The 72,089-nt window shown below is 40.7% G+C and overlaps 2 protein-coding genes and 1 pseudogene across 2 annotated transcripts; all 3 read right to left on the bottom strand.

Moving 5' to 3' along the window:
* Positions 1-25,406: 25,406 nt before the first annotated feature.
* Positions 25,407-30,886, bottom strand: LOC130873552 (tripartite motif-containing protein 43B-like). The gene is made up of 6 exons (XM_057768393.1): positions 30,476-30,886; positions 29,832-29,927; positions 28,315-28,545; positions 27,490-27,512; positions 27,020-27,117; positions 25,407-25,906 (listed from the first exon to the last, which is right to left on the bottom strand). Exons 1-6 carry the CDS (start codon positions 30,884-30,886, stop codon positions 25,407-25,409), a joined length of 1,359 nt encoding a protein of 452 aa, XP_057624376.1.
* A 10,331-nt stretch (positions 30,887-41,217) lies between these two features.
* LOC130873735 (oxidative stress-induced growth inhibitor 2-like) lies at positions 41,218-43,090 on the bottom strand (annotated as a pseudogene).
* An 11,463-nt stretch (positions 43,091-54,553) lies between these two features.
* LOC130873551 (tripartite motif-containing protein 43-like) lies at positions 54,554-58,997 on the bottom strand. The gene is made up of 5 exons (XM_057768392.1): positions 58,587-58,997; positions 57,942-58,037; positions 55,891-56,121; positions 55,073-55,095; positions 54,554-54,668 (listed from the first exon to the last, which is right to left on the bottom strand). Exons 1-5 carry the CDS (start codon positions 58,995-58,997, stop codon positions 54,554-54,556), a joined length of 876 nt encoding a protein of 291 aa, XP_057624375.1.
* Between the last annotated feature and the right edge of the window lie 13,092 nt (positions 58,998-72,089).

The following is a 72,089-nucleotide window of genomic DNA, read 5'->3' as shown; positions in this document are numbered from 1 at the left end:
AAGCCTGCCTTGTCTGCAAGGTCCTTAGCTGTGGAACAGTTTCCTGCCCTTTCACTAAGGCTACCAACCCAGACCAGTGAGTGCCTGACTAGAGGGCAGGCCTCAAGGTCCCCACCAGGGGAAGCAGGCCCCTGCTGCTGGGGTTGCAGTCTCTGCTTGTGATCTCCTGGACCTGCTCTCCCTGCCCCCTATTTCCCTTGGTCCCTGGCTCATTGGGGCTACCAGGAATCCCTGCATAGGTGCTGAGAAGTCCCATCTGGATGGGTGAGTGTGTGCTATCCTGGGGCGGACTGTCCCGGTAGAGAGCACAAACGCCCCCCCCAGCTCCTGCTGCAAGGCTTTCTTTCCTACACACCCGCCCCCCACCCCCACCCCCAAGCCTGCCTTGTCTGCAAGGTCCTTTACTGTAGAACAGTTTCCTGCCCTTTCACTAAGGCTACCAACCCAGAGCAGAGAGGGCCTGACTAGAGGGCAGGCCTCAAGGTCCCCGCCAGGGAAAGCGGGCCCCCGCTGCTGGGGCTGCAGTCTCTGTTGTGATCTCCTGGACCTGCTCTGCCTGCGCCCTACTTCCCTTTGTCCCTGGCTCATTGGGGCATCCAGGAGTTCCTCTGTAGGTGCCGAGAAGTTTCATCGGGACCGGTGAGTGTGTGCTATCCTGGGGCAGACGGTCCCCGGTAGAGAGCACAAACGCCCCTCCCCCAGCTCCTGCTGCAGGGCTTTCTCTCCTACACACCCGCCCCCACCCCCACCCCCAAGCCTGCCTTGTCTGCAAGGTCCTTAGCTGTGGAACAGTTTCCTGCCCTTTCACTAAGGCTACCAGCCCAGAGCAGTGAGTGCCTGACTAGAGGGCAGGCCTCAAGGTCCCCGCCAGGGAAAGCGGGCCCCTGCTGCTGGGGCTGCAGTCTCTGCTGTGATCTCCTGGACCTGCTCTGCCTGCGCCCTACTTCCCTTAGTCCCTGGCTCATTGGGGCATCCAGGAGTTCCTGTGTAGGTGCCGAGAAGTTTCATCGGGACGGGTGAGTGTGTACTATCCTGGGGCGGACGGTCCCGGTAGAGAGCACAAACGCCCCTACACTAAGGCTACCCAACCAGAGCAGTGAGTGCCTGCCTAGCGGGCAGGCCTCAGCAACCCCCCCGAAAGGGAGCGCAGGCACCTCCAGCTTGTACTGCAGTGTCGCCTGTGTTCTACTCGACCCCGCCCGACCCCTTGCATTCGTCTTCTTTACGCGGGTCATTGGAATACCACGCATCCATGTTTTGGTGTTGAGGAGTTCATCTGGAAGGGAACGGTTCCTGCCCCTACACTGAGGAGATACACCTAGAGAGTTAGTCACAGCAAAGACTGGTCCAAGACATCAGGCCTCTCCTGGCTCCATTTGAATGAAAAGATGGGCAGGCGCCAATGCAAGAATTCCCCCAACAACTTGAAAGGCAACATGACATCACCAGGATCCAGGAATCCCGAAATGAGAAGTGTACACCCTAATCCAGAAGAATTAGAAGAATTAGACTCAAAAGTGAATTTTATGAAAATAATAGAGGACCTTAAACAGGAGGTGAAAAACTGCCACAACCAATTAGAGATTACAAACAAAAAGGGTAGAGGAAATAAATAAATCTCTCAAAGATACCCAAGAAAACCAAGAGAAACAAGAAAAAGTAATCAAACAGGTAAGGGAAACGGTTCAAGACTTGAAGAATGAAGTGGAAGTAATAAAGAAAACACAAACCGAGGGAAGGATGGAGATGGAAAATTTGAATAAACGAACAGGAACTACAGAGACAAGTACCACCAACAGATTACAAGAGATAGAAGAAAGAATCTCAGACACTGAAGATACCATAGAGAAAATAAACACTCTCATCAAAGAAAACAGCATAACCAACAAATTCTCATCACAAAACATTCAGGAAATCTGGGACACAATAAAAAGACCAAACCTAAGAATAATAGGGATAGAAGAAGGAGAAGATCTACAGCTTAATGGTCCAGAAAATATATTTAATAAAATTATAGAAGAAAACTTTCCCAACCTTAAGAAAGATATTCCTTTGAAGGTCCAAGAAGCATACAGAACACCAAATCTACTGGATCAAAAAAAAACATCTCCTCGTCATATAATAATCAAAACACAAAACATACAGAATAAAGAAAGAATATTAAGAGCTGCAAAGGAAAAAGGTCAAGTTACCTATAAAGGTAAACCTATCAGACTTACACCTGATTTCTCTATGGAAACCATGAAAGCCAGAAGGTCCTGGATAGATATACTGCAGAAACTACGAGACCATGGATGCAAGCCCAGACTACTATACCCAGCCAAGCTTTCGTTCACTATAAATGGAGAAAACAAAATTTTCCAGGATAAAAACAAATTTAAACAATACGTAGCCACAAATCCAGCCCTTCAGAAAGTAATTGAAGGAAAATCACAAACCAAGGAGTCCAACAATGCCCACAATAACTCAGACATCTAATGACCCTTCACCAGCACAACTTGAAGAAGGGAAACACACAAACTCTACTACCAAAAGAAAGAAAGAAAGAAAGGAAAAATGACCGGAGTTAACAACCACTGGTCATTAATATCACTTAATATCAATGGACTCAACTCACCTATAAAGAGGCACAGGCTAAGAGATTGGATACGAAAACAGGATCCAACATTCTGTTGCTTACAAGAAACACACCTCAACCACAAAGACAGACATCTACTCAGAGTAAAGGGCTGGGAAAAGGTTTATCAAGCAAACGGACCTAAGAAACAAGCAGGTGTGGCCATACTAATTTCTAAGAAAGTTGACTTCAAACTAAAATCAATCAAAAGAGATGGAGATGGACATTTTTTACTCATAACAGGAACAATTCACCAGGATGAAGTCTCAATCCTGAATATCTATGCCCCTAATATAAAAGCACCCACTTATGTAAAAGAAACGTTACTAAAACTCAAGGCAGTCATCAAACCACACACACTAATAGTAGGAGATTTCAACACTCCTCTCTCACCAATGGACAGGTCAATCAGACAGAAACCTAACAGAGAAATAAGAGGATTAAGGGAGGTAATGAATCAAATGGACTTAACAGACATCTATAGAACATTCCACTCAAATAAGAAAGAATATACCTTCTTCTCTGCAGCTCATGGAACCTTCTCGAAAATAGACCACATACTCGGTAACAAAGCAAACTTACACAGTTACAAAAAAATATCGGTAACCACCTGTGTCTTATCAGATCACCATGGATTAAAGTTAGAATTCAACAACAATGCTATCCCCAGAAAGCCTATGAACTCATGGAAATTGGACAGTCAACTACTGAACCACACCTGGATCAAGGAAGAAATAAAGAAAGAAATTAAAGTCTTTCTTGAATTCAATGAAAACGAAGACTCAACATACTCAAACCTATGGGACACTATGAAAGCAGTGCTAAGAGGAAAGTTCATAGCATTAAGTGCCCACATAAAGAAAACGGAGAAAGCACACATTGGAGACCTAATAGCCCACCTTAAAGCTTTAGAAAGAAAAGAAGCAGACTCACCTAGGAGAAGTAGAAGACTGGAAATAATCAAATTGAGGGCTGAAATCAACAAAATAGAAACACAGAAAACAATCCAAAGAATCAATGAAACAAAAAGCTGGTTCTTGGAGAAAATCAATAAGATTGATAAACCCCTATCCAAACTAATCAAACGGCGGAGAGAGAATACGCAAATTAACAAAATCAGAAACGAAAAGGGAGACATAACCACAGACACAGACGAAATTCAGAGAATCATTAGATCTTACTACAAAAACCTGTATGCCACAAAATTGGAAAATGTAAAAGAAATGGACACTTTTTTAGATAAGTACCATATACCAAAGTTAAACCAGGACCAGGTGAACAATCTAAATAGACCTGTTAGTCGCGAAGAATTAGAAGTTGTTATAAAAAACCTCCCCACCAAAAAAAGCCCAGGTCCAGACGGCATTAATGCAGAATTCTACCAGAACTTCCAAGAAGACCTAATACCTATACTCCTTAATGTATTTCACAATATTGAAACAGAGAAGTCATTGCCAAATTCCTTTTATGAAGCTGAAGTTACTCTGATACCAAAACCACACAAAGACACAACCAAGAAAGAGAACTACAGGCCAATCTCACTCATGAACATCGACGCAAAAATACTCAATAAAATACTGGCAAACCGAATCCAAGAACACATTAGAAAAATTATCCATTATGATCAAGTAGGCTTCATCCCAGAGATGCAGGGCTGGTTCAACATACGAAAATCTATCAATGTAATCCATCATATAAATAATCTGAAAGAAAAAACCATATGATCATTTCATTAGATGCGGAAAAAGCATTTGACAAAATTCAACATCCCTTTATGATAAAGGTCTTAGAGAGATTAGGAATACAAGGGTCGTTCCTAAATATAATAAAAGCTATTTATAGCAAGCCGTCAGCTAACATCAAATTAAATGGAGAGAAACTCAAAGCTATTCCACTAAAATCAGGAACACGACAAGGTTGTCCACTCTCTCCATACCTCTTTAATATAGTGCTTGAAATTCTAGCAATAGCAATAAGACAACATAAGGGGATCAAAGGGATTCAAATCGGAAAGGAAGAAGTTAAACTTTCATTATTTGCAGACGATATGATAGTGTACATAAGCGACCCCAAAAACTCCAGCAAAGAACTCCTTCAGCTGATAAACACCTTTAGTAGCGTTGCAGGATACAAGATCAATTCCAAAAAATCAGTTGCCCTCCTATACACAAAGGATAAGGAAGCAGAGATGGAAATCAGAGAAGCATCACCCTTCACGATAGCCACAAATAGCATAAAATATCTTGGGGTAACCCTAACCAAGGAAGTAAAGGATCTATTTGACAAGAACTTTAAGTCAATGAAGAAAGAAATTGAGGAGGATACCAGAAAATGGAAGGATCTCCCTTGCTCTTGGATAGGGAGGATCAACATAGTAAAAATGGCAATTCTACCAAGGGCAATTTATAGATTCAATGCAATCCCCATTAAAATCCCATCAAAATTCTTCACAGATCTTGAGAGGACAATAATCAACTTTATATGGAGAAACAAAAAACCCAGGATAGCCAAAACAATCTTATATAATAAAGGATCGTCTGGAGGCATTACCATCCCTGACCTCAAACTCTATTACAGAGCCTCAGTATTGAAAACAGCTTGGTATTGGCATAAAAACAGAGAAGTCGATCAATGGAACCGAGTAGAAGACCCTGATTTTAACCCACAAACTTATGAACACCTAATTTTTGATAAAGGAGCTAAAAGTATTCAATGGAAAAAAGAGAGCATCTTCAACAAATGGTGCTGGCAGAACTGGTTGTCAACGTGTAGAAGAATGAAAATAGATCCATATCTATCACCATGCACAAAACTCAAGTCCAAATGGATTAAAGACCTCAATATTAGTCTGAACACACTGAACCTGATAGAAGAAAAAGTTGGAAGTACTCTACAACATATGGGTACAGGAGATCACTTCCTACGTTTATCCCCAGCAGCACAGACATTAAGGGCAACATTGAATAAATGGGACCTCCTGAAACTGAGTAGCTTCTGTAAAGCAAAGGACACTGTCACTAAGACAAAAAGGCAACCCACTGACTGGGAGAAGATCTTCACCAACCCTGCAACAGACAAAGGTCTGATCACCAAAATATATAAAGAACTCAAGAAACTAAACTTTAAAATGCTAATGAACCCAATAAAAAAATGGGGCACTGATCTGAACAGAGAATTCTCAACAGAAGAAATTCAAATGGCCAAAAGACACCTAAGGTCATGCTCAACCTCCTTAGCGATAAGGGAAATGCAAATTAAAACAACTTTGAGATACCATCTTACACCTGTCAGAATGGCTAAAATCAAAAACACCAATGATAGCCTTTGCTGGAGAGGTTGTGGAGAAAGAGGCACACTCATTCATTGCTGGTGGGAATGCAAACTTGTGCAACCACTTTGGAAATCAGTGTGGCGATTTCTCAGGAAATTTGGGATCAACCTACCCCAAGATCCAGTAATACCACTATTGGGAATATACCCAAGAGATGCCACATCAAATGACAAAAGTATCTGTTCAACTATGTTCATAGCAGCATTGTTTGTAATAGCCAAAACCTGGAAACAACCTAGATGCCCTTCAATGGAGGAATGGATGAAGAAAGTGTGGAATATATACATATTAGAGTACTACTCAGCAGTAAAAAACAATGACTTCTCGAAATTTGCGTGCAAATGGATGGAAATAGAAAACACTATCCTGAGTGAGGTATCCCAGACCCAAAAAGAGGAACATGGGATGTACTCACTCATAATCGGTTTCTAGCCATAAATAAAGACATTAAGCATATAATGTGTGATCCTATAGAAGTTAAATAAGAAAGTGAACCCAAAGAAAATCATATAGTCATCCGCATGGAGAGGGGGAAGTAGACAAGATTGCAGGGCAAAAACTGGGAACTTGTGGGTGAGGTGGCATGGGGCAAAGGGGAAATGGGATGAGAAATATGAGAAGGGGAGGATGGGAGGAGCTCGGGGGATTGGGATGGTTGGGATATAGGAAGGATGGATACGGGAGCAGCGAAGTATATATCCTATCTAAGGGAGCCATCTTAGGGTTGGCAAGAGACTTGACTCTAGAGGGGTTCGCAGGTGTCCAGGAATATGTCCCCAGCTGGTACCTTGGGCAACTAAGGAGAGGGAACCTGAAATGACCCTATCCTATACTGATGAATATCTTGCATATCACCTTAGAACCTTCATCTGGCGATGGATCGAGGTAGAGACAGATTCTCAATTTGGAGCAACGGTCTGAGCTCTTAAGGTCCAAATGAGGAGCAGAAGGAGGGAGAACAAGAGCAAAAAATCAGGACCACGAGGGATGCACCCACCCACTGTGACAGTGGAACTGATTTATTAGGAGCCCACCAAGGCCAGCTGGTCTGGGACTGAATAAGCATGGGTTGATTCCGGACTCTCTGAGCATGGCGGTCAATGAAGACTGATGAGAAGCCAAGGACAATGGCACTAGGTTTCAATCCTAATACATGAACTGGCTTTGTGGGAGCTTAGCCTGTTTAGAAGCTCACCTTCCTGGACGTAGATAGAAGACCTTCGTCTTCCCGCAGGGCAGAGAATTTGGACTGCTCTTCAGTATCGAGAGGGAGGGGGAATGGTGTGGGGGGAGGAGAAGAGGAGTGGGGATAGGGGGAGGGGAGTGGGGGGAGGGGGCAATATTTGGGAGGAGGGGAGGGAAATGGGAAACGGGGAGCAGGTGGAAATTTTAATTAAAAAAGAATAAAAAATAAATAAAAGAAAAAAATAAATAAAAATAAAAAAATAAATAAATAAAAATAGCAATGAAAAAAAAAATATCCCACACAAGGCACCATACCAGAAGGTATGGTGGAAATTTAGCTCCAAAGATTAGAATTTAGGTGAGTCTGTCCATTCATTTCAAATAATTTGATCAAGAAAAATCCCTCAAAGAAAAGTCACAGCTTCTTGGGTCTTAGTTAATTCTATATATAGTCAAATCACAACCAAGAATAGTCACGTCAAGAGCTCACCACACTGTATTATGTAAACAGTGAGTGATCTCATCCCTGATAGAGGTTACTTCTTGGTCTACCAGTGAATCTCTTCAAAAATTTACCACTTCTACACATCATTGTTCTTTTCTGATTTATGAAGCCATTTTTAGGAATTTCACAACAGACTTCCTGGTATTCTGGCTCTTATCAACTTTATGACCATTCTTCCACAATGATTCTGGAACCATTGATGCAGGAGCTAGAATATAGATGAGTCATGGGGGTTGGGATTCCTGTGATCTGTTGATTTTTTGCATTTTGTCCAGTTATGGTGAGGAGGAGCTGCCCCAAGAAACCACCTCTCACACCACAGCTGATGTAAAAGCATGAGAATTTTATTAATTCTGCCATGACAGAGTCTTTCAGCATTAGAAGCCAGAAAGACCCCGAATAACTGGTACAGGCTACTTTTAAAGGAAAAAGCCACAGAAGAAAGTGGGGTGTCTGGGGGTTGTTCTTTGACTATTATGATTGGCTTATTCAAAAGAGCTATTACCAATAATTGGCTGTAGAGCAGTTGCCAGGTAAGAGGAAACATATGAGGGTCACTTTGACCCCTTTCCCAGGGGCTGAGTCAAATCAAGTCTCCAGGAGGCCTCCCACCTGGCACATTCATCAGGAACTGAGTCAACAACTTAAAGGTTATCTTGCCCCAGTTTCTGGAGAACATTCACAAAGACTAATTGTTAGATTTCTGATTCCCAGGGGAGGGGGGCACTACTTCTGGGAGGCCTCAGAGCTGTCAGAAATGGCTTTAGAGTTATTTTAGAGTTATACATTCCCTCCTCTTTTTTTTTGTCAAAATTCCAATCTGGAATTTTAGTAAATTTGGGATCAGTACACAGAAATTAGCAGTATCATCAGAGACAGAAGTAGAAACACAAAGGGTTAAACCAGTGTTTTAGGCCCATCATAGAGCAATAGAGGGCACCAGGTACCAGTTTCCTGTCGTCCTGGGTTATGGGAGAGTTAGGTTACACAGGTGTAACTTTTTTGTTGTCCCCAATTACAAGACGTATGAGAGGTGATATTGTTGAAACTGCCAGATAGGCTATTTCCTCATAATAAAGAGGTCCTGCTGACAGGCATAGCCAGCAAGATTGTGACGGGCTCTCTGCATGGCTTATTCGTTTTCTAGGAATTTGTAAACAGCATTGCTAGGCATTTTTTCATATATTTGCAATCTTGTGTTTTGTTTACTTTTGTAGCAAACTAAATCAATGATACATTAATATGTGAGAGATCATGAGATCAAGGGAATGATAAGTATGACTATTAAGGGAGGCTGTAGGGAAAACAACTTAATATTACTTATGTGGTATGTTTGGTTTTAGATTCAGTTCTGCTTAGAATTTACAGACCAAAAAGCTGTAAATATGTTATTGGATCATCATGACTTAAAATTAGAATTCTACAGTAACACTAATTTCGGAAAGCCCACAAAGACATGGATATTGAACAATGCTCACCTTAATCACCAATGGGTCAAGAAAGAAATAAAGGAATTAAACACTTCTTTAAATTCATCAAAATGACTGCAAAACATACCCAAACTTACAGGACACAGCAAAAGTATTGTTAAAAAGAAAGTTCATAACACTAAATGCCTACATACAGAAGCCAGAAAAAAATCCCACACTTGTGAGTTAACAGAATACATGAGAGCTCCAGAACAAAAAGAAGCAAACTTGATGTGGGATTCCCCTCTGTATGCTGTGATTACCATTGGTTAATAAAGGAACTGCTTTGGGCCTATGGCAGAGCTATAGGGAAACAGAGCTAGGCAGAGAAAACTAAACTGAATGTTGGGGAAAAGAAGGGAAGGAGTAAGAGAGAAGCCATGGAGCTGCCAGAGATAGACTCTGGGAACTTTGCTGGTAGGTCAGGCTGACCTTGTACTCACAGAGATCAGTCTGCCTCTGCCTCCCAAGTGCTGGGATTAAAGGTGTGTGCCACCACACCTTGAACTCAAAGAGATCTGTCTGCCTCTGCCTCACAAGTGCTGAGATTAAAGGTGTGTGCCACCACACCTTGAACTCAAAGAGATCTGTCTGCCTCTGCCTCCCAAGTGCTGAGATTAAAGGCACGTGCCACCACACCCAACTACTCTCTTTTTGTCTTTTTTACTTTATCCTTTGTCCTTTTTTTCTTTTCTCTCCCAAGCCTTCATATATTTTTAACACAGTGTAAACCATTTAGAGGTTTTCTTCATGTTTGAATCTCTCTTTACTGTATATCTCTCTTTTTCTGACCACATGAGCCTTTAATTTGCTAAGTGATATGGCTAGTATTAAAGCCGTGACTTTGATAGCTGGATCCACGCCATTTTTTTAGCTTTTTGAGAGCCTAGCTTCATGGCAGAGGTACTGGCTGAAGCCATGTTTATTGCCACAACTCTGTGGCATTTCCAGGTCCCTGCCACCACCAAAAAGCATGCAGTCAATTTTTTATCAACACCATTCAAGTGTTTTGTGGCAAGACCTCTTAAAAGAGCTGCAAGGTTTTCCAACTAAAGCTGAGTCAGGAAGCCCTTTTTAAACGAGAGAGCTTGTCTCTAGCAAGCAGAGACCACCCGAGAAAGTGCTACTATCAAGAAGCCATGCTTAACACTGTTATTTTGTTTTTAGAATTACTTCCCATGCTCTCTCAGGTTTTATGTGGATGCAGTTGTCCATACGTTGGGCACCATTTTGTTGACTGAGTTTTCTGGCCTTCCTGGTTCCCGCAGTTGTTAAGTCCCAAAGAAATCACACAGAGGTCTACATTAATTATAAACTGATTGGTCTAGTGTCTTTGGCTTCTTATTAATTCTTATAACTTATATTAGCCCATAATTCTTGTCTGTGTTAGTCACATGGCTTGGTACCTTTTTTGGAGAGGCAGTCACATCTTGCATTCACTGCATCTAGGTCATAACTGTAGAGTTTGTTAGCCATTTGGGCAAGAAACTGCCCTTGCTTGGACTGCTTCATGAACTGGACATGCAGGACCAACAGAAAAATGACTGCTAAACTTGCCTAAAGGAGAGATGATCCTTTGGGGTTCCTGCTTCATAAAAGACTTTACTAAGACATTCTGCAGGATACAAAAGAAAATGACTGGCAAACTGTCAATATAGGCAGAACTCTCTTTGAAATTTCCTGCTTCATGGAAAAGTCTGCTGAATACTATGGACCTGTAGGCTGAAGATGGATGCCCCAATGATACAAAAGAACTTTAGGTGACTGTCCAAGCAGCAAAATGTTTCTGTTAATTCTAGAGTTTTGGAAGTTGTTTACAATGCACTTCTGTTGGACCCTAAAGCCCACTTACCGAGGAGGGGTCGCCCCAAGAGACCACTCTCACACTGAAGTTGTTTCAAAAGCAAGAGGAAGTTTATTGACTCATGTGTCAGGGTCCCTCAGCCTTGGGAGGAGAAGAACCCCAAGTGGCTGTTATAGGCTACTTTTAAAACAGAAAACCTCAAAAGCAAAGGGAGAGTCCAGGAGGTGTCAGCTATTGTGATTGGCTCGTTTAAAGGTCAGCTAACTATGATTGGTCAGGGTCATTGTGGGACAGGCAGTTGCTGGATCAAGTGAGCAAAAGAGGAACATCTGCAGGTCATTTGGCCCCAGTTTCAGAAACTGGGCCTACTCAGAGAAAACCTGCAGAGGGATAGAAAGTACCCAATGTTCCAGTACATCCTTGGGTAATTATCAGGTTCCTGGTTCCCCAGGGGAGGGGGGGCAGTAATGCTGAGATGCCCCAGAGTCTTTCACTTCCTGTTTACTTAGGTAATATTATATTCCTCTAGAGTCTTTCATGGAGTTACAGAATTTATAATTATAGTTTTCCTTAGTTATGATAAAAGATAAAGTAGATATAGTTACTTTAATTCTTGCTTGATGCCTATTTTGTTGTATGTAATCTTGTTATGTTAAAGTTAAAACCTTCCTTTTTATTTAAACAGAAAAATGGAGGTGATATGGTATTTCACTCTGTATGCTGTGAATATCATTGGTTAATAACGGAATTGAGCTAGGTGGGGAAAACTAAATGAAATGCTGGGAGAAAAGAGGGGGAGTCAGAGAGATGCCATGTAGCCCAGCCAGAGACAGATGCCAGAAATTTAACCAATAAGCCACAGCCACGTGGCCATACACAGATTAAAATAAATGGATTAAATTAATATGTAAGAGTTAGCCAATATGAAGCTATAGCTAATGGGCCAAGCAGTTATTTAATTACTATAGTGCCTGTGTTCTTGTTTCAGGTCTGAGCAGCCAGAAACCAACAAGAGGCCTGCTCTACACAAACTCACCCAGGAGGACTACAGGACAGGAAATAACCAAATTAAGAGCTGGATATCAACCCATACACCTAAGAACACCTGATTTTTGACAAAAAGCAAAAAATATACAATGGAAAAAAAGAAAGCATATTTAACAAATGGTGCTGGCATAACTGGATAGCAACCTGTATCAGAATGCAACTATTTACATTCATAGATTCATATCTATTGCCTTGCACAAAACTCAAGTACAAATGGATCAAAGACCTCAAAATAAAAACAACCACATTGAACCTCATAGAAGAGAAAGAGGGAAGTTCACTTGAATACTTTGTCACAGGAGAACACTTCCTAAATACACCCCTAGTAGCACAGACACTGAAAGGAACAATGAATACATGGGACCTCCTGAAACTGAGAAGCTTCTATAAAGCAAATGGTATGGTTAACAAAACAAAATGGCAACCTATGAATTGGGAAAAGATCTTTACCAACCTCACATCAGACAGGGGACATACAAAGAACTCAAGAAACATGGCATCAAAAGAACAAATAATCCAATAAAAAATGGTTATAGACCTAAATAGAGAACTCTCAACAGATGAATCTAAAATCAAAACACCTCTTAGATTCCATCGTACACTGTCAGATTGGACAAGATCAAACCACTGGTGGCTGCTTATGCTGGAAAGAATGTAGACTAAGGGGAATGCTCCTCCATTGCTAGTGGGAGTGCAAATTTGTACAGCTGCTTTGGAAATCAGTATGGTGATTTCTCAGAAAGTTAGGAAACAATGTACCTGAAGACCCAGTAATGAGGCTGCTTGGTATATACCCAAAGGATGCTCAGTCCCACCACAAGGACATGTGCTCAACTATGTTCATACCAGCATTATTTGTAATTGCCAGAACCTGGAAATAACCTAGATATTCCTCAAGCTAAGAATGGATAAGGAAAATCTGGTACATTTACACAATGGATTACTACACAGCAATAAAAAATAAATGACATTTTGGAAATTTGCAAATGGATATGTCAAGAAAAAGGCATGTTGAGCGAGGTAATCCAGACCTATATATATATATAATATGTATTCATTAATAAGTGACTTTTAGATATAAAGCAAAAGAAAAAAACCAACCTACAATCCACAACCCCAGACAGCCTAAATAACAAAGAAGACCCTAAAAGAGACACACACGGCTCTACACATGATGGTGAAAAAGACAAGATTTCCTGAGTAGAACATTGGGGTCACAGGAAAAGGTAGAAGGGGAGGAGTAGGACTCCACCCCCAGCCACTGTCCATAAAATCCATCAAGGTCTATCCAACAATCCCAGAGTGCGCATATGTGCAGAGAGAGAGAGAGAGAGAGAGAGAATATCCCTCTTCTGGTTTTCTGATTTACCATAGGCCAGGTTGGAGCTAGCGTCCCCAGGTTAAATACTGCACTGCCCACTAACACTCTGTAAAACTTGCTCAGCCTGTACCCACTTTTTGGGTTCCACAGTAGGGCACACAGCCCCAGCTGTTTTACCAGAGGCCAGACTGAACCCCTCCACTGGGCTCCATATTCTTCACTTAGGTTTCACCAGATACCATGCTGGTCCTAGCAACACAGGAAATGTACTGCTTTCAAGGACCAGCCAGGATAGAAGCATGGGGATTTAAAAATATATTAAAGAATATGAAGACATGAATGAAAATAATAAAATGGAGTAACATGTAGAATAGTATTGAGAAGGAATTCCAGAGAGTACTGAAATTTCACCCATATTTAATTTTCAACTGCTTAAAATACCCCTAATCACAAAAGGTAGGAGTAAGACAAAAGACTACATTAACATGATACGAAGAAATGAACATACAAACTGAAGGTTGCGGGCTACATGCTAGAACAAAACAAGTCATGCTCACACATTAGACCAAAACATTTTGTAGGCTAACCACACCCTGGGTTGAATACCCGGTTCTCTCCATAAAGGCAACTGGATCTTAGTTGGATCCTTAGACTCTTGTTTGAGGTAGGAACAATCACTTCTCAACTCCTGGAGTACAAGGTTTGACTACTAGCCACATCTGTTGACAATAACTTTAAGAAAACAGGACTGTCTGATCTGCATCTAGGTGGGAACCTTGTTTGAGGTAGAAGCACAATAAATCCACAGACTGCCCACTTCCCACCACCCACAAAATTTCTTTAAGCCTGCCCAACAACCCCAGACTGTACAAACATACACACATAGACACACACACACACACACACACACACACCCCAGGATCCATATTATCCTGGTCTATAACTTTGGAAGAAGACTTCTGCTTTACCAGACCACATGTGGGATCTTCAGACTCCCGTTATAACAGTTTTACTGGAATACCATGTTGGTTGTAGAAACCCTAGAGGCCAGATCTAGAGACCATTCCCAAAATCCTAGGCGGGATTCTCTATTATAACTGGATACTTGCTAGTCCCCAGAACCATTAGCCATTTCAGCCAGCAGGCAAGAAAGGAAAGAGAAACCAAACGATATACTGCTCATCCAACAAAGACAAACATCATAATCAATACCAAGACCTATAATCATTCCAAATCTGGGTGCCTAAACACCAGTGTAAGAGCACAATCATAACAAAAAGGGCAATATGGCAGCACCAGAGTCCAGCTAGCCTACATGAACAATCCAACACATCTGAAACACAAGAAAATGACCTTAAGATGACTTTATAAAGATGATAGAGGTCCTTAAAGAGGATATAGAAGAAACTCCTTTGAGAAATTGTGGAAAAGACAAACAAGAATTTCAAGAAATCAGTAAATCTTTAGAAGAAAGCCAAAAAAAGCTCCCACACAAACAAATGAAGGAAACTGTTCAAGATCTGAAAATGGACACAGAAGCAATGAAGAAAACACAAATAGAATCCTGCTGGAAATGAAAAAACCTGGCTGAGGGAATGGGAACTGCAGATGTGAGCATCAAAAACAGAATACAAGAGATAACAAGTAGAATATTAAGTGTTTAAGACACACTAAAGAAAATAGATTCATCAGTCAAAGAAAATGTTAAATCTAAAATGTTCCTAACACAAAACAGCCAGGAAATCTTGGACACCATGTAGAGACTAAACATAGGAATAATTAGGAATAAAACTAGGTGAAGAAACCCAGCTCCAAAACCCAGAAGATATATTTCACAAATCATAGAAGAAAACTTTCCAAATCTAGAGGAGGACATGCCTATAAAGGTACCAGAAACTTACAGAACACCAAATAGATTGCATTCGAGAAGAAATTCCCCTCACCACATAATAATCAAAACACTAAATATACAGAACAAAGAACGAACATTGAAAAAAGCAGTGAGGGAAAAGTATCAAGTAACATATAAATGTTCACCTATCAGTATCACCCCAGACTTCTCAACAGAGACCTTGGAATCCAGAGGTTTCTTTTTTTTTTTTTAATTGAAAAAAAAATTTTCCGCCTCCTCCCTGCCTCCCATTTCCCTCCCCCTCCTCCCGCCCCTCTCCCCCTCCCCCCCACTCCTCTTCTCCTCCCTCTCCAGTCCCAAGAGCAGTCAGGGTTCCCTGCCCTGTGGAAAGTCCAAGGTCCTCCCCCCTCCATTCAGGTCTAGGAAGGTGAACATCCAAACTGTCTAGGCTCTCACAAAGCCAGAACATGAAGTAGGATCAAAACCCAATGCCATTGTCCTTGGCCTCTCATCAGCTCTCATTGTCCGCCATGTTCAGAGAGTCCGGTTTTATCCCATGCTTTTTCAGTCACAGTCCAGCTGGCCTTGGTGAGCTCCCAATAGATCAGACCCACTGTCTCAGTGGGTGGGTGCACCCCTCGCGGTCCTGCCTTCCTTGCTCATGTTCTCCCTCCTTCTGCTCCTCGTTAGGACCTTGGGAGCTCAGTCCGGTGCTCCAGTGTGGGCCTCTGTCTCTATCTCCATCCATCACTAGATGAAGGTTCTATGGTGATATGCAAGATATTCATCAGTATGGCTATAGGATAGGGTCATTTCAGGTTCCCTATCCTCAGCTGCCCAAGGAACTAACTGGGGACATTGCCCTGGGCACCTGGTAGCCATTCCAAGTTCAAGTCTCTTGCCAACCCTTAGGTGGCTCCCTTAACTAAGATATGTGCTTCCCTGCTCACCTATCTAACCTTCCTTTATCCCCAATCATCCCGTTTCCCCAAGTTCCCCCCATCCTCTCCTTCACACTTTTCTCTCCCCATCTCCCCTTACCCCCATCCCACCCCACCCCCAAGATTCCAATTTTTTGCCTGGCAATCTTGTCTACTTCCCACAGCCAGGAGGATAACTATATGTTTTTCCTTGGGCTCACCCTCTTGTTTAGCTTCTTTAGGATCACAAATTATAGGCTCAGTGGCCCCTATCCATGGCTAGAAACCAATTATGAGTGAGTACATCCCATGATCTTTTTGGGTCTGGGTTACCTCATTCAGGATAGTATTTTCTATTTCCATCCATTTGCATGCAAAATTCTAGAAGTCATTGTGTTATATCATCTTACACCTGTCAGAATGGCTAAAATCAAAAATACCAATGACAGCCTTTGCTGGAGAGGTTGTGGAGAAAGGGGTACCCTCATCCATTGCTGGTGGGAATGCAAACTTGTGTAACCACTTTGGAAATCAGTGTGGCGGTTTCTCAGGAAATTTGGGATCAACCTACCCCTGGACCCAGCAATACCACTCTTGGGAATACACCCAAGAGATGCCCTATCATATGACAAAAGCATTTGTTCAACTATGTTCATAGCAGCATTATTTGTAATAGCCAGAACCTGGAAGCAACCTGGATGTTCTTCAATGGAAGAATGGATGAAGAAAGTGTGGAATATATACACATTAGAGTACTACTCTGCGGTAAAAAACAATGACATCCAGAGGTTTCTGGACTAATGTCTTGCAGACTCCTCAGAGAACATGTAAATAGCATAGACTTCTATACCCACCAAAACGGTCTATCAACATTGATGTAGAAAACAAGATTTTTCAAGACAAAGTCAAATTTAAACAATATCTACCCACAAATGAAGTCCTACCACAGGTATGTGTTGGAGCCCACAAAACTATACAATGAATGCTCAGCTGACAGACCAATAGGCAGATCACTGGGTAGTGTATATGTACACATCTGCATTGATCACCCATTTTGCAGAGCTGTGAAAATACTTGTCTTTTGGAAAAGTTGCTGTCATTTCTGTGGTAACCTTGTGAAGCCATGATTCTTCCCTTTGAAATGGGATTTGATCCCAAAGCACCTCAGCAGTGTGACTTCTGCCAGGGCAAGAGAATGGCCTTGCTCCACTCCCCCACACCATGAGGAATTGGAGGGATGGCATTCACTCTTTGCACTAACAGTCATAGTCACATAGAGTCAATTCCACAAAATCACCTGCTAACAGACCACATAGAAATTTCTATAGAAGACAGGCACTGAGCAGAAAGGCAACATATCCCCACTTTGCTAACAAACAAATCTAGGTGTCCTCAAAGCTGGTTATCACAAAAGAGATTAGGTGAGGATAATGGGAAAATATAGGATTTAGGGATGTTTAGTAAGTTTATCTAAGGTTTAGAATGTCATATATTTCCCCTTGAATGCTGACTCTTTCCTGGGTTGGGTCACCTGTTCTGGAGTAGGGCTATGTCAGGTTCTACCTGTCCCTTTTAGTGATTTTGATATGCATATTATCATTGTCCTCGCCTATGGAATTTTCCAACTATGTCTGTAAAAACTAGAAACCTCATTGAGACCAGCCCTTACTCTTACTCTTCTTATCATTGCTACTTCTATTTCTTCCCCTTACTATGCTTCTTTCTTCTCCTCATTCTTCTCCTTACACTTCTTATTCTTTTCCTCTACTCCTCCTTCACTTCGTCTTTCCCCTTGCACAAAAAATAAAGAAGATGCAGAGGTAATTTACTTGAATTAATTTTTTACCCTCAGATTCTCTCCTGACACAGACATATAATTCTGAACCCTGAGAGGGTACAGAGGCTGGTACTCAAGGCCCCCAATAGGTATGAAAAGAAAAGTTTCCAACTCTATGAAGTTATCTACACCCACACAAAGACAGACAATAGATAATCTCATACCAGCAAAACCAAAAGAATGGAAATATACAAACACAAACACAGAGAGACACACATACACTAACAACAACAACAACAACAACAACAGGAAAGCAACAGGAATAGACAAACATTGGTCATTAATTTCCCTCAATATCACTGACTTAATTCATCAATAAAAAGACACAGGCTAATGGAATAGCTATGAAATGAGGATCCATCAAGTTGCTGCATATAAGAAACACACATCAATGCCAAAGATAGACATTACCTCAGTGTAAAGGTTTAGAAAATAATTTTCCGACTGAGTGGACCCAATAAGTAACTGGTATAGGTATCCGAATATCTAACAAATGAGACTTCCATCAAAATTTGTCGATAAAGATAAGAGCATTTTATATTCATCAAAGGAAAAATTTACTGAGATGATGCCTTAATTGTGAACATCTATGCCCCAAAGTCAAAGGTACCCATATTTGTAACAGAAACATTATTAAAGCTTAAATCACATGTAGAATCCCACAAAATAATTGTGAGAGAATTTACCACCCCCTTTTCACCAATGGTAAGGTCATTCAATCAGAAAGTATAGAAAGTAATGGAACTAACAGATATTATGACTCATATGGACCTAAAAGATATAACATTTCATCCAAATACAAAATAATATACCTTTTTCTAAGCACCATGTGCAACTTTCTACAAAATTGACCAATACTAAATCACAAATCAAATCTCAAGAGTTGCAAAAATTTGAAACAAGTCCTTGTACCTTATTAGACTACCATGAATTAAAGCTGGATTTCAACAGGGGGAGTGCAAATTTCTACAACCAATTTAAAAGTCAGTGTGGCTCTTTCTAAGAAAACTGGGATTCAATCTACCCCAAGAAACAGCTATGCCACTCTTGGGCATATACCCAAAGGATGTTCAATAACAACACAGGAACCCTTGTTCGACTATTTTCATAGCAACTTATCTTGTAAAAGCCAGAACTTAGAAACCCAGATGTCTATAAAATGAAGAGTGGAGAGAGAAAATGTGGTACATTTTCAGAGTAGAGTATTACTCAGCTGTTAAAAACAATGACAAAAGGAAATTTATAGGCATATAGATGGAATTAGGAAACATCATTCTGTGTAAACACCCAGACCGAGATAGAAAAACATGGTATGTACTCACTCATAAGTGGATATTAGTTGTAAAGGAAAGAATACTCTGCAATCCACAGTTGTGTAGCATGGTCTTCTTGTAGCACTCTCTCCCAGTATGAGCAGTGGCTATCTCTGACACAATTACTGGCATTTGGGATCCTATTCCTCACAGTGGATTATCTTGCCCAGCCTTAATACAAGGGGTGCTTCTAAGTCTTACTGCAACTTGAAATGTTGATATGAGTCAGTGAAAAGTCATGGAGCCACCAGGGGAGAAAGATGCAAGCCGCCAGCCAGAACCTTGCTTATAGGCTACAAACCTCATGGTAAAATATAAAATAATAGAAATGGGATAACCAAAGATATAAGAGGAAGCTAGAATTACATTTAAGTTATTGGCCAAGCAGTGACTTAATTTATACAGTGTCTGTGTGGTTATTTTGTGGCTGAGCAGCCAGGAACAAACAAGCAGCCTCATATGACAGATCGGCACACCAACATGGGTGCCACATAAATTGTGAGAAAAATTAAAAATGAATTTAAAGAAATTTTTATCCATATAAAATTGTGGATAAATTTTTGTCCACATAAAAATGTGAGAAATCTTAAAAAGAAATTTTAGACACAAAAGAGCAGAGTTAAGCATGACTTTTGGTAACAACAAGTTTTTTTTTCTAGATGGGCTCTTGGTGAGCGGTGATGCCGCAGATGCTTTAGGAGAGTTGCTGAAAAACTGTGCGGCTTCTTTATAAACTGTGGCTTCCTGGTTCACACACAAACAACTCTGACTCTTCTGGGAGGACTGGCTACAGAGCATTTAAATGGGGTTTGTGAGCAGAGTGCTACAACTTGCTTAATGGCAACACAGACCCACTGTGTGCCTGAAAATGGGGCTGTGCGCATGGCTCATGCTAAACAGACCTCCACCCAACCATGTTGGACTGGGCAGAGCCAAAAGGCAAAGCAGCCTTCGTCCTAGTCATGCCATGGCTTAGCATTTTAAGAAGTGTTCCTGTACGGAAAAGGATTTCAGATACACAATAGAACAGATTCAGACATAAAAGACCTCTAAACCAGATGCAGTGTGTTTAAAAAGTATACCTAGACTTGAGTGAGAGAAAAAAAAGAGTAAAGATACAGTAAATGTAACAAAAAAGAGTACCGAAAGTCATAGATTAAAGGAGTAAAGATAATAAATAAACATTAAACTTGTATAAAAAGTAATAGAGTAAAAAATTAAGTCACATAAAGATGAAATATACAAAGACAGTCTGAATTATGTATGTTATTCTGCTTTCTTTAAATTTCTTTACTGTGAAGGAGTTAAGTACAGACAATCATTTCATTTTATGGGCTGCTAAGTTAAACCACCATAGATATTTTAAAGGTATCATGACTTCAGAATTTGGGTCTAAGAATTTGTTGCTTTGGAAAAGAGATTCTTCTTTTCTTTCCACAGAGGATGAGAACCTGTGGATTAATTCTAAACTAATGTGGTTTGATGCAGCAAGATCCCGCAAAATGTTACCATGAGCATCCCCCAAAATACTTTGTTCAACAAAAAGCATGAAGCAATTTGGAAACAACTCTACCCATATTCCCAAATATTGTCTATAAATATTTGTTTACATTTAAAAGTAGATATGCTATAGAGATTTGTGTTGGTATAGATCTTAATTTATTGAATCAAATTTAAAGTCAGTTTGTTACATGTATAATTCTGCTCTTGCCTAAGGCATTGTTTATGCATCTCATTAAAAATGTAATGTGTAATTAAGAAATACAAGTTAATAGTCATCTATAATAGTGAATTTTCTAGCCATTTTAGTTAGGGTTTTTTGATATATAGTGATATATTTTAGTTAGATAATCTTCAAACCTTTCAAAGACCTGCAGAATATGGTATTTAAGACGTTTCAAAAATGAGGATTTTCTATGACAATGAGACTCATCTGTTCCTGGCAGCACCAATCTACTTCAAAGAAACTCCTTATGGAGTTTGTTAGCCATTTTGGCAAGGAACTGCTCTTGCCTGGAATGCTTGATGTTGTTCTGTGTGAACTGAACTTTCAGGACCCACAGAAAAATGACTACTGAGGTTACCTAAAGAAGGTGAGACAGTCCTTCAGGGCCCCTGCTTCATAAATGAGTATACCACGAGCAAGGAAGTCAGGACTGCAAGGGGTTGGTCCACCCAATGAGGCAGTGTGCCTGTTCTAATGGGATCTCAGCAAATCCAGCTGGACCAGGACTGAATGAGCATGTGATCAAACTGGATTCTCTGAATGTGGCTGACAAGGGGGGCTGACTGAGAAGCCATTGATAAAGGCACTGGGACTTGTTTCTACTGCATGCACTGGCTTTTTGGGACCCTAGTCTATTTGGATGCACAGCTTCCTAGGCCTGGATATGAAGGGGGGGGGGGCTTGGACTTCCCACAGGGCAGAGTTCCCTGCCCTCTCTTAAGGATGGAGGGGGAGGGAGGAGGGGAAGTGGGGGAGCAGGAGGGGAATGGGAGGAGGGGAGGAAGTGTAAATTTTTGAATGGAAAAAAAAACAAGAAAAAGAAAAAAAAAAAGAAAAGAGTCTACCAGACATTTGGAGGACACAGAGGAACTGACTGATAAATTGCCAATATAGGTAGAACACTCTTGGAAATTTCCTGCTTCACAGAAAAGTCTGCCAGATATTATGGGCCAGTAGGCTGATGATGGGTGCCTGCAACATTACAAAAGAACTTTGAGTGACCATCAGGCCGTGAGATGACTCTGTCAATTCAAGAGTTTTGGAATATGCTGACAATATATTTCCTGTTTACTTAGGTAATATTATACCCTTCTAAGATCTTTAAGGACTTGAAGAATAGATAGTTATAGTTTTCCTTAGTTATGATAAAAGATAAAGTAGATATCAATATTGTAACTGTAATTCTTGCTTGATAACTGTTTTGTTGTATGAACTTATACTATATTAAAGTTAAAACAATCCTCTTTATTTAAGCAGAAAAGGGGAAATGGTGTGGGAAGTCCTTCTGTATATGTGCGACATTTGTTACTTAATGAATCAAGAATTTATTTTGGCCACTGGTTTATCTGAATAGAGCTAGGCAGGAAAAACTAAACTGAATACTGGCAGAGTCAGCGAGAAGCTATGGGACAGCCAGAGGAGAAAGAACTGAGTTACCAGCCAGAACCTTGTTAGTAAGCCACGAGACTCAGGGTAAAATATAAAATAACAGAAATGGGGGGGGGCTGGAGAGATGGCTCAGAGGTTAAGAGCACTAGCTGTTCTTCCAGAGGTCCTGGGTTCAACTCCCAGCAACCACATGGTGGCTCACAACCATCTGTACTGAGATCTGGTGCCCTCCTCTGGCGTGCGGGCATACATTGAGGCAGAATGTTGTATATATAATAAATAAATAAATCTTTAAAAAAAAATAACAGAAATGGAATAACCAAAGATATAATGGCTACCTAGCAGTATACTTAAGTGATTGATCAAGCAATGGTTTAAATAATATAGCTTTGTGTGATTATTTCAGGAGTCTTTGCAGCACGGATATGAAAAAGTGGCCTCTGCCAACAGTCACACTCCTATAATTGCTCTTGTAGAGGTTATTGCCTCAGACCTGCTCCTGGGGAGGGCACTGGCTCAGGGCTGTTCCTCCAGATAGCCCTGGCTCAGACATGCTCCTGCAAAGGTCACTGATCATACAGAGGACTCTGTCTCAGATCTCAATGGCTTTTCTTGCCCAAAGGTTCCAAATCTTTCCACAACCCTCCACAAAGCAACATGGTCAGGTCTATTACAGCAATACAACACAATTCTGGTAATAAATTGTTTTCACCTGGAGTGTGGTTATTGTGATTAAAGATGTTGACCAAAGCACCATTGGTAACAAAGGGATTATTGGTTTACACTTTCTCATTACTTTTCATCATCAAAAAAAGTCACGACAAGAAGTCAATAGGACGGTATCTCAAAAACAATTTTGAGATACCATCTTACACCTGCCAGAATGGCTAACATCAAAACACCAATGATAACCTATGCTAGAGAGGATGTGGAGGAAGGGGAACACTCCTCCATTGCTGGTGGGAATGAAAACTTGTGCAATCACTTTGAAAATCAGTGTGGTGGTTTCTCAGGAAACTGGGAGTCAACCTACCTCAGGATCCAGCAATTCCACTCGGGAATATACCCAAGAGATGCCCAATCATACTACAAAAGCATTTGTTCAACTATGTTCATAGCAGCACTATTTGTAATAACCAGAACCCGGAAACAACCTAGGTGTCCCTCAATAGAAGAATGGATGAAGAGTGTGGCACATCTACCCATTAGAGTTCTACTCAGCGGTAAAAAACAATAACATCTTGAATTTTGCATGCAAATTGATGGAAATAGAAAACACTTTATTGAGTGAAATAACCCAGACCCAAAATTATGAATATGGTATGTACTCACTTATTAGTGTATTCTAGCCATAAACAAAGGACATTGATCCTATAGTTCGTGATCCTAGAGAAGCTAAATAGGAAGGCGAACCCAAAGAAAAACATATATTTATCCTCCTGGATATTGGAAGTAGACAAGATTGCTGGGCAAAAGTTGGGAGCACGGGGGTCGGGATAGGGACGGGGAAAGAGGAGATGTGGAGAGAAAAGGGAGAAGGGGAGGATTGGGGGGAGCTTGAGGGAAAGGGATAGTTGAGATGGAGGAAGGGTAGATATGGGAGCAGGGAAGAAGATATCTTAATCAAGGGAGCCATTTGGGGGTTGGCAAGAGACTTGGTTCTAGAGGGATTCCCAGGTGTCCAAGGGGATGTCCCCAGCTAGGTCCTTGGGCAGCAGAGGAGAGGGTGCCTGAACTGGCCTTCTCCCATAGCCACACTGATGAATATCTTGCATATCACCATAAAACCTTCATCCAGTGATGGATGGAGATAGAGACAGAGACCAACATTGGAGCCCTGGACTGAGCTCCCAAGGTCCAGATGAAGAGCAGAAGGAGGGAGAACATGAGCAAGGAAGTCAGGACCACGAGGGGTGGGTCCACCCATGGAGACGGTGTGACTGATCTCATGGGAGCTCACCAAGGCCAGCTGGACTGGGACCGAACAAGCATGTGATCAGACCAGACTCTCTGAATGTGGCTGACAATGAGGGCTGACTGAGAAGCCAATGATAATGGCACTGGGTTTTGATTCTACTGCATGTACTGGCTTTTTGGGAGCTAGTCTGTTTGGATGCACACTTTCCTAGACCTGGATGGAGGCAGGAGGGCCTTGGACTTCCCACAGGGCAGAGCACCCTAACTTCTCTTAGGACTGGATAGAGGGAGGGGGAATAGGGAGAGTGGGAGGGAAATGGGAGGAGGCGAGGAGGTGGAAATTTTTAAGAAAGACAAGAAAGAAAGAAAGAAAGAAAGAAAGAAAGAAAGAAAGAAAGAAAGAAAGAAAGAAAGAAAGAAAGAAAGAAAGAAAGAAAGAGAGAGAGAGAGAGACAGAGAGAGAGAGAGAGAGAGAGAGAGAGAGAGAGAGAAAGAAAGAAAGAAAGAAAGAAAGAAAGAAAGAAAGAAAGAAAGAACTCAATAGGACAAAAACATGGAGGTAGGGACTAAAGCAAATTGATGGAGTGATCTTTCTTATTTGCTTGCTCACCGTTGGTGCTCAACCTACTTATAGAACCAACCACCTCCAGCCCAAGGAAAACCGTGCCAACAATTGTCTGCTCAATTCCTCATCAATAACTAAGAAAACGCTCTATAGGCTTAAGCACAGTCAGTTGTGATGGAGGAATTTTCTCAAATGGGTTTCCCTTCTCTCAGATGACTGTAGCCTGTTTCAAGTTGAAATGAAAATAGCCAGCACATCTGTGCTCCTACTTGGCACCAATAAGATAATTAAATAAAACATGGCTATATGGTATTTTTATTGGGCTAGAAGTCAACTGAGGGTTTTGAGTTTACTTCAAAAGGGTCTCTAGCACTGATTACAGGCTTTAGTTTTAATGAATAATTCTGACAAGTACAAAAAAAGACAAATAACAAGACAAAACCATTATGAAGTGAAATTGTTCTTTGTGGAATATAGAACACAGGTAAAAAATGCAATGTAGTCAAGCCTCTTTTTCATTTTACAGTATTTTAATATTCAACACCAATAAAAGATGTATCATTACAGTAGGAAATGGTTAAAAACACAAGATAAAGGATTGCAATTACCTATGGTTTTGTTTGGCCACTGGAGAAGAAAGGCCAAACAGTATAACTGAAGGTGCCATTAGGATATTTGTATATGAGGGAACTCTTGGCAATATTCAGGAAACTTAAACATCCAGCCTCACAATCAAGGAACACACCAACCTGGCCCAGTGGCTTCTCTATATAGTGATGGATTGTTGGGTTAGTGGTGAGGAGACTGTAATGATTACCCTCCTTCACACAGAAAAGAAGGAATACACCCTTAGTTTCAACCTCTTTGTTTGAATTCCTAAACCAAGAATTTGTACAAACTCCTACAGCCCAGTCCCAAGTGTCCTTCAAATCCAGTTCCCAGTAATATTTCCCTGAAACGAAGTTCTGTGAGCCCCATGAGGCCAAATAGATTCCAGCAGGATCCACAGATGTATCCTGATGTTGATGTCTGAAGTTGAATCTTCTCATGACATTAAATAGATTCTTCTTGCAATGGAATACAGTTAGATTTTCAAAGGAAATGTACACTGTGGGAAGAGTAAACATTTTTGTTAAAATGGCCATTTGTATTTCTCAGGTGTCAGGGGTCATTAGAGTCTTCTCGGATTTTAAAAACAGGCTATGATAACAGGTTAAATGTGGCTCAGAATCATAAAAGACAAGGATATCCAAAAGAAACAGAGTGGTAGCATGATGAAAACTTTTATGATATTTTTGTAGGTGCTGTTAGAGGAGGGAGCATCAGCCTACTTCTGACAGGTGACTTTTAATTACACTTGGTAAAGTGAAGATGTGTATATAGCAGCCGTGGAAATAGCAAAGACTGTCCTCCTGGGTCTACATAAAAAGTTATTCATAAAACATGTGCAGTGATTGCTTTCACATTGGTGTTGTTCTTTCCATGTAATTAATCATATTTATACTAAAGATAGAGCTCAATATACTCTAAAAGTAGATCCCTGTAAGTAATTGTCCTCCTTTGACCTCTGGTTCCTCTGATAATTTTTCCCTGTGAGGTTGAAAAATAACTTCTAGATCTATGAGGAGGATTTAGACACAGCCTCATGTCCTATCAATTTGTTTTATACTCATTGCTCATGATAAATGGCTCTGTTTAGTTATTTTATGATTATTCTTTTTAATTCTTTTTGAGATAGGGTCTTGTTTTTTAACCTTGAATGGTATGGAACTCACTATGTTGACAAGACAGTCTTCAAACTCATTGGCAGTCCTCTCTACGATATTGTTGGTATTAGTAATGTACGATACTATGTCTTGTATATTTTTAATCTATTACCTATTATCTATAATGTAGTATAAAATCAATTGTTAAAAAGTATAAAGAAACATAATCAAATATCTCCACCAGTGGGTACTCTTAATTTGAATTACACTGTCCTGAATTAATTAACCATTCCTTAGGCCTCAATGAAAAACTGTCTTTTTGGCCACTATCACATGCAACCTGTTATGTTGGTATTCATTTTTGTTTCTTTGTTTTTAAGACAACTATGTGATTAAATAGGAATACAATGTGACTAACCAAGACCTGTTTTTCAGGCATTAAAATATTTATATTTGCAAAGGTTATCTCACTGTAGAGGGGTCCCTGTGCTATTTCCATCATTGCTCACACTCACCTTTGAAGCAGTTGAATAGTTCAGTGAGTCCAGTGATGGGGAGGGCAGAGAGTTCTGGTTTCATACCCTGGGGAATGCTCAATTGCATTGACTCACTCCTGCAAAGAGAAGAAAATACTGATTTGCCTGTTGCCAAAACTATTGTCACAGTTGATTAGGCAAAACCTCACTCCAAGTTTAGCCAAATAGCTCTGGGGTCCAATCCTTTTCAACCACTGGAACCCATGGTAGAAGTGAGGACTCTCTCCTGAAAGTTGTCCTCTGACCTCCACACATATGCAATACCACTTGGCATGAACATCAACACACATTTGCTCCTCACAAATATAACAAATCAAATAAAAAATCCAAAACACATCATAAGCAATTGAATATTCTCTCTACAAAGTTCATATGCATTTGCTAAGGTAGCTTGATCAATTTCACAACAATTTTAGGGTATCCTAGCTTGCACCAACTGCTAAATTCACCTTCTGAGCATGTCTTCCAAACCCTGCAAAGAAAATAAGAAAAAATTATGTTATTGTTAAAATGGAATACAAAGTTTCTTTGTGATGTTTATCTAAATAACAGAGAACATCACACTATCTAACCTGAAAATTTATATTTAATTCTTAGGATAATGCCAACAAGGCAAATTAGCACAATCCAAATTTTTTATAAATCAGGCTGAGAGAATAAAATATGAGAAGATTCTTCGTACTGATTTTACATTGCTTTTCAAATGCCAACTGTCTGCAAAAGGAAACATCTGCTACCTTGAACACAAAACAGATTTATACTTTAACAAAGGGTACTTCAAATGTCTGACTTCAACACTGCATTGTGCCTCATGCCTCTTATTCTAGAATTGCTAGATTAGAGGCCTGAAGATTACTGTGAGTTGTAAGTGATCATGAGCTGGAGAATAGGAGAGTGCCTCAAAATCTCTTCCTTGTAAAGATTTCTCAAATTGCAACTTTCAAGAAGAAGAAAGTAAGTAATAGCTTTCTTTGAAATTATACACAACATTTAAGTTGAGGCTATGGAGTATAAGAATGGCAACACTGAATTTCATCTTTCAGAGAAGCAAGCTACAAAAGCAAACATTAGGACATATTTCTTGGAGAATCTACTGACACAATTTCAAAAATGTCTCTGGCAAGATTATGACAGAATTTTGTTTCTCCAGATTCTTCCTGAAAAAAAAAAAAACCTGACGTAAATGAAGGGAATTGTGAAAGCCATCTTAGTACAGTAATCACCAGTGTGGGGTTAAGACAATAAAGCCTTTTCCTTCACTCCTCCAAGCTCACCTGCAGCAGTACCACATATGGCTCCTGGGACATTGACATCAGTTCCTGATACATTTCCCTTAGTTGTTCATTCTTTTGGATCATCATGGCTTCATTTTCCTTAAGGTTAATTAAAACACGGTTGCCTTCATTGTTCATGCACTCAATGTGTTCCTCTTCCTGTTCACAGACGGCTACATGCCATTTCCTATACACTTTCCTGATCATTTCTTCCCTCATAATCAGGTAGTCCTGAGGAAAATGGGACATTGACAGTGATATTTATAAAATACCTCATTCTCCTCCACTGTATCCTTCTATGCTTAAATTGGATGAAGGACTATTATCACTGTGCTACACATACAATGATGGACTTGGCAAAAATGGAAATTCATTGGTTTAATTTATTTCTTTTGGGGGAAACAGTTTTTCAAATTTCCTTCCTCATTAAAAAGGCTGCTGGAAACTATGGGTCTGTAGGCTGAAGATGGATGCCCTAGTGTCATAAAAAAAAAAATGGGTGACTGTTCAGGCAACGTGATGTCTGTCAATTCTAGAGTTTGGGAGGTTTTTTACGAAGAACTTCCTGTTAAGTTAGGTAATGTTATATTTTTCTGGTGTCTTTGATGGAGATAGTTTTCATTATAATCTTCCTTAGTTATCATAAAGGATAAAGTAGATATAAATATTGTGACTAATTCATGCTTTATATCTATTTTGTTATATGTAATTTTACTATGTTGAAGTTAAAACCTTCCTTTTTATTTAGACAGAAAAGGAGAGGTGATGTGGGATTCTCCTCTGTATGCTGTGAATGTGCTTTGTTTCCATTGCTTGATAAAGAAGCTGCTTTGGACGTCTGGAAGGGCAGAATAGAGCAAGGTGGGAATTCCAAGCAGAGACAGAGGAGAAAGTAAGCAGAATCAAGGAGACACCATGTAGTTGCCAAAGGAGAAAGATGCAAGCCTCCAGCAAGAAGATTACTGGTAAAGCGCGAGCCTTGTGGTAATACACAAAATAACAAGAATTGGATAATTTAAGATGTAAGAGTTAGTTAATAAGAAGCCTGAGCTAATAAGCCAAGCACTGTTTTGATTAATATAATTTCTGTGTGATTATTTTGGGTCTGGGTGACCAGGAATAAACAAGTAGCCACCCTCAACACAAAGGCAATTAAGCCCTAAGCATTTTCACCTGTCAAAGAAAACCAGGGCTGCCTGAAGAAATGACATTGACTGATAACTCCTATGTTCATGCAAGTATGAAACTCTGCGTGCAATAATTAGAATTCGTGGTGCAGTCCTAGAGTCTAAAGCAGTGTGCTGAACTGTCAGCAATTCACACTTTAGTCTCAAGACTCTTTTTCCATACAGCCAGACCATCTTTCTATGTGCAGAGCTATATTTTACATGCAGAATTAGAGGCCATCATAACATGCTTTCCTAGTATCATATCCTATGACTTATACTCAAATCCTAAAATATGATTTTGGAAAAAAACTATCTCAACCAGATTTTTAGCATAAATATCATACTCACTATAAACAAACTTTTCACTCTGCTTTCTTTCTCTAGATTCTCTTGATTTTCTTGGATTTTCTCCCATAAAGATGTCATTTGCTGTAGAAGTCTCTCCTGTAAGAAACGATGAATATCAACTTTTGATAAACAGTAATGATGGGCAAACTCTTAGACATTAAATAAATTAACTTTAGCAAGAAAAGAAGGACCACAATGTTCCTTTTTACTTTAGGTAACTTTGAATTTTACATTTAAAAACATAGAAATAGAATATGGCATATCCCTTTGTTCAGGTAACATGATAAATAATTATGAATAATATCTGAGTAATTTGCATAATATTGGGTTTCTCACAGGCTTCTCTGAGCTGACTCCATTGTATTTTCTAATTTAGTCACCAGTCAAAGATATTTTTAAAAGATGTGAATACAGTATTTCACTTTACAGTGACCTCGAAATACTGTAAAATAAAACACAATTGATCTTACACCCATGGGTCACCCAAGGAGTGTTCATATTATAGTCACTCTTTCTTCACTAGCTGCTTAAAAAGTGCCACCATTCAGAAAAGAGTGGATTCCTCATAATCAGGACCAGCATCTTCCTGTTGTCCACTGAGCCTCACTCTCCAGGTTTCATGTTCTCTCAGAAGCATCACTCACCATTTGATCCTCAGCAACTGCTTCTATGGGACAATGTTTGTGACCTTTGTGATCATGGGAGTCAGAGCAGAGCTGACAGAGGTAGATCCTGTTCTCCATACAGAAGATCCCCTTGATCTCCTTGTGGGTCACACACTTATTCTCCTCAGAGATCAGGTATTTCATGAGGCTGGCTTGTCTGGCAATGGACACCAGCTTCTTCAGAACAATGCTGGTTCCGAAGTCCTTCTGCTGGGATGGTTTCCTACACATAGGGCATTGGACAGGAACCGGGGTGTCTTCCCAGGAAAGGTGGAGGCAGGCTCGACAGAAACTGTGGCCACAGGTTATGGTGACTGGGTCTGTAAGGTAGCTCATGCAGATGAAGCAGTTGAGTTCTTCCTGGAAGGCTTGTGAGAGGTCTGACTCCATTTTTCTAAAGGAAGAAAGCAGAATTTATGTTATTGAACCCAAAGAAAAAAAAACTTCACAAAATGTTATTCAAGTTGTGTTTATTACAACACATTCTTCATTTTCGGGTGTCAAAAATCAAAATAATCATAGGATTGCAGTTGCTAATTTCTTTTGTTTCACTCTTCTTCACATGAATACAGACTGATCTCATGACTTTCTGTGTCCTACGATCTGCATCTTTTTCAGAGACTCCATCCAAATTAGTACCTTGTTTCAAGGTCTGAGACATGTGCTTATAATGAATATACACTGCATTGATCAAAGTAACATTTTGGTCGTTTACTACAGAACTATGTGGATTGAACTCTTCCATCTTTGATTATCTATACAGGAAAACAATTCCGAGTAACAGGATCCCTTGGAAATGTTTTGCTTTCTAATTTTAGCACGGTTTCCAAAATCATGGAGCACTTCATATAGATCCCCAATTATAGTCAAACTACTTCAAATAAACCTTCACACAACAGAATTCCATGTCTATACAAAGGTCCATTGAATGAATACAAGGGGAGTCTTATGGAAACTTGTCTTTTTCTACTTTCTATTTTTCATGTAGATTAAATCTACATAAGTCTTTCTTAGTGTTCTCATTGTTGTCTAAGTTCTCTGGGATTGTGGTTTGTAGGCTGGTTTTCTTTGCTTTGTGTTTAATTTTATATATTACATGGGTATACTTAATATACAGGTATCAGCACTTTAGAATTTAGACAACAATCAAAATTGAAAAGGAGCATGTGAGCCAGGCAGTGGTGGCGCATGCCTTTAATCCCAGTACTCAGGAGGCAGAGGCAGGCGGATCTCTGTGAGTTAGAAGCCAGCCTGGTCTACAAGAGCTAGTTCCAGGACAGGCTCCAAAGCTACAGGGAAACCCTATCTCTAAAAACCAAAAAAGAAAGAAACGAAGGAAGGAAGGAAGGAAGGAAGGAAGGAAGGAAGGAAGGAAGGAAGGAAGGAAGGAAGGAAGGAAAAGGAGCATGTAAGTACCTTGAGCATTTTACATCAGAGCAACAAAGGAGTGTGTATGGATAAATCTAAAATCATCAATCACTCTAGGTCATGTTATATTTATAAAGAAAGATGACCACATGGAACACAATCTTTTTTGGTAAGTGGTAAATGGTAATTTCTAAGCAGAAACCTCACTTGGGTAAAGAATTATGAATAAGAAATAACAACGATTTTCCTCCTGTAAACTATGAACTCACCCATGGAATTTTCTCAGGTCTCAGCACTGTTTAGTGGGGACACCACAACATTACCTCAGCTCTGGTGTTCAATCTTCAATGGGTGCAGGTGATCGATCCAGCAGTCAAGGAGCCAGAATATATAGAAACACATTCTGTCTGCTCTGGTATAGAATAGACAGACCTGGCTGGGCCATGGAATGGGCTTATATAATCTCTAAAGACCAAGCCTACTTCCTTCCATGGTTATTTTCACTAATACAAACATGTAACCTTCTGTAAGTAGCAGTATTCTAATTGAATGCAAGATGGAATTAGCTGTGACCAATCCCCACAAGCAAATCTCTACAAGAATTCCTGAGTGACTGCTGAGCTGGGTGTGGCAGCTCACACCTTTAATCCTAGAGTCCTAGAGAATTAGCAGCTAAAGTAGAAGGAGTTTTAGTTCAAGGCCTGCCTAGGATATGAACTGAGAACTTGTCAAAAATGGTAGTAATTTTCCTACAATATTTTACAGTGTCTAAATATTTTGTCATGTGCATATATTCCGCTCTTGATAATGATGATGCCAACAATCTGTGATTTTACCAAATATCAACATTAAAAAGTTCTTAATAGAAATTTAAAAAAATAATTTTAAAGGTGTTCAGAGATGGCTCAGAAGTTAAAAGCTCTGAGTGACCTACCAGAGGTCCTCAGTTCAATTTCCAGTTACCACATAGTGCCTACATCCATCTATAATGAGATCTGGTATCTTCTGGTGTGCAGGCAGAACAATTTGTGCATAAAAATAAATAAATTTTTTAAAAAATCTGAAGAGTTTTTGAGAATTTTGTCTACATTGTTTTCATCATATTTACCTCAACTGCAACTCCTTCAACTTCCATCCCAATTCCTTAAACACCCAAATTTCTCTTTTTCAATGAAAAAGTTCATTTTATATATACATATATATATATATATAATTTCAATTCAGTTCCAACAATGTATAGTAACATTAAATTTCAAGAGTATCTAGCTAAACTGTCTACAGTTCAAATTAACAAGCCAGAAAACTGTGTGAAAATTCAGGTGTGAGGCAGTTCAGAACCTGCAACATTTATTTTCAGAGACTCTGCGCAGCCTTGACTTCCCTGTAACTAGCTCTGTAGATCAGGTTGGCCTGGAATTCACAGAGATCTGCCTCCCTCTACCTCTGAAGTGTGGAGATTAAGTGTGTCTCACCACCACCAGGCAGAACATACAGGATCTCAGTCAAGTACAGTTGACTGCTTTTCACCTGAATGCATTAATTTCATCGTTTATTTCTAATATATTGTTAGTTGAAATCATGAATCATTTTTCCCTCTATTCCTTTTACACGTCCTTTTTTTTTTGGATGAAACCAGAAGGTGTGGCCAAAATGGAAGGTGGATTCTCAGAGCTCAAAAGATCAGAATTTTGGTGGATCTCTCTACTAAAATGAATCAACCCACAAAATAAATCCCTCACAAGGCTGGCACCAAAAGCTGTTGCCTAGATTTAAGGTGGATACTCACACCTAAAAAGTTCACAATGTTAATATATTAACTGTGTGCACTAATTTAGAGGTATCGAAAACTCAGGTATCTGTGAAGTACATAAGGAAATACTCTCAAAGTATTCTTTGAATTTAGACATCCAAATTGAAAAGTGAGAGGTAAGTACCTTGAGCATTGTACATAAATAAAGTTAACAAAAACCATGTGGATAGCCGGGCGATGGTGGCACACGCCTTTAATCCCAGCACTCGGGAGGCAGAGGCAGGCGGATCTCTGTGAGTTCGAGACCAGCCTGGTCTACAGAGTTAGTTCCAGGACAGGCTCCAAAGCCACAGAGAAACCCTGCCTCAAAAAACCAAAAAAAAAAAAAAAAAAAAATGTGTATAGATAAGTCTAAAATATCTATCGCAGTAACTCACATTATATTGACAAAGATGACCACAGGGGAGCAGAATTTTTTTGGTAGTAGCAAAGAGTCATTTCTGAGCTGAAAACTCAGTTTAATCATATATTAATGTAAGAAAAATAACAGAATTTCCTCTGTAAAGTGTGTACTCACCCAAGGAATTATCTCTGGCCTTAGCAGTGTTGAATGAGAACACCACACGATTTCCTCAGCTCTAGGGTCCAATCCTCAATGTATGCAAGTGATTGATGGAGCTTCAAAGAGCCAGAATGTATGGAAACACTCTCTATCTGCTCTGGTGAAGAATGCACCAGGCTAAGCTCTGGCGTGTCCTTATATACTCTCTAAAGACCACGCCTACTTCCTCCCATGGTTGCTTTCATTAAAACATCCCATTTGTGGCCATTTGTCAGTACCAGTATTCTGACTGGATGGAAGATTGAATCAACTCTGAGGCCAACCTCCACAAGCAAATCTCCACAACAAGCTTCCCTGAGGGACTGCTTAGCTGGCTGTGGCAGCTCACATCTTTAATTCCTAGAGACCTAGGGACTGGGCTGCTGAAGCAGGAGGAGTTTTAGTACAAGGCCTGACTAGGATATGAACTGAGATCTTGCCAAAAAATTTTCCTTCAATATTTTACATTATCTAAATATTTTCCAGTCTGCTAATATTTTGCTTTTGATAATGTAACAAACAATGGTATCATAAGTCTGTAATTTTAGTAGATATCAACATTAAAATATTATTAATGGAAATCTAAAAAAATATTTTTTTGCTTTTTTGGGGACAGTGTTTCACTTTGTAGATTCGATGCCTTTCTTAGAACTAGTTCTTCTAGACCAGGCTGACCTCGAACTCATAGAGATCCACCTGCTTCTGCCTCCCAGATATCTCATAGGTTAAGAACACTGACGGCTCATCCACAGGGCCTGAGTTCAATTTCCAGTTACAACATGGCAACTACAACCATCTATAATGATATCTGTTTTCTTCTGGTATGCAGGCAAAACACTGTGTATATAATAAGTAAATAAATCTTTAAAAATCTTAATACATCTTTGAGAATTTTGTGCACCTTGTTCTGATCATACTCACTTCAATTGCAAGTCCTTCCATACCTATACCCTTTACTTAAACACTTAACTTTCTTCTTTATTAACAAAACAAAACAAAATTTATTCCATATATGTCATTCTAATTCAGTTTCAACAATATAAAGACATCAGAGTTCAAGGATGCCAAATTCGGGCTGTGTAAAGTTCAAATTAACCAGGCAGAGAATTGTGTGGAAATTCATTTGTGAGCCACTTCAGAAATGGCTCACAAATTTCTGAACACTTTTTATTTTTAGACTGGATTTCTCAGTGTAGCCTTGACTTTGCTGGAACTAGTTTTGTAGATCAGGCTGGCCTAGGTTCACAGAGATCTGCTTGCCTCTGCCTCTGAACTGCTGGGATTAAACGTGGGTGTCACCAGTACCAGACAGAGACCACAGAATCTCAGCCAGGTACTGTTGATTCCTTTGCACCTCGTTTTTCTTATTTACTTCTAATATGTTGCTACATGAAGTAAAATTACATCATTTTTTCCCACTATTCCTTTTTTTTTTTGGTTTTTCGAGACAGGGTTTCTCTGTGGTTTTGGAGCCTGTCCTGGAACTAGCTCTTGTAGAACAGGCTGGTCTCGAACTCACAGAGATCCGCCTGCCTCTGCCTCCCGAGTGCTGGGATTAAAGGCGTGCGCCACCACCGCCCGGCTTACAGATCCTTTTTCTAGACTGACACCAGAAGGTGTAACCAAGATTTGAAGTGCATTCTCACAGCTCAAAAGACTGGGTTTTAGTTTGATCAGTCCATTTCAAATGATTCAATGAAGAAAAATCCAGGTATGGTGACACACACCTTTAATTCCTGTATTCAGGAGGTAGAGACAAACAGATTACTGTGAGTCAAGGCCAGCCTGGTCTAAACAGTGAGTTTCAGGACAGTCTAAGATACTCAGAGAAACCTTGTTTTGAAAAACCAAAAAGGATTAAAGTCCGGGTCTTCTATTCGATTCCATTGATCGACTTCTCTGTTTTTATGCCAATACCAAGCTGTTTTCAATACTGTAGCTCTGTAACAGAGTTTGAAGACAGGGATGGTAATGCCTCCAGACGATCCTTTATCGTATAAGATTGTTTTGGCTATCCTGGGCTTTTTGTTTTTCCATATAAAGTTGATTATTGTCTTCTCCAGATCTGTGAAGAATTTTGATGGGACTTTGATGGGGTTTGCATTGAATCTATAGAGTGCTTTTGGTAGAATTGCCATTTTTACTATGTTGATCCTCCCAATCCAAGAGCAAGGGAGATCCTTCCATTTTCTGGTGTCCTCTTCAATTTCTTTCTTCAAAGACTTAAAGTTCTTGTCAAATAGATCTTTCACTTCCTTGGTCAGAGTTAATACACAAACCTATGAACACCTGATTTTCGATAAAGGAGCTAAAAGTATACAATGGAAAAAAGAGCATCTTCAACAAATTGTGCTGGCAAAACTGGATGTCAATCTGTAGAAGAATGAAAATAGATCCATATCTATCACCATGCACAAAACTCAAGTCCAAATGGATTAAAGACCTCAATATCAGTCCGAGCACACTGAACCTGATAGAAGAGAAAGTGGGAAGTACCCTACAACATATGGGCACAGGAGATCACTTCCTACATATTACCCCAGCAGCAAGACATTAAGGGCAACATTGAATAAATGGGACCTCCTGAAACTGAGAAGCTTCTGTAAAGCAAAGGACACTGTCACTAAGACAAAAAGGCAACCCACTGACTGGGAGAAGATCTTCACCAACCCTGCAACTGACAAAGGTCTGATCTCCAAAATATATAAAGAACTCAAGAAACTAGACCGTAAAAGGCTAATCAACCCAATTATAAAATGGGGCACTGAGCTGAACAGAGAATTCTCAACAGAAGAAGTTCAAATGGCCAAAAGACACTTAAGGTCATGCTCAACTTCCTTAGCGATCAGGGAAATGCAAATCAAGACAACTTTAAGATACCATCTTACACCTGTCAGAATGGCTAAAATAAAAAACACCAATGATAACCTTTGCTGGAGAGGTTGTGGAGAAAGGGGTACACTCATCCATTGCTGGTGGGAATGCAAACTTGTGCAACCACTTTGGAAAGCAGTGTGGTGGTTTCTCAGGAAAGTCAGGATCAACCTACCCCTGGACCCAGCAATACCACTCTTGGGAATATACCCAAGAGATGCCCTATCATACAACAAAAGTATATGCTCAACTATGTTCATAGCAGCATTGTTTGTAATAGCCAGAACCTGGAAACAACCTAGATACCCTTCAATGGAAGAATGGATGAAGAAAGTATGGAATATATACATATTAGAGTACTACTCAGCAGTAAAAAACAATGACTTCTTGAATTTTGCATGCAAATGGATGGAAATAGAAAACACTATCCTGAGTGAGGTAAGCCAGACCCAAAAAGAGGAACATGGGATGTACTCACTCATATTTGGTTTCTAGCCATAAATAAAGGACATTGAGCCTATAATTCGTGATCCTAGAGAAGCTAAATAAGAAGGTGAACCCAAAGAATAACATATAGGCATCCTCCTGAATATTAACCTTCATCAGACGATGAAAGGAGACAGAGACAGAGACCCACATTGGAGCACTGGACTGAAATCTCAAGGTCCAAATCAGAAGCAGAAGGAGAGAGAGCACGAGCAAGGAACTCAGGACCGCGAGGAGTGCGCCCACACACTGAGACAATGGGGATGTTCTATCCGGAACTCACCAAGGCCAGCTGGCCTGGGTCTGAAAAAGCATGGGATAAAACCGGACTCGCTGAACATAGCGGACAATGAGGGCTACTGAGAACTCAAGAACAATGGCAATGGGTTTTTGATCCTACTGCACGTACTGGCTTTGTGGGAGCCTAGGCAGTTTGGATGCTCACCTTACTAGACCTGGATGGAAGAGGGTGGTCCTTGGACTTCCCACAGGGCAGAGAACCCTGATTGCTCTTAGGGCTGACGAGGAAGGGGGACTTGATTGGGGGAGGGGAAGGGAAATGGGAGGCGGTGGCAGGGAGGAGGCAGAAATCTTTAATTAATTAATTAATTAATTAATTAATTAAAAAAGAAAACCAAAAAGGAAAAGGAAAACGTTCCCGGCAAGGCTACCACAAGAAAGTGTGGCCAAGATTAAGATGGATTCTCACACCTCAAAATATCTGGATTTCAGTGGGTCTGTCCACTTCAACTGAGTCAATGAAGAAAAATCCCTTAATAGAAAAGTCACATCTTCTTGGGTTTTGTTAATTCCACAAGGGCTGACCACATTGTATTTTGTGAACAGTGAGTAAATTCATCCCTGATAGAGGCTAATTCTTGGTCTGGGGTGAATCTCTTCAAAAAGTTTCCACATCCACATCCACATATTCATTGTTTTGTTCTGGTTGAAGCCATTTCAAGGAGAGATAATTTCACAGCAGACTTCCCAGTGTTCTGGCTCATACTGTCTTTCTGACTCCTCTTCCATGTTTCTGGAACCATTGATGCAGGAGCTAGGATATAGATGTATATATAGATATGGATGGGATCCCCATAATCTGTTGATCTTTGAATTTTGTAGCGTTTTGGTGTTCTGTGAGTGGCTGCCTTCATAGTCTAGTGCTTATTTTCTAAAATAAGTATTACTAAGCTTTTTTTAAACTTTTTTTTTTTTTTTTGGTTTTTCGAGACAGGGTTTCTCTGTGGTTTTGGAGCCTATCCTGGAACTAGCTCTTGTAGACCAGGCTGGTCTCGAACTCACAGAGATCCGCCTGCCTCTGCCTCCCTAGTGCTGGGATTAAAGGCGTGCGTCACCACCGCCCGGCCTTACTAAGCTTTTTTTAAACTAAGTTTGTAATCTCATGTTTTGTTTCCTATAGAAAACCAAATAAATGATAACATAAAGTTTGAACAATCCTGAGACCAAAGGAATGAGAGATGTCAATAATAAAGTGGGCTGAGGCTAAGGATTTTAGTATTATTTATATGGTGAGTCAGTTTTTGATATGTGTCTAAAATTTAGAAAACAAACACCATGAGGACGTAAGATAGATTTCAAGGGATTCGTAAAATGATGATGGTAAAACATCAAAATGACAGGTAACTTACCCATAAAACCCTGAATGAGGAAACTTGATTTGTTAAACTTATGGGGTTTTCCTATGTGAATAGAGTACACCCTGCTTCACCTTCTGCCTCAGCAGGTGTGGATTATAGTGTGGACTCCAAGATCAGTGAAGGTGTTGATGGTCCTTGTGATCTTTGGGTTTCTACTGCCATGCTAAGCTGAACTTCTATAAGAAAAGTTACGTGAAGGGGAGATCTTGCTTTATCCACAGCATCTGACACTGCTGGAGACTGTAGCTTATTAGATCTAGCAAAACTGGACTAAACCTCTTCCTGGGTGATACTGGATGTACAAATTCCAAGCCATAGACCTATTTAGCTGGATGTCCAAGCTCTAAGTTATCAGTCTAAAAAGCCAAATATCAAAATATCGTGAAAAGTGCCCTCCAGGTGGATACAGAATTAACTCAGCAGCTAATCTATTCTGATCTATGCAGACAGCTGCTGCAGTTATTCTGACACTGAACCCATTGATGTTGCCCATATACAGTCAAGGTAGCAGGATGTTTCCCAGCATGAGGCTGAGCCCCATGTTCTGTTCACTCCTCCTGGTTTCTGGAGATGATATGAAGGAAGGGAGAAAGTGAAGTTCAGGGCAGGGAAAACTGATGCTTTTACCTCACAATTCTTCAGAAGACTTCCCTAAGGGAGGGTATAATGGCTCAGTCATTTTATTTATTTTTATTTTTATTTTTGGTTTTTTGAGACAGGGTTTCTCTGTGGCTTTGGAGCACGTCCTGGAACTAGCTCTTGTAGACCAGGCTGGTCTCGAACTCACAGAGATTCACCTGCCTCTTCCTCCCAAGTGCTGGGATTAAAGGCGTGCGCCACCACCGCCCGGCTGGCTCAGTCATTTTTATCTGTCACTAGGTTCCCACTGCATATATCCTCACACCCTGTGTTTCTGTGTGTTCCTGTGCATGTGTGCCTGTGCTACCATATTCATGTGCATCTTTGTCACCATCTCTGTGCACTCGGGAGTAAGGCATTTCCTTTTCCATGACTCAGTTGCCTCAACTGACAAAGGATGTCAAACCCTACATTTTCAAGAATAAAGACTATGTTATTGAATTCTTAGCCATGTAACCCTCCTTCCTGCCAGAAGACCTTTTTCATCCACCCAACTGAGAAGACGTTTCAGAACAGAGTCACCCTGCCTTCTAAGGGGCCCCTCAGGAGGTTAGCTTGAAAAATGTCACCTCCCTCCAAATAACAATGTCTTCTTCTCTCTGGCCTTGTGGGAGACTAGTCTGTTTAAATGCTCACCTTCCTACACCTGGATGGAGGGGGGAGGACCTTGGACTTCTCACAGGGCAGGGAATCCTGACTGCTCTTAGGACTGGAGAGGGAGGGGGAGAGGGAGTGGGGGAGTGGGAGGGAAATGGGAGGAGGGGAGGAGGTGGAAATTTTTAATAAATAAATAAAGATAAATAAAAGAAAGAAAAAGAAAATAAAATAAAAATAAAAAAAGAAAGAAAGAGAGTAGTTGGGTGTTGTAGCACACACGTTTAATCCCAATGCTTGGGGGCAGAGGCAGAGAGACCTCTGCAAATTCAAGGTGTGGTGGCACACACCTTTAATCCCAGCACTTGGGAGGCAGAGGCATGTGGATCTCTGTGAGTTCAAAGACATCCTGGCCTACAGAGGGAGTTCCAGGACAGGCAAAGGTATGCAGAGAACCTATCTCAAAAAATTAAAAGAGCCGGGCGGTGGTGGCGCACACCTTTAATCCCAGCACTCGGGAGGCAGAGGCAGGCGGATCTCTGGGAGGTCGAGGCCAGCCTGGTCTACAAGAGCTAGTTTCGGGACGGGCACCAAAGCACCAAAGCTACAGAGAAACCCTGTCTCGAAAAACCAAAAAAAAAAAAAGGGGGGGGGGAAATGGAGCAGGAAAACTCTATTCTGTCAATTTTTTTTTTCACTGTTAAAAACCGTTAATGGTTAAGTGTCCATGTAAAGTACTTGTGAATGTTCTTTAAGCTATCCCGTCTCCTCCTCTGCTTTCAACAAACAAATGCTGCTTTTTCTTCTGTCTCGTAGCCAAACAGCGTGTAACAGCCAGTGCCCCTCCCTTTAAAAATCAAACAAAATTGTCTCCAAACAAAGGGCCCAAAGTGAAAAGGTTGGCCTCTTTCACACACTCATGGGTGTACGCGTCGACCTCCACAGGGTTCCCCTTGCACGTTGTTGGCCGGCTGGAGAGGTGGCCTAGGTAACACCCTTGTTCCTTCAGAAAGGACAGGTTAGGATGGGAACCGATCAAGACTACAGCTGCGGACAGCTTAAATATTCTCTTCAGTCCCGAGTGGCTCTCAAGAACACACTTCATAGCCAGGCAGTGGTGGCGCACGTCTTTAATCCCAGCACTCAGGGGGCAGAGGCAGGCGGATCTCTGTGAGTTTGAGGCCAGCCTGGTCTACAAGAGCTAGTTCCGGGACAGGCTCCAAAGCTACAGAGAAACCCTGTCTCGAAAAAACAAAAAAAAAAAACAAAAAAAAAGTAAATAAAATAAGATCAAAAAATCAAAAAAAAAATCAAAAAATCAAGAACGCACTTCATGTCTGACTTAAAGGAGAGCACATGGTGCTCAGGAAAGCTGGTGTACTCAGACACAGCATCTGAGTCTGCAGAGTGTGCCTGAGTGCACATCATGTCATACACTTTGTGGTACTCAGGATACAGCTTCTGGGGAAGCTGTTTGAAAATTAAGCCTGGGTCAGTTACTCGTCTTCGGAAGACATGGATCACAGGGATGTTGTTGTAGGCACACAGCACTGCGTAGCCGCGGTGAGGCCGGAGCCCACGACCAGCACTGGGTCCGCTCTGCCACAGAGCTTCCCTCTGTTGACAGCAGCCCCGAACTCGGGCAGTGAGTGGAACACAAAGGAAGCTCTTCCCCTTCCACTTCCAGGTGGGCAGGAGAATGCAAGGTTCCGGTTGCAAGAGCTACATTCTCAGCGAAGAGGCAAAAGGGAACATGAGAACCACCTGCTATTCGCTGATAGCCTCTGATTTCCCAGTTTCTCTTGATAAATTTTGACTTCTGGTTCTGTAAACGCCTTGTTGAAATATCTCTGTCTTGACCACCATTATCACCTTGGTCTCTGTAGAGTATCGATACAGAGGTTATGTAAATATTCTCTCTGAAATTCTTCTGAAGACCCATGACGTTCACATAGTGTTTATAGTAGCGAGCTATTTCCTCTGGCATAACACCGTTCCCCTTTAAGTTCCTTTGTTTGCTTGACATCCAGTCTTTAAATTTTAGTCCAGGTAACTCCATCCAATTTCCAAAGCTGATTGTCAACATAAAGCCTTCCATATTATGCCACGCCCCACTAGGCGGACCCTTCCCAAGAACTAAGTGAGGGATATAATGGTGCTGTTCCAGTTTCCAGTGTAGAACAGACGGGTAATCATACCCAAAGTCAGCATCTGGGTGAAGAAGTGTGTCAAAAAGCACTGCCACGGGATTGGACGACCGGCCCTCCAGACCCTCAGATAGGTACTCTAAGTCCTGGTCAACAATGGAGAGATGCCTTGCTTCCTCTAGCTTACTGTGTAAGATTCAGTTTGGATGAATGGCTTCCGGTGATAAATACAGTCTGTACCCTGACAACATATACGACAGGCATATTCCTGAAGGTCCATTTCCAATTATTACCACAGGTAAAGTCACTGATGAATCTTCGAGTAAAGAAGTTTCTTCAACCAATGGCATCCCTTTAACTTTTGGCCCCAAATTATCACCAAAATATTGCACTAAGGAATTGAGAATCTCTCCTTCAGTTTCAGTATCACTATAGTCTCTGAGATGCCCAGCAAGGGATCAGCAGCAGCACCACACAGGCATGGAGAGCAGTACCGGTCCTCCAGGCGTCCTGCACCACGGCTCAGCGGCGTGGGAAGTCCGTCCCCGCACGGCCGCTTGCGCTCCTCCAGGCCGGCCTCAATTATGTTTTAAATAAACATTGATTGGTCAGTAACCAAGCAAGAAGTAGAAGCGAGGCAATGAGAACAGGAGAATTCTGGGAAGGAGGAAGCCCATTCCTCCCCAGTCCTGTCCAGACATGGAAGAAGCAGGATGTGACCTGCCCCGCTGAAAAAGATACTGAGCCATGTGGCTAACATATACTAGAATAATGGGCTATTGTAAGTTACAAGAGCTAATACAAAGCCTGAGCTAATGGGCCAATCAGTTTATAACTTATGGAGACCCCTGTGTGATTTTTCTTTGGGGCTAAACGGCTGTGAGACCTGGTGGGAGGACAGAAACCCCCAACAAGCAGGCCCTCATGTTACAAAAAAATACCAAGACAAACCCATTATGAAATGAAGTTGTTCTTTGTGGAATATGGAGAACACAGAAAATAATAGTCAAGGCTCTTTTTCATTTTATAGTATTTTTATATTTAATATCAATAAAAGAGGTATCATTACAGTAGGAAATAGTTAAAAACACAAAATAATGGATTACAACTTCCTATGGTAATATTTGGCACCTGGAGAAGAAAGGCCAAACAGTGTCAGTGAAGGTGCCATTAGGATATTTGTATATGAGGGAACTCTTGGCAATATTCAGGAAACTTAAATATCTAGCCTCACAATCAAGGAACACACCAACCCTGTCCAGTGGCTTCTCTATATAGTGATGGAATACTGGGTTTTTGGTGAGGAGACTGTAATGATTACCCTTATTCACACAGAAAAGAGGAAATGTACCCTCATTTCAACCACTTGGCTTGTATTCTGTAACCAGGAATCCATACAGACCCTTACAGTCCAGTCCCAAGAGTCCTCCAAATCCAGTTCCCAGTAATATTCCCTGAGATGAAGCTCTGTGATCCCCAGGAGATCAAATAGCATTCAGCAGAATCCACCGATGTATCCTGAGGCTGAGGTCTAAAGCTGAATCTTCTCACGACATTAAATAGGGTTATCTTGTAATGGAGTATGGTTTAACTTTAAAAGAAAATGCACTGTGGGAAGAGTCAACATTTTAATTAAAATGACCATTTACATTCACAAGGGAAACAGGTCCCTAGAGTCTTCTTGAATTTCAGAAACAGGCTAAGACTGGAGGTTAAATGTGGCTGAGATACATCAAAGACAAGGATTTCCACAAGAAACAGAGCACTAGCATGGTGAAAAGATTTATGAAACATTTTTGTAGATGTTGCAGAAGAGGAAAGCTTAGCTTACTTCTGGCAGGTGACCTCTAATTACACCTGGAAAAGGGATGGTATGTGTATTGCAGGTAGTGTCAGAGCAAAGTTTATCCTCAGGGGTCTGCATAAAAAGTTCTTCCTAAGTTATGATCAGTGATCATTTTCATAGTTGCTGCGATTTTCATGTAATTAACCACATTCATCCTAAAGGAAGAGCAAAATATGCTTTAGAAATTGGATCTCTCCAGAACCCTCCTCCCCTCTGCCCGCCTTCCCTCTTTGGGCTCATAACGCCACCCAGCTCAGCCTGCCTGGGTGCTGGGGTCGAATCCTCAGGGCAAGCGGGCCAGGCGGGAGTTCGTGTGTGTCAATAACCTGCCTGCACCAAGCAAGGTAGGCGCTTTGTTTACGAACTACCCAACCAGCACGGAGATCTGTTCTCGGCGCCAGGAGAGCCATCTTTGGGGTGAGTTTCTGACCCGCGGCAGCAGCCCCGGACAGGGAACTCAGAAGTTCCTCATTCCCCCCCCCCCAATACTTCCAGGGCTCCCTGCAGGGGCTGTACTCCCCCATACTGCCTCTCTCTTCCTATCCCACCCAGCTTGCATCCAGAACCCTCCTCCCCCTCTGCCCGCCTTCCCTCTTTGGGCGCATAACGCCACCCAGCTCAGCCTGCCTGGGCGCTGGGGTCGAACCCTCAGGGCAAGCGGGCGGGAGTTCGTGTGTGTCAATAACCTGCCTGCACCAAGCAAGGTAAGCACTTTGTTTACTAACTACCCAACCAGCACGGAGATCTGTTCTCGGCGCCAGGAGAGCCATCTTTGGGCACGGAGATCTGATCTCGGCACCAGGAGAGCCATCACTGGAGCACCAGGAGAGCCATCACTGGGGAGTGCCACCACTGGGAAGGTACATCAGTAGGCAAGGAGACCTGATCCTGTTAAAGAAGATCCATAGGGGAGCACTCAGAGGAAGAGATGGGCAGGCGCCAATGCAAGAATTCACCCAACAATCTGAAAAACAATATGAAACCACCAGAACCCAGTGACCTCACAACAGGAGGTCATGAACACCTTAATCAAGAAGAAGTAGAAAAAATTGACTTTATGAAAGTGATTGACGCCCTTAAACAGCATGTAAAAAATGCCCTTATAGAAATGGATGAGAAGTATAACAGAAAGTTTGAGGAATTGAGTAAATCAGTGAATGATACCCTAGGAAACCAAGGAAAAACAATCAAACAGATAATGGAAACAGTTCAAGACTTGAAAACTGAAATGGAGACAAAGAAGAAAACACAAACAGAGAGCCGGCTGGACATGGAAAATCTAGGTAAACGAATAGAGACTACAGAAACAAGCATAACCAACAGAATACAAGAGATAGAAGAAAGAATCTCAGATTCTGAAGATACCATAGAGAAAATAAACACGCTGATCAAAGAAAACAGCAAGGCCAACAATCTCTCATCACAAAACATTCAGGAAATATGGGACACAATAAAAAGACCAAACCTAAGAATAATAGGAGTAGAAGAAGGGGAAGAAGTGCAGCTCAACGGTCCAGAAAATATATTTAATAAAATTATAGAAGAAAACTTTCCCAACCTAAAGAAAGATATACCTATGAAGGTTCAAGAAGCATACAGAACACCAAATAGGCTGGATCAAAAAAAAAAATCCCCTCGCCATATAATAATCAAAACACAAAGCATATAGAATAAAGAAAGAATATTAAGAGCTGCAAAGGAAAAAGACCAAGTTACTTATAAAGGTAAACCTATCAGACTTACACCTGACTTCTCTATGGAAACCATGAAAGCCAGAAGGTCCTGGATAGATGTATTGCAGAAACTAAGAGACCGTGGATGCAAGCCCAGACTATTATACCCAGCCAAGCTTTCGTTCACTATAAATGGAGAAAACAAAATTTTCCAGGATAAAAACAAACTTAAACAATGTGTAGCCACAAATCCAGCCTTACAGAAAGTAATAGAAGGAAAATCACTAACCAAGGAACCCAACAATGACCACAATAACTCAGACATCTAGAGACCCTTCACCAGCGCAACTCAAAGAAGGGAAACACACTAGCTCTACTACTAAAAAAGTGACCGGAGTTAACAACCACTGGTCATTAATATCACTTAATGTCAATGGACTCAACTCACCTATAAAAAGGCACAGGCTAAGAGATTGGATACGAAAACAGGACCCAACATTCTTCTGTTTACAAGAAACACACCTCAACCACAAAGACAGGCACCTATTCAGAGTGAAGGGCTGGGATAAGGCTTATCAAGCAAATGGACCTAAGAAACAAGCAGGTGTGGCCATACTAATTTCTAACAAAGTTGACTTCAAACTTAAATCAATCAGAAGAGATGGAGAGGGACATTTTCTACTCATAACAGGAACAATTCATCAGAATGAAGTCTCAATCCTGAATATCTATGCCCCTAATATAAAAGCACCCACGTACGTAAAAGAAACTGCTAAAACTCAAGCCAGACATCAAACCGCATACACTAATAGTAGGAGACTTCAACACTCCTCTCTCACCAATGGACAGGTCAATCAGACAGAAACCTAACAGAGAAATAAGAGAATTAATGGAGGTAATGAATCAAATGGACTTAACAGACATCTATAGAATATTCCACCCAAATAGGAGAGAATATACCTTCTTCTCTGCAGCTCATGGAACCTTCTCGAAAATTGACCACATACTCGGTAACAAAGCAAACATCCAGAGTTACAAAAAATATTAGTAACCACCTGTATCTTATCAGATCACCATGGATTAAAGCTAGAAGTCAACAACAATGCTACCCCCAGAAAGCCTACAAACTCATGGAAACTGAACCGTCAACTACTAAACCATACCTGGATTAAGGAAGAAATAAAGAAAGAAATTAAAGTCTTTCTTGAATTCAATGAAAACGAAGACTCAACATACTCAAACCTATGGGACACTATGAAAGCAGTGCTAAGAGGAAAGTTCATAGCATTAAGTGCCCACATAAAGAAAACGGAGAAAGCACACAAGTCCAAATGGATCAAAGACCTCAATATCAATCTGAACACACTGAACCTGATAGAAGAGAAAATGGGAAGTACCCTACAACACATGGGCACAGGAGATCACTTCCTATGTATAACCCCAACAGCACAGACATTAAGGGCAACATTGAATAAATGGGACCTCCTGAAACTGAGAAGCTTCTGTAAAGCAAAGGACACTGTCACTAAGACAAAAAGGCAGCCTACTGACTGGGAGAAGATCTTCACCAACCCCACACAGACAAAGGTCAATATATATAAAGAACTCAAGAAACTAGACGTTAAAATGCTAAATAACCCTATTAAAAATGGGGCACTGATTTGAACAGAGAATTCTCAACAGAAGAAATTCAAATGGCCAAAAGACACTTAAGGTCTTGCTCAACCTCCTTAGCGATCAGAGAAATGCAAATCAAAACAACTTTGAGATATCATCTTACACCTGTCAGAATGGCTAAAATCAAAAACACCAAGGATAGCCTTTGCTGGAGAGGTTGTGGAGAAAGGGGTACTCTCATCCATTGCTGGTGGGAATGCAAACTTGTGCAACCACTTTGGAAATCAGTGTGGCGGTTTCTCAGGAAATTTGGGATCAACCTACCCCTGGACCCAGCAATACCACTCTTGGGAATATACCCAAGAGATGCCCTATCATATGACAAAAGCATTTGTTCAACTATGTTCATAGCAGCATTATTTGTAATAGGCAGAACCTGGAAGCAACCTAGATGTCCTTCAATGAAAGAATGGTTGAAGAAAGTGTGGAATATATATACATTAGAGTACTATTCTGCAGTAAAAAACAATGACTTCTCGAATTTTGCATGCAAATGGATGGAAATAGAAAATACTATCCTGAGTGAAGTAACCCAGACCCAAAAAGAAGATCATGGGATGTACTCACTCATAATTGGTTTCTAGCCGTGGATAGGGGCCACTGAGTCTATAATTTGTGATCCTAAAGAAGCTAAATAAGAGGGTGAGCCCAAGGAAAAACATATAGTTATCCTCCTGGCTGTGGGAAGTAGACAAGATTGTCGGGCAAAAAATTGGAATCTTGGGGGTGGGGTGGGATGGGGGTAAGGGGAGATGGGGAGAGATAAGTGTGAAGGAGAGGATGGGGGGAACTTGGGGAAACGGGATGATTGGAGATAAAGGAAGGTTGGATAGGTGAGCAGGGAAGCACATATCTTAGTTAAGGGAGCCACCTAAGTGTTGGCAAGAGACTTGAACCTGGAGTGGCTACCTGGTGCCAGGGCAATGTCCCCAGTTATTTCCTTGGGCAGCTGAGGATAGGGAACCTGAAATGACCCTATCCTATAGCCATACTGATGAATATCTTGCATATCACCATAGAACCTTCATCTAGTGATGGATGGAGATAGAGACAGAGGCCCACACTGGAGCACCGGACTGAGCTCCCAAGGTCCTAACGAGGAGCAGAAGGAGGGAGAACATGAGCAAGGAAGGCAGGACCGCGAGGGGTGCACCCACCCACTGAGACAGTGGGTCTGATCTATTGGGAGCTCACCAAGGCCAGCTGGACTGTGACTGAAAAAGCATGGGATAAAACCGGACTCTCTGAACATGGCGGACAATGAGAGCTGATGAGAGGCCAAGGACAATGGCATTGGGTTTTGATCCTACTTCATGTTCTGGCTTTGTGAGAGCCTAGACAGTTTGGATGTTCACCTTCCTAGACCTGAATGGAGGGGGGAGGACCTTGGACTTTCCACAGGGCAGGGAACCCTGACTGCTCTTGGGGCTGGAGAGGGAGGAGAAAAGGAGTGGGGGGAGGGGGAGAGGGACGGGAGGAGGGGAGGGAAATGGGAGGCGGGGAGGAGGCGGAAATTTTTTTTTCAATAAAAAAATAAAAAAAGAAAGAAAGAAAGAAAGAAAGAAAGAAAGAAAGAAAGAAAGAAAGAAAGAAAGAAAGAAAGAAAGAAATTGGATCTCTCATAGCAATTGTTCTCCCTAACCTCTGGTTCCTCTGATACTCTTTCCCTGTGAGGTTACAGTTGCCTTTCAGATCTTGTGAAGGGGATTTAGATACTGCCTCATGTCCTATCAATTTGTTTTATTTTCATTGCTCATGATACATGACTTTGTCCATTTAATTAATTTATGATATTTTTTTTCAGTTTCTTTTGAGATTGGGTCTTGTTTATCCTTGACTGTCATGGAACTCACTATGTTGACAAGGCTCCCCTCAAATTCATTGCCAATCCTACTCTGTCTGTGGTTTTGCTGTGATTACAAATGTGCACCACTATACCGTGTGTATTTTTCTTTCTTTCTTTTTTTTTTTTTTTTTTTTTTTCTTTTTTTGGATTTTCGAGACAGGGTTTCTCCGTAGCTTTTGGTTCCTGTCCTGGAACTAACTCTTGTAGACCAGGCTGACCTTGAACTCCCAGAGATCCGCCTGCCTCTGCCTCCCTAGTGCTGGAATTAAAGGCATGCGCCACCACCGCCCGACCGTGTATTTTTAATCAATGGAACATAATGTATAAGAAATCAACTACTAAAGTTTTAAAGGAAAATAATCAATTACCTCCATCACAGGCTACATTTAATTTGAATTAGACTGCCCTGGTTCATCATTCCTTATGCCTCATGAGCAACTGATATTCTCTTTTCATCCTGTGTCACCTATACCATGAAAGTAGAATTCATTTCAATATTGTTCTTTTTGTTTTGTAAAATCACAATGTGACTTAGAGATATATTTCAGGGGAGTAAAAATCATTAAATATCTCCAATATTGGATTTACTTAATTTTAATTAGACTGTCCTGATTTAATTCACCATTCCTAATGACTCAATGACCAACTGATACTCTCTTTTCAGTCAGTATCACCTACAACATGATATTGGTATTCATTTCTGTTTCCTTTTTTTATTTATTTATTAATTAAAAATTTCCACCTCCTCCCATCCTCCCATTTCCCTCCCACTTCCCCCACTCCCATTCCCCCTCGCTCTCCAGTCCGAAGACAAGTCAGGGTGCCCTGCCCTGTGGGAAGTCCAAGGCCCTCCCCCCTCCATCCAGGTCTAGGAAGGTGTGCATCCAAACATATTAGGCTCCCAAAAAGTCAGTCCATGCAGTAGAATCCAAATCTGTCATTATCATTGGCTTCTCAGTCCGCCCTCATTGTCAGCCACGTTCAGAGAGTCTGATATGATCACATGCTCGTTCAGTCCCATTCCAGCTGGCCTTGGTGAGCTCCCATTAGATCAGTCCCACCATCTCCGTGAGTGGATGCACCCCTCGCTGTCCTGACTTCCTTGTTCATGTTCTCCCTCTTCATCTTCCTTGCTCATGTTCTCCGTTCTTCATCTGGGCCTTGGGAGCTCAGTCCAGTGCTCCAATGAGGGTCTCTGTCTCTATCTCCGTACATCACCAGCTAAAGGTTCTTTATCAATGGGTTCTCAATCAGCCCCCCATTTCAGTCACATTCAGAGAGTCCAGTTTGGTTGCATGCTCATTCAGTCCCGGTCCAGCTGGATTTGGTGAGCTCCCATTAGAACAGGCACACTGTCTCAGTGGATAGACCAACCCCTCGCGGTTCAGACTTCCTTGCTCATGTTCTCCCTCCTTCTGCTCTTCAATTGGACCTTGGGAGCTCAGTCTATTGCTCTAATGAGGGACTTTGTCTCTATCTCCATTCATTGCTGGATGAAGACTCTAAGGTGATATTTGAGATAATCAGCAGTGTGTTAGTGGGGCAAGGCCAGTTCAGGCACCCTCTCCTCTGCTGCCCAACGACCTAGCTGGGGACATCCCCATGGACACCTGGGATCCCCTCTAGAGTCAAGTCTCTTGGCAACCCTAAAATGACTCCCTTAATGTAGATAAATTCTTCCCTGCGCCTATATTCGCCCTTCCCCCATCTCCACACTCCCACTCCCCCAAGCTCTTTCCAGTTTTTCCCTTCTCCTAGAACTGAACATTATCTAGAAGAGGAAAGGGAAGCATTATTGCCTAACACATAGGTTCTCTCTCTCTCTCTCTCTCTCTCTCTCTCTCTCTCTCTCTCTCTCTCTCTCTCTTTGTGTGTGTGTGTGTGTAAGTGTTTGCAGAGAATGGGATTATTGTGCAAGTTTAAATCTATTTTGTGTAAAGTAGAAATTACCTAAGGTTCCAAAGACTAACATGGCCTACAGTAAGTTTGCCAAGGCTATGGACCCTAGTGTGGTACTGAGGTGGTTCAGTCTGAGGAGGCTGGGCAGGGATAAAGGTATTTAGTGAACAGTAGGCAGTGTCTTCTCTGTGATCCATAGAACAATTCTGGCTTCCAGTATAAGTTGCCAGGGCTGTGGGGTCTAGTGTGGTGCCCATGAAAGAGACACCCCAATATTCTTACCTTGAAGGTCTTATAGAACAGGTCGCTGGTAACTTAACAGACAATGGCTTTTCTAGCCCAAACATCATCAGTCTTTCCACAATCCACCCCAATTCAACACTGTTAAGTTTATTCCAGAATACCCCACAATTCTGGTATTGAATAAACCACCTTGACAAGGCAAACATGCAGAGAAAGGGATTATTTGGTTTAGACTACCATATCATTGTGCATCATCAAAGGAGGTCGGGACCAGAACTCGCATAGGACAGGAACATGCAGGAAAGAACTAAGGCACAAGTGATGGAGTGATCCTTACTACTGGCTTGCTCAGTCTGCTTTCCTATAGGACCCAGAACCTCCATCCCAGGGAAAACCCTTCCAACAATAGTCTACTCCCTTCCTCATCAATAACTATGCTTGCCCACAGTTAGTTTTTATGGGGGCATTTTCTCAGTGGGGTTCCCTTCTATCACATGATTGTAACCTGTTTCAAACTGGAATAAAATTAACCAGCACATCTGTGTTCCTGCTTGGCACCAATAAGGTAGTAAAATGTTATATAGCACGTGTACATGATTGCATATATATGTATACATACATATAGAGTTATAGATATTTTATAAGGTTAGAATTCAACTGAGGGTCTTATGCATATTAAAAAAGGACTCTAGCACTGATCTCAAGTCTTAGTCCTAATGAATAATTCTGACAACTTTGCAAAAAACAAACAGATACACAAAGACAAGACCACTATGGAAGGAAGTGTGTAATATGAGGTCCTGCTTTTTGGGGTTACTGTCCCACCTGGTCCCCCAGCCATTGAAGTGTTCTTTGTGGAATATGGAGACAACAGATGACAATACAATGTAGTCAACGCTCTTTTTCATAATAGTATTTTAATATTTAGTAGCAATTAAACTGATAACATTACAGTAGGAAATACCTTAAAAACAATAAATACTGGATTACAACTTCCTATGGTATTATTTGACCATAGGAGAAGAAAGGCCAGACAGGGTGACTAAAGGTGCCATTAGGATATTTGTATATGAGGGAACTCTTGACAATATTCAGGAAACTTAAACATCTAGCCTCACAATCAAGGAACACACCAACCCTGTCCAGTGGCTTCTCTATATAGTGATGGATTGTTGGGTTTGTGGTGAGGAGACTGTAATGACTACCCTCCTTCATACAGAAAAGAAGGAATGCACCCTTAGTCTCAACTGCTTTGTTTCTATTCCTTAACCAGGAATTGGTACAGACTCCTACAGCCCAGTCCCAAGGGGCCTTGAAATTCAGTTCCCAGTAATATTTCCCTGAGATGAAGCTCTGTGATCCCCATGAGGCCAAATAGCATTCAGAAGGGTCCACAGATGTATCCTGATGTTGAGGTCTAAAACAGGCTCTTCTCATGACATTAAATAGGTTCCTCACGCAACGGAATATGAATAGATTTTCAAAGAAAAGGTGCACTGTGGAAAGAATAAACATTTTAGTTAAAATGACCATTTGTATTTCTAAGGTGACAGAGGTCCTGTGAATCTTCTTGGTTTTCAAAACCAGGCTTGGATTAAAGGTTAAATTCATCAAAGCCAAGAATTAGTGCAAGAAACAGAGTGGTAGCATGATGAAAAGTTTTGTGAAACATTTTGTAGGTTCTGTAGATGAGGGAGCCTCAGCCTACCTCTGACAGGTGACTTAATTACACCTGGCAAAGGGAAGATGTGTGTACTGCAGTCAGGGCCACAGCAAAGGCTGTCCTCCTTGGTCTACAAAAGAAGATATTCCTAAAATATGGGCAATGGTTGCTTTTATATTGGTGTTGGTCTTTCCATGGAATTAATCATATTTATACTAAAGAAGGAGCTAAATATACTATAGAAGTAAATCCCTGTTACTAATTGACCTCCTTTAACCTCTGGTTCCTCTAATACTCTTTCCGTGTGAGGTTGACATTAACTTTTTGTTGTTGTTGTTTGTTTTTCAAGACAGGGTTTTTCTGTAGCCATGGAGCCTGTCCTGGAACTAGCTCTTGTACACTAACTAGACTGGCCTCGAACTCACAAAAATCTGCCTGCCTCTGCCTCCCGAGTACTGGGATTAAAAGTTTACACCATCACCACCCGGCTGAAATTGACTTTTAGATCTACAAGGGTGATTTAGAAACTGCCTCATGTCCTGTCAACTAGTTTTATATTCATTGCTCATGATACGTGGCTTTACCTGTTTTGTTATTTTATGATTTTTCTTTTTCAGTTCCTTTTGAGATAGGGTATTACTATTTAAACTTGACTGTCATGGAAATCACTATGTTGACAAGACTGTCCTCAAAGTCACTGGCAATCCTCTCTCTCTGTGATACTGATGGGATTACTACCGTGCACGACTATATCTTGTGTATTTTTAATCTATGAATCATAATGTAATATAAGAAATCAATTAATAAAGTGTACAAAGGAACATAATCAAGTATCTCCACCAGTGGGTGCTCTTAATTTGAATTAGACTGTCCTCAATTAATTAATCATTCCTTATGCCTCAATTAAAAACTGATACTCTCTATACAGTTAGTATCACACACAACCTGATATACTGGTATTCATTTTTGTTTCTTTGTTTGTAAGATAACCAAGTAATTAAGAAGATTACAATATGACTAAACAAGACGTATTTCTCAGGTGTGAAAATATTTGTGTTTGCAAAGGTGTGTAAGGGCCCCTCTCCTATGTCCATCACTGCTCACACTCACCTTTGAAGGACTTGAATCTTTCAGTGAGTCCAATCATGGGGAAGGCAGAGAGTTCTGGTTTCAAACTTTGGGGAATGCTCAACTGCATTGACTCACTTCTGCAAGGACAAGAAAATATTGATTTGCCTGATGCTAAAGATATCATCACAGTTGATTAGGAAAAACCTCACTTCAACTTCAGCCAAATGGCTCTTGGGTCAATTCCCTTGCCACACAGCCTGACAACAGGAGTTCAATCCCTGGAACCCATAGTGGAAGGAAAAATCTTTCTCCTGAAAGTTGTTCTCTGACCTCCACACATGTGCACTGCTACTTGTGCATGAACATGAACACACATACACTCCACATGAATATGACAAATAATATTTAAACATCTATAACATGTTATACTCAAAGAATAGAATATTATCTCTATAAAGTATATAGGCACTTTTCTAAGTCTGCTTAACCAATTTTACAGCAATTTCAGGGAATCCTGGCTTGCACCAATGGCTAAACTTACCTTCTGAATATGTCATCCAAACCCTGCAAAGGAAGCAAGATAAATTTAGAATCCTAAATTTTGTTTATAAAATTCATATAAAAGGCAGGCAAATAGCCTATCTAAACTGAAAATTTATATTTAATTAGCAGGATAATGCCAACAAGCAGATTAGCACAATTCTAATTCTTGATGAAATCAGGCTGTGAGAGTAAATTATGAGAATACTGGGGTACTGATTATACATTGGTTGAAACCCCAGCTGTCTGCAAAAGGTAACATTCACTGATCTGAACAAAAGAGCACAGAGGGATACTTTAACTAAGGATACTTCAAATGTATGACCTCTCCCATGCATGCTGCCTCATGCCTTTAATTACAGAATTGCCAGGTTAGATGCCCCAAAATTATTGTGAGCTGTAGGTGATCATGATCCATAGTCTAGAACCCTATCTCAAAATCCCATCCTCCTAAAGATCTCTCAATAGTACAACATTCAAAAAGAAGAAATTAAGTAATATAATTCTTTGAAATTGTGCACAATATCCAAGTAGAGGCTACAGAGTGTAAGAAATGGCAACACTGAATTTCAGCTTTCAGAGAGGCAAGTTACAAAATCAAATATTAGGACATATTTCTTGGAGAATCTACTAACACAATTTTTATTGAAAAAAATCTTGTTCTGGCAAGATTATTACAGAATTTAGTTTCTCCAGATTATTACTGAAAGAGAACCCTCTAAAATAAATGTGGGAAATGTTAAAAAATAATCTTAGTATAACAATCGCCAGTGTAAGTCTAAGACAATAAAACCTTTGTCTGCACTCCTCCCTGCTCACCTGGAGTAGTATCACATATGGCTCCTGGGACATCGCCATGAGGTCCTGAAACATTTCTCTTAGTTGTTTTCTCTTTTGGATCATCATGGCTTCATTTTCTCTGAGTTTCTCTAAAACACGATTGCCTTCATTTTTCATGTGCTCAATGTATTTCTCTTCCTCTTCATAGAGGACTGCACGCCATTTCCTATACTCCATCCTGATCATGTCTTCCCTCATAAGCAGGTAGTCCTGAAGAAAATGGGACGTTGTCAGTGATATTTATAAAATACTGCATTCTCCTCCATTGCATTATTCTAGGCTTAAATCTGACAAAGACTCCTATTGCTGTCCTACATACACAATGATGGACTTGTCAGAAATAGAAATTCCTTGGTTTCATTTGCTTCTTAGGTAAAACAATCTTTCATATTTCCTGCTTAATGAAAATATCTACTGGATACTATGGGGTCTGTAGGCTGAAGATGGACGCCCCAAAGTTACAGAACTTTGGGTGACTGTAAAGGTAGCAAGATGTCTCTGTCAACTCTAGAGTTTTGGAAGTTATTTACAATGCACTTCCTGTTAACTTAAGTAATACTATAGCCATCTGGGATCTTTGATGGACTTGAAGAATAGATAGTTATAATTATAGTTTTCCTTAGTTATGATAAATGTAAAGTAGATATGAATATTGTAACTGTAATTCATGCTTTATACCTATTTTGTTACATATAATTTTACTATGTTAAAGTTAAAACCTTCCTTTTTATTTAGACAGAAAAGGGGAGGTATGTGGGATTCCCCTCTGTATGCTGTGAAAGTGTTTTGTTACCATTGGTTAATAAAGTAGCTTCTTTGGGTCTATGGCAGGGCAGATTAAAGCAAGGTGGGAGTTCCAAGCAGAGAAAAAGGAGAAAGTATCCAGACTCAAAAAGATGCCATGTAGTCACCAAAAGAGAAAGACACGACCCACCAGCCAGAACCTTACCAGTAAAATACGAGCTTTATGGTAATACACAAATAATAGGTATTGGTTAATTTAAGATGTAAGTTAGTTACTAAGAAGCCTGAGCTAATAGGCCAAGCAGTGTTTTAATTAGTATAGTTTCATCATGGTTATTTTGGTTCTGGGTGGCCAGGAAAGAACAAGCAGCCTCCATCAATACTAAAGCAATGAAGCCGTAAATATTTTCACCTATATAGAAAAACAGGGCTGCCTGAAGAAATGGTATTGATTGATAATTTATATGTTCAGGCAAATGTGAAACTCTGCATGCATTAATTAGAATACATGGTGCAGTCCTAGAGTCTAATGCAGTGTGCTGAACTGTGAGCAATTGATTCATTTGTTTCAGACTCTTTTTCCATACAGCCAGGCCATCTTTCCACATGCAGAGCTATATTTCACACTCAGAATTCAAGACCATTAGCCAGTGGTGGTGGCACACGCCTTTAATCCGAGCACTCTGGAGGCAGAGGCAGGCGGATCTCTGTGAGTTCGAGGCCAGCCTGGTCTACAAGAGCTAGTTCCAGGACAGGAACCAAAAAAAAAAATTACGGAGAAACCCTGTTTCAAAAAATCCAAAAGAAGAAGAAGGAGGAGGAGGAGGAGGAGGAGGAGGAGGAGGAGGAGGAGGAGGAGGAGGAGGAGGAGGAGGAGGAGAAGAAGAAGAAGAAGAAGAAGAAGAAGAAGAAGAAGAAGAAGAAGAAGAAGAAGAAGAAGAAGAAGAAGAAGAAGAAGAAGAAGAAGAAGATTCAAGGCCATTATAACATGTTTTCCTAGTAACATATCTCATGCCTTATACCTAAATCTTTTTTTTTTTTTTTTTTTTTTTTTTTTTTTGGTTTTTCGAGACAGGGTTTCTCTGTGGTTTTGGAGCCCGTCCTGGAACTAGCTCTTGTAGACCAGAGAGGCTGGTCTCGAACTCACAGAGATCCGCATGCCTCTGCCTCCCGAGTGCTGGGATTAAAGGCGTGCGCCACCACCGCCCGGCTATACCTAAATCTTGAATGACGATTTGACAAAATAAGTATCTTGAACAGATTTCCAGCATAAATCTCATACTCACTGTAAACAAAATTTTGATTCTGCTCTCTGCCTCTACATTCTCTTGAATTTCTTGGATCTGCTCCCATAAAGATGTCATTTGTTTTAGAAGTCTCTCCTGTAAGAAACAATGAATATCAGCTTTTGATAAACAGTAATGATGGGCAGACTTTCGAACATTTAATAAAATAACTTTATCAAGAAAAGAAGAATCATAATGTTCCTTTTTTAATTTAGGTAACTTTGAATTTTAGATTTAAGACATATAAATAGAATATGGCATATCCCTTAGTTCAGGTAAAGTGATAAATAATTATGAGTAATATCTGGGTAATTTACATAACATTGGGTTTCCCACAAGCTTTTCTATAACTGACTCCACTGGATTCTAATATAATCTCCAGTCATAGACACTTTTTAAAAAATATGAATACACTATTTCACTTTCCAATGACCTAGAAATAATATAAAATAAAATGCAAGTGATCTTTACACCCACGGGTCTCTCAAGCAGTGGTCACATTATAGTCACTCTTTCTTCACTAGCTGCTAATAAAGTGCCACCATTCAGAAAAGAGTGGATTCCTCATAATCAAAACCAGCATCTTCCTGTAGTCTGCTAATCCTCACTCTCCAGGTTTCATGTTCTCTCAGAAGCATCACTTACCATTTCACCCTCAGCAGCTGCTTCAATGGGAGAGTGTCTGTGACTTCTGTGCTCATATGAGTCAGAGCAAAGTTGACAGAGGTAGATCCTGTTCTCCATACAGAAGATCCCCTTGGTCTCCTTGTGGGTCACACACTGTTGCTCCTCAGAGCTCAGGTATTTCATGAGGCTGGCTTGTCTGGCAATGGACACCAGCTTCTTCAGAACAATGTTGGTTCTGAAGTCCTTCTGCAGGGATGGTTCCCTACACATAGGGCATTGGACAGGGAGCAGGCTGTCTTCCCAGGAAAGATGGAGGCAGGCTCGACAGAAGCTGTGGCCACAGCTTATGGTGACTGGGTCTGTAAGGTAGCTCATGCAGATGAAGCAGTTGAGTTCTTCAGCGAAGGCTTGTGAGAAGCGTGACTCCATTTTGCTGAAGGAAGAAAATAAGAATTACTATTATTAGACCAAGAGAAGGAAACAACTTCACAAAATTTGATTCAAGTTGTAATTCTGTTATGTCTAAAACAAAACACTCTTCAGTTTTTGGTGATCAAAAATAAAAATAAGCATAGGATTGCAGTTACTAATTTTTTCTATTTCACTCTTCTTCACATGAATAGAGATTGATATGTTCAATTTCTGTGCCCTACAATCTGCATCTTTTTCAGAGACTTTTGAAACCGCTTTGACTTCAAAATTTCTGTCAAAATATATGTTACTTTGGAGAAGAAATTTTGTTTTGCTTTTTTTGTTGTTGTTGTTGTTTTTTTGTTTTTTGGTTTTTGGTTTTTTGAGACAGGGTTTCTCTGTGGTTTTGGAGCCTGTCCTGGAACTAGCTCTTGTAGACCAGGCTGGTCTCAAACTCACAGAGATCGGCCTGCCTCTGCCTCCCAAGTGCTGGGATTAAAGGCATGCACCACCACCACCCGGCTTGGGGAAGAAATTTTGTTTTTGTTTCCACAAGAAATGAGAGGACGTGGATTCATTCTGGGCTAAAAAAACTCAGGTTTGCCTAGCGGTGGTGGCACACGCCTTTAATCCCAACGCTCGGGGGCAGAGGCAGGAGGATCTCTGTGAGTTCAAGGCCAGCCTGGTCTACTACAAGAGCTAATTCCAGGAGAGGAACCAAAAGCTATGGAGAAACCTTGTCTCGAAAATCAAAAAAGAAAGAAAGAAAGAAAGAAAGAAAGAAAGAAAGAAAGAAAGGAAGGAAGGAAGGAAGGAAGGAAGGAAGGAAGGAAGGAAGGAAGGAAAGAAGAAAGAAAGAAAGAAAGAAAGAAAGAAAGAAAGAAAGAAAGAAAGAAAGAAAGAAAGAAAGAAAGAAAGAAAGAAAGAAGAAAGAAAACTCAGGTTTCATCAAGGAAGAGCCCGTGAGAAATCTCCATAGGAGCAGATGGCCCAGATGATCCAATGTTTCAGAGGACCTCTTTTGGAGTTTTCTCTGAGTTCTACATCCAGAACAGTTCCAAGACTGCTAGCTGGGATAATCAAGCCTCACTGAATTTGTCAGTCAGGACTTGACCGTAATTCCAAATTATCTTTAGGTCCTGTAAGATTATCAACACCCCAATCAGCAGGACGTAACCTGAAAAACTAAGCCTGCATTCCTAAAAAAATGGTTTATGGATGTTTTTCTTTGTTTAGAGTGTTATTACAAGTTGTATGGATAATGGTCAGGAAGAAAGCTAAACAAGCGAGATTCGATTCAGAGACTCACACATCTATGAAGGGCATGAATAAATGCTCTAAAAATATTCTTTAAATTTAGACAACAATCAAAATTGAAAAGTGGAAGGTAAGTACCTTGAACATTTACTTTTAGGGCAACAAAAAATTGTGTATAGATAAATCTAAAATTATCTATCGCTGTAACTCACATTATATTGACAAATAAAGATAACCAGATGGGAACAGAATAGTTTTGGTAGTGACAAACACTCATTTCTAAGCAGAAAACTCAGTTTGTTAATATATTAAGAATAGGAACTATGAAGGAATTTTCTCTGTAAAGTGTGTACTCACCCAAGAAATTGTCTCTGGCCTCAGCAGTGCTGAATGAGAACACCACACTATTTCCTCAGCTCTGGGGTCCTATCCTCAATGTATGCAAGTGATTGATGGAGCTTCGAAGAGCAAGAATGTATGGAAACACTCTCTATCTGCTCTGGTGAAGAATGCACCAGGCTAAGCTCTGGCGTGTCCTTATATACTCTCTAAAGACCACGCCTACTTCCTCCCATGGTTGCTTTCATTAGCACATCCCGTTTGTGGCCATTTGTCAGTACCAGTATTCTGACTGGATGGAAGATTGAATTAACTCTGAGGCCAACCTCCACAAGCAAATCTCCACAACAAGCTTCCCTGAGGGACTGCTTAGCTGGGTGTGGCAGCTCACACCTTTAATCCTAGAGACCTAGGAATTGGGCTGCTGAAGCAGGGGGAGTATTAGTTCAAGGCCTGACTAGGATATGAACTGAAAACTTGCCAAAAAGGGTAATTTTCCTATAATATTTTACAGTACCTAAATATTTTGCATGTACTTATATTTTGTTCTTGATAATGTAACAAATGATGATATTATAAATCTGTAATTTTAGTGTCAACATTAAAAATTTGTTAATAGAAATCTAAAAAATTAATTTTTTTGGTTTTTTGGAGGGTTTTTTGGTACAGTGTTCCCTTGTATAGCTATGGTGCCTGTCTGGAACTAGCTCTTGTAGAACAGGCTGGCCATGGATGCAAAGGGCTACCTGCTTCTACTTCCCAGGTGACTCAGAGGTTAAGAACGCTGACAGCTTATCCAGAGAATCTGAGTTCAAGTCCCAGTTACTACATGGTGAAGAAAACCATCTATAATGAGATCTACTGTCTTCTGTAGTACAGGCAGAAAACTGTATGCATAATAAATAAATCTTTTAAAAAATCTTAATAGCATTTTGAGAATTTTGTACACTTTATTTTGTACAATATTGTAGAATATATGTACACATATTCAACTCATCTGCAAGTCCTTTCAAATCTAATCCCTTTTCTTAAAAACTCAACTTTCTCTTTAAAAAAAAAACAAATAAAACCCCAATATACATACAAAAGGACTCAAGGAATTAGTCATCAAAAGAACAAATAATCCAGTAAAAAAAAAAATGGGGTACAGACCTAAACAGAGAACTCTCATCAGAGGAATCTAAAATGGCTGAAAGACATTTAAGAAAATGTTCAGCGTTCTTAGCCATCAGGGAAATGCTAATCAAAGCAAGTCTGAGATTCCATCATAAACTTGTAAGAATGGCCAAGATCAAAATTACTGGTGACAACTTATACTGGGGAGGTTATGGGGTAAAGGGAACACTCCTGCATTGCTGGTGGGAGTGCAAACTGGCACAATCACTTTGAATATCAGTATGGCGATTTCTCAGAAAATTAGGAAATAACCTTCCTCAACACCCAGCAATAACACTTTTGGGTATATACTCAAAAGATTCTCAATTGTACCACAATAACATGTGCTCAACTATGTTCATAGTAGCATTGTTTGTCATAACAGAACCTAGAATAAACCTAAATGCCTCTTGACTGAGAATGGATAAGGATATGTGGTATATTTACACATTGGAATACCACACAGCAGGAAAAAATAATGACATCTTGAGATTTTCAGGCAAATGGATGGATCCAGAAAGGATAATATTGAGTGAGGTAACTCAGATGCAGAAAGGCAAACATCCTATGTACTTGCTCATAAGTGGCTTTTAGCCTGAAAATCTCAAGATGTCATTATTTTTTCCTCAGATAATCAGGAGCATGGAGACCATAGAAGAGGGAGGGGAGTGGAAAGGAAGGGAGCAGAGAAATATATATAGCTCAATAAATCAATAAAGAAAAAATGCATTCTGTATGTAACATTCTAATTTCAGTGCCAACAATACATAGGACATCAGAGTTCGAGCATGCCTAGCTCAGGCTGACTAGAGTTCAAATTAAGGAGATAGAGAGCTGTGTGGAAATTCAGGTGTGAGGCACTTCAGAACCCACAACATTTTTTACACTGGAATTCTCGGGGCAGCCTTGACTTTACTGGAACTAGCTGTATAGATCAGGCCAGCCTAGACTCACGGAGGTCTGCCTACCTCTGCCGATGAAGCGCTGGGGTTAAAGATGTGTGACACCATCACCAGATAGAACCCACAGTAGCTCAGCCAGGTACTGTGGATTGCTTTGCTCCTGGATGCCTCCTTTTCATCCTTTATTTCTAATATGTTGTTAGTTGAAGTAAAATTACATCATCTTCTCCCTCTATTCTTTTTACACATTCTTTTTCTAGGCTGACACCAGAAGGTGTGACCAAGATTGGAGGTGCATTCTCACAATTCAGAAGACTGGGTTTTAGTTGGATCTGTCCATTACAAATGATTCAACCAAGAAAAATCCATAGGCCAGGCGTGGTGACACACACCTTTAATCACAGCATTCAGGAGGCTGAGACAAATGGATCACTGTGAGGTCAAGGCCAGCGTGGTCAACAAACAGTTTCTGTACAGTCAAAGATACACGGAGAAAGCTTGTCTTGAAAAAACAAAAAGAAAAAAGAAAGTGTGGTCAAGATTTAGATGGATTCTCACACCTCTAAAGATCTGGATTAAGTGGGTCTGTTTACTTCAAATGATTCAACTCAGAAAAATCCCTCAAAAGAAAAGTCACTTCTTCTTGGGTTTTAGTTAATATCACAAGGGCTGCCTATGTTGTATTTTGTGAACAGTGAGTGACCTCATCCCTGATAGAGAATAATTCTTGGTCTAGGGGTGAAATCTTCAAAAGTTTCCGCTTCCACATCGACATATTCATTGCTCTCTCCTGGTTTATAAAGCCGTTCCTAGGAGAGAGAGTTTCACAGTAGACTTCCTAGTGTTCTGCCTCATACTGTCTTTCTGACCCCCTTCTTCCACAATGTTTCTGGAACCATTAATGCAGGAGCTAGGATATAGATCTATATATAGATATGGATGGGATCCCCATGATCTGTTGATTTCTGCATTTGTACAGTTGTGGGATTCTGTGAGTGACAGCCAATGCTTCTTTTCTAAGAACTATTAAATGAGCATTACTAAGCTTTTTTTAAACTAGATTTGTAATCTCATGTTTTGTTTGCTTTTGTAGAAAACCAAATCAAAGATAAATGAATGTGTGAGCAATCCTGAGATCAAAGGAATGAGAGAGATGAGTAATAAGGAGGGCTGAGCCAAAAGCATTTTAGCATTATTTATGTGGTAGGTCAGTGTTTGAGATATTAAGAAAGCACAACAACCATGAGTATGTTCAGAAAAATTCCAAGGGTTGTGGAAAATGGTGATGGGAAATACATCAAAATGACATGTAACTTACCCATAAAATCCTGAATGAGGACACTGGAATTGTCTAACTTATAGAGCTTTCCTATGTGAATAGAGTACAGCCTGCTTAACCTTCTGCCTCACCAGGTGTGGATTACGGTGTGGGCTCCAAGATCAGTGAAAGTACTCATGGTTCTTGTGATCTTTGGGTCCCTGCTGCAATCTTAGACTGAGTTTCTGTAAGAAAAGTTGTGTGAGGGGGAGATCTTACTTTATCCACAGCATCTGACTCTGCTGCAGCCTGTAGTTATCAGTCCTAACAAAACTGAACTAAACCTCTTCCTGTGTGATGCTGGATGTACAAGTTCCAAGCCATGGACCTATGTAGCTGGTTGTCCTAGCTATAATTTATGAATCTAAGAAGCCAAATACCAAAATATCAAGAAAAGTACCCTCCAGGTGGATACAGAATTATAGCTCAGCAGCTAATCTGTGCTGATCTATGCCGACAGCTGCTGCAGTTACTCTGGGGTTCAAATGATTGCTATTGCCCTTATACAGTCGTTGTAAGCAGGATGTGTCCTGGCATGAGGCAGAGCCCCAAGTTCTGGCTACTTCTCCTTGATTCTAGAGATGATAGGAAGGAAGGGAGGAAGTGAAGTTTAGGGCAGGGAAAGCTCACAATTCTTCAGAAGACATCCTGAAGGGAGGGTATAATTGCTCAGTCATTTTTTTCTGTCACTGGGTTCCCACTGCATATATCCTCACACACTGTGTTTCCGTGTGTTCCTGTGCATGTGTGCCTGTGCTACCATATTCATGTGCATCTTTGTCACCATCTCTGTGCACTAGGGAGTAAGGCATTTCCTTTCCCATAACTCAGTTGACTCAACTCACAAGAGGACGTCAAACCCCAGATTTTCAAGAACAAAGACCGCGTTATTGAAATCTTAGCCATGTAAACCTCCTTCCTGCCAGAAGTCCCTGTTCATCCATTCAACTGAAAGCAAGGTTAGAATAGAGTCAGCCTACCTTCTAATGGGCTTCACCAGAGGATAACTTGAAATCTGCCACCTCAGCCCAAATGAAACTGTCTTATAATCTCTGACTCATGGAGTTGCCACTAGAAAGTATCTTCCAAGTGGCATCATGGAGTCCAACATATATACATGCAGAGCTACAGTTGTCTTAATTAAAAACCAAATAGTTTTTATCTATAGTTTAGTCAGTCTATATCTAGCATTTAACAGGAGTGCGTACACTGTGTTATCTGCACAGGGAAGAAGGATTCGGCCTCGTTGCAATCTAATTACCATCCATATCTTCCCTTAGATTTTCACTTAAAAAAAAAAAGTTAGGACACCATCCTGATGAAAAAGCTGAAAATATTGAAATGGTCATAGCCATAGGGTTTACACTCAAGAGAGTCTGTCTTTCTATTTTATCTGGATGCAATTGATTGTGTACCTCCTGGAACATCTTACATAGTGATTCTCATTTAACTGGTTGTGACCAGTTCTCAGAGACAGCGCTGAATCCAACCATACAAAGACTGGCGGCTTAAACCCCCATGACCTAAGGGGGGTTTGGATGATACTGACTCACAGAAAACTCCAGTCAGGACTTCACCATAATCGTAAATTTTCCTTACATCTCCACAAGATTATCAGCTCCCCAAATCATCAGAAAGTAGCCTAGGAAACTACACTTACGTTCCTAAAAACTGGACTATGGATATTTGTCTTTTTTTAGAGTGTTGGTTACAAGTTGTTAGTGATCATGCTCAGAAAAAAAGGCTAAACAAAGGATATTAGTTTCAGAATTCTTGTTTTGAAAAGAAAAAGGGGGAAGTGGTGTGGGATAATGGTCTTGTACCTGCAAAGATTTGTCACTCGTATTAGTTTAATAAATTGCTTATTGGCCAATAGCCAGGCAGGAATATAGGCAGGGTGATGAGATTAGGATAATTCTAAGAAGAGGAAAGGCTTGTTGGGACTAATGAGTCCTGGCCTTCAGCTGGATGTTGGGATTAATGAGTCCTGGCCTTCAGCTGCTCTTCCCTCCTAGAACCTTCTAATTAAAGTTACTAGAAGCTGTGCCTAGCTTAGAGGATCAGAGGATGGGATTTTCACCTATTGGCCATTGACTGCAGTGTATTTAAGCCTGCATGGTGCTGATAAAGGGGGACTTTGTTATCAGTGTTTAAAGGTCTGCGTGTCGGTCTCTCTCTATGTCTGTGTTCTCAACCTCCAGCCCCTTGCCCGAAGCTTGCGAACTGGGGTCTAGTGCATAGAGCGCAGACCGGGGCGGGGTGCCGGCAAAGGCTCAGTCTGCAGTCACCATCCAGATGCAGGGGAAGCAAGATGAGAATGTCTCACTGATAAAGTACAAACCATGTGGCTAACATAGATAAGAATGCTTTAACTTGTAAGATCTAGTTAATAATAAGCCTGAGATAATAGGCCAAACAGTTTATAATTGTTATTGTGTGTTTCTTTCAGACTGAATGATTGCTGGACCAGGTGGGACAGAAACATCCATATACTACATTCTTTATATCCTGCTTGTCCAATTTCAACAACATACTGTCAGGAGTCAAGGCAAGAGCAGTTTCTTTTCCAGTAGTTAACTTTGATAAAATGAAAACAAATTCCATAGATTTGTCAATGACTATCATGCTTTCTTGAAGTAGATTGGTGCTACCAGGAATGAACATGTCTCACTGTCTTGAAAAGCCTTATGTCATTAAAAAATCTTAAATGGCATTTTCTGTTGTTCTCTGCAGTGCTTGAAGACTACCTATCTAAAATATATCTCTATTTAACCTTTAAAACATAATTAATATGGCCATAAATTTGATTGGCAGATGACTAACCACTAATCTGTATTTGTTAATTATCATAAATAGTCTATAATAATAACTTTTAAGGGCTAGACATTTACATTACATTGTTAATTGAGCTGTTTAGGTACAATACCTTAAACAATAATACAGTATAACAAAAATAACATTGAATTGGTATATACATAAAAAACCCATTCTAATATAAACTATTTGAGCCTAATAGTTGGGTTTTTTTGTTTAAAAAAAAATTCAATATCCACTCTTTTATCATATCATTCCTGTATCCCCCCCATTTTCTTTTCAGAACAAGATCTCTGAATGTAACCTTTTTAAATTAATGTCCTCCCTGACCACGACTAATAACAGCTTCTAGCCAACACCTCCAAACAATGACAATTACCCATTGTTATAAGGAGGCCAATTGTTTGTTCCCCGGTTGCCTAGCAGTTCAGACCCGAAATAATCTCACAGAAACTATATTATTTAAAACACTGTTTGGCCCATTAGCTCTTATTAGCTAACTCTTACATCTTAATTTAACCCATCTCCATTAATCTGTGTATTGCCACGTGGCTGTGGCTTACTGGCTAAAGTTCTGGAATCTGTCTCTGGTGGAGCTACATGGCTTCTCACTAAACTCCGCCTTCCTTCTCCCAGAACTCAGTTTAGCTTTCCCTGCCTAGCTCTGTTCTACCCTATCAGGCCAAGCCAGTTTTTTTTTTTTTGGTTTTTTTTTTTTTTTTTTTTTTTTTTTTTGGTTTTTCGAGACAGGGTTTCTCTGTGGTTTTGGAGCCTGTCCTGGAACTAGCTTTTGTAGACCAGGCTGGTCTCGAACTCACAGAAATCCGCCTGCCTCTGCCTCCCGAGTGCTGGGATTAAAGGCGTGCGCCACCACCGCCCGGCTCAAGCCAGTTTTTTTATATAACCAATGGTATTTACAGCATATAGAAGGGAATCCCATATTATCTCCCCTTTTATATTTAAATAAAAAGGAAGGTTTTGAGCTGGAGAGATGGCTCAGTGGTTAAGAGCATTGCCTGCTCTTCCAAAGGTCCTGAGTTCAATTCCCGGCAACCACATGGTGGCTCACAACCATCTGTAATGAGGTCTGGTGCCCTCTTCTGGCCTGCAGACATACATGCAGACAGAATATTGTATGCATAATAAATAAATAAATATATATTTGCCGGGCGACGGTGGCGCACGCCTTTAATCCCAGCACTCAGGAGGCAGAGGCAGGCAGATCTCTGTGAGTTCGAGACCAGTCTGGTCTACAGAGCTAGTTCCAGGACAGGCTCCAAAGCCACAGAGAAACCCTGTCTCAAAAAACCAAAAAAAAAAAAAGGAAGTTTTTAACTTTAACATAGTAAAATTACATATAACAAAAAACAGTTATCAAGCAAGAATTACAGTTACAATATTTATATCTCTTTTATCTTTTATCATAACAAAGGAAAACAACTATAACTATCTATCTATTCTTCAACTCCATCAAAGACTCCAGAAGGATATAATATTACCTAAGTAAATGAGAAGTAAGCAACTTATAAAACTCTAGAAATCACAGAGACATCTCACTGCCTGGACAGTCATCCAAAGTTCCTCTGTACCGTTGGGGCATCCGTCTTTGGCCTACAGGCCCAGAGTTTCCAGCAGACATTTCCATGAAGCAGGAAATTTCCAAAGGCAGTTCAGTCACTATCTGCTGTGTCCTGCAGAATGTTTCGCAGACTCTTTCATGAATCAGGAACCCCGAAAGATCATCTCACCTTTAGGCAAGTTCAGTAGTCCTCTCTCTGCGGGTTCTTTGTGTCCAGTTTATAAAATAGTACAGGCAAGAGCAGTTTCTTGCCCAAATGGCTATCAAACTCCATGAGGAGCCTCTTCAATGCCCATCTTCCTTTTGAAGTAGATTGGTGCTGCCAGGAGCAGACGTGTCTCATTGTCATGAAAAGACCTAAGTTATTAAAACATTTAAAATGCCATATTCTGTAGTCTTTGAAAGGTATGAAGAATGCCTATCTAACTGAAATATATCTCTATATATCTAGAAAATCTAACTACCATGACTACAAGATTGATTATTATTGATGATTATCCATTAATAACCTATATTTCCTAATTATACATTACATTTTAAAAATGAACTACACAATCACAATACCTTAATCAATATTAGAAATACATATACACATAACAAAATTGACCTTAAATTTATATCAACAAAGCAAAATTTATACCAATGTAAATTATTCATATCTATATCATATCCCCCTTTAAATGTAAAAGAACATTTATAAACAATATTTGGGAACATGGACATAGTTATTTCTCTCCAAACTGCTTCATGCTGAATGGGGGCGCTGTTATTCAGGTCTTTCATGGTATAACCTGTGTGCTAGATTCATCTCAGTCGGCAGTTGAGTGAAGTAATTTTCTGAAGGTGTTCACAGCAACCTTTCAGGAGGGTGTGGTCTATCATACCATATTGGGATAGAAGCAATCCACAGGGTCTCATCCTCTGTGAAAACAAAAGAAGGACTTTTCCAAAGCATCATAACCTTAGATCCAAATTTTCAAGTCAAGATATTTTCAAAATATCTATCTTGGATTAGTTCAGCAGCATTTATAAACAAATATCTTTTAGCAGCTGTTGCACCTTCCTCAGCATTCAAACAATTCAAAGAAAGCATAATTGCATACAGTATCAAGAGTCTCTATGTATTTTCCATCTTTGTGCAGCTTTATTTTAACCTCTATTTCATTTATTTTTACTTTTATTTTTTTTGAGACAGGTTCTCTCTATATCTTTGTCCTGGAATAACTCTGTAGACCAGGCTGTCCTTGAACTCTCAGAGATCCGTCTCTCTCTGTCTCCCAGGCATTGGGATTAAAGGTGTGTCCTGTCACACCTTGAAGTCACAGAGGTCAATCTACCTCTGCCCCTTGAAGTCACAGAGGTCAATCTACCTCTGCCTCCCAAGTGTTGGGATTAAAGGTGTATACTACCACACCCAACTACTCTCTTTCTTTTCTTTCTTTCTTTTTTCTACTTTAAGAACTTTAACTTTTAGCCTGAATATATTTTTTTATTCTTTTTTACTTAAAATTTCCAACTGCTCCCCGTTTCCCATTTCCCTCCCTCTCCTGCCACATATTGCCCCCTCCCCCCGCTCCCCTCCCCCTATCCCCACCCCCTAGTCCACTCCCCCTCCCTCTCGATACTGAAGAGCAGTCCAAATTCCCTGCTCTACATGAAGACCAAGGTCCTCCCACTTCTATCTAGGTCCAGGAAGGTGAGCATCCAAACAGGCTACGCTCCCACAAAGCCAGTTCATGTATTAGGATCGAAACCTAGTGCCATTGTCCTTGGCTTCTCATCAGCCTTCACTGTCCGCCTTGTTCAGAGAGTCCAGTTTCAACCCATGCTTATTCAGTCCCAGTCCAGCTGGCCTTGGAGAGCTCCCAATAGATCAGTTCCACTGTCACAGTGGGTGGGTGCACCCCTCGTGGTCCTGATTTCCTTGCTCATGTTCTCCCTCCTTCTGCTCCTCATTTGGACCTTAAGAGCTCAGACGGTTGATCCAAATTGGGTCTCTGTCTCTCTCTCGATCCATCGCCAGATGAAAGTTCCTGTGCCATTCTCCTTGGCCTCTCGTCAGCTCTCATTGTCCACCACATTAAGAGAGTCCGGTTTTATCCCATGTTTTTTTCAGTAGCAGTCCAGCTGGCCTTGGTGAGCTCCCAATAGATCGGCCCCCCTGTCTCAGTGGTTGGGTGCACCCCTCATGGTCCTGACTTCCTTGTTCATGTTCTCTCTCCTTCTGCTCCTCATTATAACCTTGGGAGCTCAGTCCGGTGCTCCAGTGTGGGTCTCTGTCTCTATCTCCATCCATCGCTAGATGAAGGTTCTATGGCGATATGCAAGATATTCATCAGTATGATTATAGGATAGGTTCATTTCAGGTTCCCTATCCTCAGGTGCCCCAATGAACTAACTGGGGACATTGCCCTGGGCTTCTGGTAGCCATTCCAGGTTCAAGTCTCTTGCCAACCCTTAGGTGGCTCCCTTAACTAAGGTATGAGTTTCCCTGCTCCCCCATCCAACCTTCCTTTACCCCCAATCACCCCGATTCCCCCAGTTCCCCTCATCCTCTCCTTCACACTTTTCTCTCCCCATCTCCCCTCATCCCCATCCCACCCCACCCCCCAAGATTCCCATTTTTTGCCCATCAATCTTGTCTATTTCCCATAGCTGGGAGGATATCTATATGTTTTTCCTTGGGTTTACCCTCTTGTTTAGCTTCTTTAGGATCACAAATTATAGACTCAGTGGCCCCTATCCATGGCTAGAAACCAATTATGAGTGAGTACATCCCATGATCTTCTTTTTGGGTCTGGGTTACCTCACTCAGGATCGTATTTTCTATTTCCATCCATTTGCATGCAAAATTCGAGAAGTCATTGCTTTTTACCGCAGAGTAGTACTCTAATGTATATATATTCCACACTTTCTTCATCCATTCTTCTATTGAAGGGCATCTAGGTTGCTTCCAGGTTCTGGCTATTACAAATAATGCTGCTATGAACATAGTTGGACAAATGCTTTTGTCATATGCTAGGGCATCTCTTGGGTATATTCCCAAGAGTGCTATTGCTGGGTCCAGGGGTAGGTTGATCCCAATTTTTCTGAGAAACCGCCACACTGATTTCCAAAGTGGTTGCACAAGTTTGCAGTCCCACCAGCAATGGATGAGGGTACCCCTTTCTCCACAACCTCTCCAGCAAAGGCTATCCTTGGTGTTTTTGATTTTAGCCATTCTGACAGGTGTAAAATGATATCTCAAAGTTGTTTTGATTTGCATTTCTCTGATCGCTAAGGAGGTTGAGCATGACCTTAAGTATCTTTTGGCCATTTTAACTTCTTCTGATGAGAATTCTCTGTTCAGTTCAGTGCCCCATTTTTTAATTGGGTTAATTATCCTTTTAAAGTCTAGTTTCTTGAGTTCTTTATATATTTTGGAGATCAGACCTTTGTCTGTAGCGGGGTTGGTGAAGATCTTCTCCCAGTCAGTTGGCTGCCTTTTTGTCTTAATGACAGTGTCCTTTGCTTTACAGAAGCTTCTCAGTTTCAGGAGATCCCATTTATTCAATGTTGCCCTTAATGTCTGTGCTGCTGGGGTTATACATAGGAAGCGATCTCCTGTGCCCATATGTTGTAGGGTACTTCCCATTTTCTCTTCTATCAGGTTCAGTGTGTTCAGATTGATATTGAGGTCTTTGATCCATTTGGACTTGAGTTTTGTGCATGGTGATAGATATGGGTCTATTTTCATTCTTCTACAG

The sequence above is a fragment of the Chionomys nivalis genome, chromosome 4 (assembly GCF_950005125.1).
Source record: "Chionomys nivalis chromosome 4, mChiNiv1.1, whole genome shotgun sequence".
Classification (NCBI taxonomy): Eukaryota; Metazoa; Chordata; class Mammalia; order Rodentia; family Cricetidae; genus Chionomys; species Chionomys nivalis.
Note: the sequence above shows the minus strand (reverse complement) of the source record. Positions and strands in the feature narration are given on the sequence as shown.

Excerpts from the sequence above, each read along its gene's own strand:
- LOC130873552 (XM_057768393.1), bottom strand. The coding sequence starts at position 30,886 with ATGGAGTCAGACCTCTCACAAGCCTTCCAGGAAGAACTCAACTGCTTC. Across the intron at positions 28,546-29,831 it reads GAGTGAAAAGTTTGTTTATA|GACTACCTGATTATGAGGGA; the intron begins GTGAGTATGATA and ends CATTTTCCTCAG. Across the intron at positions 25,907-27,019 it reads ACTATTCAACTGCTTCAAAG|TGTACATTTCCTTTGAAAAT; the intron begins GTGAGTGTGAGC and ends CTCTTCCCACAG.
- LOC130873551 (XM_057768392.1), bottom strand. The coding sequence starts at position 58,997 with ATGGAGTCACGCTTCTCACAAGCCTTCGCTGAAGAACTCAACTGCTTC. Across the intron at positions 55,096-55,890 it reads CATATGTGATACTACTCCAG|GGTTTGGATGACATATTCAG; the intron begins GTGAGCAGGGAG and ends CTTCCTTTGCAG. Across the intron at positions 54,669-55,072 it reads TTGGATGACATATTCAGAAG|AAGTGAGTCAATGCAGTTGA; the intron begins GTAAGTTTAGCC and ends TTGTCCTTGCAG.